Raw genomic sequence first — 70617 nt, 5'->3', positions numbered from 1 at the left:
GGAAGGAAGCAAGAGAGACCGAAGCTGCGAGAGAGGAGAAGTCACCCCGCCGAAAGCTGCTGCTGAAGACCCCATGTTAAAAGCGGTTATGCTTGAATCTTTGAAGGTTATTCTGATTTTCCCAGTATTGTTGCGATCTGCTACTTTCTTTGCAATTGTCACTAATCATACCTGATTTTCTGGATTTAGAGTTATTTTTTATTGAATTTCTGGATTTGAATTTTGAATTCCTGCTTGATCTGCAATTTCTGTTGATTCTTCTTGTTGTTGTTGTGGTTGAAATTCAAAATTAAAATCTGATTCTTCTTCTTCATCAATTTCATATTCTGCACTTGTTGATTTGTGAACTGATCTTGTGAAATTGAATTTGTGATCTGTTGTTAGATTTGTTGCTAAATTACTTGTTGAATCTGAATTTGCATCGATTTCGGCCTCTCTTTTTTCTTGAATTTCTGTTGATGTTGCTGCCATTTCTTGTTCTGTTGATAGCTGAGATTTGATTGCTTCTTGATCGATTTGTGGTGGTTGTTGTTGTTGCCTTAGTCTAGCTTTAATCTATTCCACTCAATTTTCCATTCTGCAACTTCATTCCAGCAAATTTCTAGCAAGATTGGACGCATATCCGATTGGTAGCAATGATAGAACACAATTTCGAATGTTTCCAAATTGGCAAATGGATTGGGTGCCTTCCATAACTGAAACCATCTCTTGAATGTCTCTTATTTATACTCTTAAAAGACTAAGTAATTCTAATGGGCATAACTAGTACTCTTCCTAATATTAAATCGTAACATGTAGTGGCTACTGTTTATGAATATCAGAAGTATGCAAAATCAACAGAGGATGCTGTTGCTGATGTTCTTAGAGCAGGTGTTTTATTTTCCATTTTCATTTCAAGTGGATGAATGGTTTCACTGAATTCAATACACAATTTTTGTTATTTGTTTATTTTTAGGTGTGGACATTAATTGTGGAACATACATGCTTAATAAGGCAAGCGATTGTAAATATGAATGAATGTGATAAAATTGTGAATATGAATAAATACGATTGATGATAAACTTGGATGTTGACATTTTATGTTTGGTTGGATGTTTTTGTTATTTGACTTGAGTTTGTATTTGAATGAGATCATAGCATTTTGGTTTATGTAGTACTTTTAATTTGGATGATATTTTAAATCTAATATTAAACTATAATTATATTTTAATGTGTTTATTTATATTTTATTTATTATTTTATTATAAAACGGTTTTTCGGTTCAACCACGATCAAACCGGTTGAACCTATAAACTAGTGAACCAGTAACTAGAGCGGTTCGATGACCGGTTCGGTTTTCAGAACCTTGCTTTCAGTGCAGGTAGCAGGTCCTAATAAAAAGGAAACAATCCTCAATTTGCCAAGTTTACAAACAAATACAATTCACACAAAGACTCACAAAACATATAAGAATTGACAAAAAAGGAACTAACCTTCTGTTGATTTGACGTAAAATTCCAACCATGATTGCTCACATCACCAAGATCCTCTTGTAAAAGTGTTAGGAACCACTTCCATGATTCTTTGGATTCAAATCTTGCAACTGCATATGCAACCACATAGAACTGATTGTTAGCATTCTGTGCAACGGTCGAAAGTAGTTAGCCCCATGATGGATTTTAAGAAATGTTCCATCCAGGTGAAGCAATGGTCTGCAGCCACTCTTAAATCTGAGTTTGCAAGCCTCAAAACAAACATACAACATGTCAAATATAAGGGGTGCTTGTGGTTGAGGAGTTACGTCTAGCAATGCAGAAGGCCAGGATTACTTCTGTGTATCTCCAATAAAAAGTCCCTTAATTTTTTCGTACTATTTCCTTTTATTGCCCATCATCCTCTCTCTTGCCTCCTTTACAACTATATACACCATTTTCGGATGCGCAGTAATGTCAAACTCTTCTCTCATAAAATCAATAGCTTCATAAGTGGTCATATGCGGGTGTGTTAGCATCTTTTTTCTCCACCTTTTTGCTGATCCAGTGTTGATTAGCTGCAATGCTTTCTATGTCACTAGCACAAGTGTGCTTATTTCTATAAGTTTTCACTTGAAAGCATTGTAATCGCTTATTGTAAGACAAGTGGTCAATCTAAGGACACTCTTCAGTCTTGCACCCAACCTTAACTCTTTCACTGTCGTTCTTGATCCAAGCCAACTCCCTACCTTTAGCAATAAAGGTTTCCTTTACAACCTTTTTGGACCTCTCAATTGTAGCAAATCTTGTTCCAACCTCAAATCTTCCTTCTCCGAAACTATACTGGTAAGTGAACTCAGGTCAATGATGTTTGTTTCCTTCATCCTCAGATGAAATAGGTGTATGCAGCTCTTCAGATTCATACTCCCAGACAATGTCATCATCATCTATGTCTACACCACTGATATAGTCTAGAAGTGCTAGCCTTGCAACCCTTGCAAGCCTAGCTCTATTGGGCTGTCTTGCAGGCCCACCTGTGTCGAGCTCATGAGCAGGTCCATTCTTTCTTACATTAGACTTTGTTCTCTGAGACACACGTCTTGCTTTTTTTTTTTTGGGTTGTTTCTTGGGCAGAGTCGTTCTCTTAGAGGGATCAGGCACTTGTTTCCTCTTCCTTTTGCCAGTTATAGTCATACTGACACTATCTTCACTACTCTCACTGTTACTTTCATAACCGGAAGGTGGAGCTGCATACAACTCATCCTCTACACTTTCATGACTATCATGCTCACTTGACAAATGATCCAATTCCTCCACTTCAATTCGAACGACGTCTTTCTCTACATCAGCATTTTCTCTACTAGCACCCTCTGCAAGCTCAGGATCATCAATAGGATGATTGAAAAATATATAGAACTCATCAGTGTCTTTGTTTCTCATCTTAGCTTGCTGCATCTGGTTGATTCTTTCATCTCCCTTCAGCACATGTAGTCTTGACTCTATATCCTTTCTCTTTGGATCATACTAATATGCCTCCTTGTATTCTTGATATCTCAGTCCTTTGAACAATGTTATCAAATCACCAAAATTTATAAAATTCAAGTCCATCGGTGGGAACCTCTCAACTTTACCATGTAGATAAACTAACTCACCAGTAGGAACCCTTGAAAAGTAGCTCCTATAATGAAAAACAGAAACCACAACAATATCATTCATCTGCAATATTGTTCGTCACAAAATATTCAGATAATTAACACCAAACCAAACTTATCTACCAGGATTAGCCCTAAACATTATTAAACCAGCACCTACATAATCCCTAAACCCTAGATAACCCATCTTCCATGTCCCTCACTAACTACATTACCCAAAAACCCCAACCCACACATGCATAGCAAATAACGTTAGAAAGCACAAATACAATGAGGATCGCAATAAAGGTATTTACCAGTATACACGACACCCTAAACTACACCAATAAAGTTTTACTGTTGCAACCTTACACGAAAACAAATAAACAGAGAAGATCAGTCATTGTATTTTTTGGAGGAAAAAGATTATAGATATGTCCGTTAGGACATAAAGTGATTGTATGAAATTTATATGGGCTTCTTTGAAATTACGTTTAAACACAAGAATTAAAATCAATGCTCTAAAATAGGGCTGTTTTAAGCGATAGAGACCTATTTGTCTCCAACCTTTTTCACAACAGACACACAAAGCTTTTTCAATGATATCGTCTCGACACATAGGCACATAACACGCTAAATAAGCGTCACATAAGCGGTCTCCGTTACGTCTGAGAAGACATTTTGCACAAAAAGACCCATCCGTCGTACATTTTGAATAGTGAAAGGTAATTTTAAGCAGTCGCCGGCGTTGTTGCAGCCGGTGTCGCTGCTCCATTCTCACCTCTCATGCGTTGCTACTTGCTACCGCCACAGTGCTACTCCATCTCTGTCGGTATCCCTTCTCCGTCCCTAATCGCTTCTCCGGTCTCCACCGAGTGACGTCGTCGACGGTAAGCGCTGGTCCCCTCTCACTTCGTCACTGCTTTCTTCCCAGGTTTTTTCACCTTTTTTATGATTTAATTTATTTTGATTTTTTAAATTATATGCTAAACTCAAATAAATATTATTCATGGACAAATATCTAAAATAAAATTAATAATAAAATTAGTAATCTGATTTTGTTCATTGTTGATTGTTGTTCTTTGTTAGTTGCTACAAAATGAGTCTGTGTCTCAAAGTTTCTCTTTTTTCCTTCTTTTCTGTTGCTGCGATCATTTTGTGTCGAAGTGTTTAGTATTCTACTTGTCACTCATCGGTCAGTGTTAATCTCATTGCACTTGATGACATAACACAGTTTTCATTGTGGTTTGTTGAATGATCTTATATATTCTTGTTAAACTGTTAAAGCATCAAAGTTGTTAACAGTGATCAACAATTAACATTCACAAGTTTTTTGTGATGACTCATGTCTTTTTTTAAGTTAAAAACTTGTTTGTAATTGTTTCATTTGGTGGTGGAATTGCTGGTTGGTGCTCCTATGTATTGTATTTGTGTCTTCTATCATGTTGAAGGTGATATTTCCTCACTTATATAAAATTTTGGTTGTTACATCACAATATTTGGATTTGCGGACAGGAATTTATGTATTATTCATGGATGGAGGAATCTCCATCAATTGTAACCAATTTAACCTTTTTAGATATTATGGACCATCTCTAATTTTAATATATCGAGGAGTACATAGTCTTTAAAAAAAAAACATGTTGGTTTTTTTAGGGGGTGCTTGACTTTCTTTATGCCTAAGTATTTGAATCTGATTTGCTCCACTCTTTAATATTTTGGGTATGGAATAAGTAAAAAAAAACAAAAAAAAGTGTGTGCGCGGGTGTTTTTTTTTGGGGTTGCTAATGAGACTCTTGCCCCTTATGGCATTTGTTAAGGAGTGAAAATTTTTTTAATTGAAAATGCAAACCTAAGTTTTCAATGCATTAACTACTTTGGAAGCATCAAAATTACCATTTAGCAAAGTTAAAAAAGGAAACATACTTATGCTTCAATCATACAAAGTTCAATTGTTTGGATTTAGTTTCACTGCACATTATAATTGTCTTGTGTTGTTACAGAAAACAAATGAGAAATGGTCTGATATGGGCTACAGCTGAGGATTTAACTAAGAACAGAGGGCAGAGTCCTATCACTACTCAGATACTGCAAAGCCTTAACTCGCAGAAGTTGCCACTCACATTTGCTGCTAGTTTAGCGAAGAAAGCAGAGGTTGGTGCAATGTTCTGGGTAGGTTTGTACGAGCGCTCATTGCACAATATTGCTGACCTCATGATGCCGCAGAGTACTCTCTTTCCTTTCTCAAGAAAGGCGAGCTTTCTCCTTGCACATCACCTGATTATTTATTTTTTCTTTTTTAGCAATTTATTTGTTATGCATTTGTTTTTGTGCAAGATAGTTGGGAACTAAAAAGGATATGTTGCTCAATGATCATGTGATAGTTAATTAAGGATTTCATAGTCCCTGTCATGGCTTAGAATTCTAGGCTGGCGCTCGAGTTGGAGGACTATTATTCTGTTGATTGCATTTTCAAAGTCAATCTAGCAAAGCCAAGTTAGTTTAAGCTTTTCTCTCTTTTCTGGGGTGCAAAGTGTATTTTCACAGTGACAACTACTATAAGCAATATATAAACCACCAAATATAGCTTACGGTCTAATTTCACATATTGTAATGATATCTAAATATAGGAAATGAAAGCAAGTAAAATATAATACAAAATTACAAATTACTCACTCCTTTAGTTGTAGCATACAAGTCCAAGCTAAAGCTTTCAAATAGAAAATGAAAAAAATATTTAATATAATGATAAAATTAATTATCTTTTAAATTTACACAAATGTATTCAATATTATATATTTGCTTTTTTTACTAAAACATTAAATTTATCATGCTATTGATAGAAATTAAAATGTAGAAAAAAATCACCAATTTTCCTCTAAAAAGACTATAAACAATATCATCTCATTCTAACAACATTTTTATTTAAAAAAATAAAAATAATTTAATCTAATATTTTCTTCTGAGTATCTTTTAATAAAGTTTCCTAACACAAGATAAAAATAAGTCTAAAAATAAACACCCTTACCTTATAGTCTCTGTTGCATATTCAAATCAGAGCATGTAATATCTATGGCGGGAAAGTAGAATTGGGTTACGGCTTCTTCTCCCCCCCCCCCCCCCCCTTTTTTTTTTTTTTTGTCAGTAGTTTAGACAACCCCCAATTTTAAGTATACAATACACCCACACACTCTTCATATATTTTATCACATTTTTTCTCAATTGCATTCTCTAGGGTTTGAACCCTAGACCTTGAGGTAAGGAGGTTTCTCCCTTTTTTTGATTTGGTGTTGGTTCGGTTGGTTAGACAAGGCCCAATATAAAATGGGTCAATCGGATAATAGGCCCAAAATAGCTTTTCACATTTCGAAATATGTTGACCGGTACCGTATATCTAATTTGATGAAATGAAGGGTGGATTAGAGGGACACGTCATCGATCCGCGGCATCCCCCAATAAGCGAAATGCAAAGCGCGGGTTTTAGCGCCAAAAAAACCAAAATGCAAATGTTACTAATAATTTGCCTTTCCCCCTCTGATTTCATTTCGTAGTTTTCGTAGTTTCATTCCGTCCCTAATAAATAGAATTTTCCCATTGTGTCGTGGACAAAGAAGAAAGGAGAAAGCAGTAACAAGTGAAAGAGAAGAAAGTGAAATGGCGAAGGGAAACAACACATCGCAAGGGAGGAAGAGAGTGGACGCCGTTGATTCTCGATCTGCATCGGTTCTTGTTCGCGCCAAGGATGGTAGCGCTTTCGCCAAATGCGATGAGTGCAAGAAGGATGTTCCTGTTGCACTCATCAGCATGCATAGTTGCAGCCTCGAAGCCAAAATCAAAATGAATCTCGGTATCTTCCTCTCTACTGTTGATTTTCGGAGATTTAGTTCATGAATCGTTCTAATTTTCGAGTTTCTCTGTTTTAGATCTAATTGTTGTTGTTTTTTTATGGTTAATTAGAGGCACAAGTTGTGGAACAGGCTTCTGAAGCTAAGAAACCAGAGAGGTGATTGAATATTATATGTATATATTTTCCCTCTTTTTGCTTCGTGAGGTCGTTAATTTATTTATGTTTGAGATTAGTTTTCTGATTTGAAAATTTGTTGCAGGAAGAAGCCAAAATCTAATGAACCAAAGGCTAAAAGAGCCAAAGTTGAGAAGACGAAGAAGGTGAAAGATCCAAATGCGCCAAAGCGTCCTCCCACAGCTTTCTTTCTCTTCATGTAAGGATTCTAATTCTTGATGTGTAGTGTTCATCTTGTCAATTCTATTTAATTTTCCTTAATTATTAGTATTGTATCTGTTGTAGGGATGATTTTAGAAAATCTTTTAAGGAGGCAAATCCTGATTCAAAGGATGTTAAGAGGGTAAGTGAAAGTGTGAATCTCACCAACTACTTTATCCTGATTTCTTTTTTAATTTTAATTAATTGAAGCTCTGATTGATTTTATGTTTGTTGGGGAAATAAATATAGGTTAGCAAAGAGGCTGGTGAGAAATGGAGGTCCATGACTGATGAAGTAAGTATATAAAGCTTATCTTTCTATTATGATGTGTTTGTCAATGTGATATTGATTCAAGTGTGTTGATGTGTGATTCAGGAGAAGAAGCCTTATTCCGATAAAGTTGTTGAGCTTAAAGCAGAATACGAGAAGGCTATGAAAAGTTATAATGCTGCTGAAGCAGAAGGGGAGGAGGGAGAAGGAGAAGGAGAGCATGAAGAGGGGGCTGATGAAAAATCTGATAAGGAAGACGCTGCTGGCGAAGACGAAGAGTTGACTGATGAAGAGTAAAGTCAACTGATTGCTATGCACAAGAGCTTAATTGTTTCTAGTGTAGTGTTGTAAATTTTTGGACGCATTTTATTCGGGGTTTCATCATTTAGGTGTTAATACTGTTCAGATGCCTTTCAAGTCGCACTGCAACATCTTTTTGTATTGTCGTCTTGGATTATTCTTCTATGGCACTTGGCTAATACTTATTTCATGGTTATCTCCAACAGATGTGTTTGATTAGTGATTATTTTATGATCTTCTGTCTATTACGGGGAGGAAACCAGAATTATGTTATCGGCTCTCTCTCTCTCTCTCTCTCTCTTGTTTTTTTTTTTTTTTCCTTAATTTTAATTTTTCGTTAACCGATCTAATTAGCCGATTAAAACATGTGTGTTCGACGGTTTAGAACAAGGCCCAATATAAAATGAAGGGTCGATGAGAGGGACACGTCATCCATCCGCGGCATCCCACAATGGGCGAAATGCAAAGCGCGGTTTTTGGCGCTAAAAAGCCAAAGTATAAAAATGGTAATAATTTGCTTTTCCCTCTGATTTCATTTCATATTCTCGTTCCATCACTAACAAAAAGAAAATTTCGCCATGAAACCACGAACCAGTGAAAGTGAAGAAGAAAGTGGAAAATTGGGAGAGGGAAGCAGCACATCGCAGGGGCAGAGAGTCGACGCAGTTGAATCTCGATCCTCGTCGGTTATTGTTCGCGGCAGCGATGGCAGCGGTTTCGTCAAATGCCCAGATTGCGGCAAGGACGTTCCTGCTCTACTTATCAGCATGCATGGTTGCAGCGACGAAGCCAAAACTAAAATGAATCTCGGTATCCTCCTCTCTATCTATATCTCGTTGATTTTTCCGAGTTTCTCGTTCAAGAATCGTTCTAATTTTCGAGTTTCTGTTTTAAGTTTAATTGTTTTTTTTTTCTTTTCCTTTTTTGTGTGTGTTTATTTAGAGACACAACTTGTGGAACGGCCTTATGAAGCTAAGAGACCAGTGAGGTGATTGATTATATATGTATATATTTTCAATTTTTGTTTTGTGCAAGTGTTTGAGATTGGTCTTCTGATTTGAAAAATTGTTGCAGGAAGAATCCAAGATTTATTGTACCAAAGGCTAAAAGGGCCAAAGTTGAGAAGACGAAGAAGGTGAAAGATACAGACGTGCCAAAGAAGCCTCCATCATCCTTCTTTCTCTTCATGTAAAGATTCTAATTCTTGGTCTTTGGTGTTCATCTTCTTGCTACTTTTACTTAATTCTCCTTACTTAGTAGTATTGTTATGTTGTAGGGATGATTTTAGGGAATCTTTTAAGGAGGCGAACCCTGATTCAAAGGATGATAACAGGGTAAGTGGAGGTGTGAAGCTCACCAAGTACCCTATTTTGATTTTGTTAATTTAAATTAGTTGAAGTTCTGATTGGTTTTATTTTTGTTGGGGAAAAATATAGGTTCGTAAAGAGGCTCGTGACAAATGGAGGTCCATGACTGATGAAGTAAGTATACAAAGTTTATCTTTTTCTTATAATGTGTTTGGTGACTTGATTTTGACTCAAGTGTCTTGATGTGTGGTTCAGGAGAAGAAGCCTTATTCTGATAAATTTGCTGAACTTAAAGTGGAATATGAGAAGGCTATGGAAATTTACAATGCTGCTAAAGCAGGAGAAGAGGGAGAAGGTGAAGGAGAGCATGAAGAGGGGGCTGATGAACAATCTGATAAAAAAGCAGCTGCTGCAGGTGAAGAGGGAGAAGGTGAAGGAGAGCATGAAGAGGGGGCTGATGAACAATCTGATAAAGAAGAAGCTGCTGCAGGTGAAGAGGGAGAAGGTGAAGGAGAGCATGAAGAGGGGGCTGATGAACAATCTGATAAAGAAGAAGCTGCTGCAGGTGAAGAGGAGGAGCTGACTGATGAGGATTAAACTGGTTGCTATGCACAAGAGCTTCCTAACTGTTACTAGTGTAGTGTTGTAAATTCTTGCATGCACTTTACTTGGGGTTTTATCATTTAGGTCTTAAACTGTTAATACTGTTCAAGTGCCTTTGAAGTTGCACTGCAACATCTTTCTGTATTGTCATCTTGGAATATTCTTCAATGGCACTTGGTTAATACCTATTTCATTGTTCTCCCCAACAGATCTGTTTGAATATGTCTCAAGTTACTAGTGTGATATTCTTTCTATGGCTCTAGCAATTGATGAAGGTTGCTTTGTGCGTTACTGTCAGTAGTACTATTGGATGGAAATGCGACACATAATGTTCACATAAATTGGCATACATCAACTTTATAGACACCAATCAACTTTCTATGCTAAAACATCCTTGATCTGGGAGCAACATTGTGTAGTTATGAAATGTTACTTTAGGTGGGGTAACTTCCAGCTGTTTAAGAATATTGATTATCCTATCATTTGTGACGTTCCTATTTTGTGTGTTCCTTCCTTGAATATAGTTCTGTTTTTGGGTCACGTGAGAGTGATGGCTCAGTTCCACACATGTGCCATTCTTTTGATGTTTATAACTAATCGGTTGCATACTTCATTTTTTTTGAAAAATTCTGAACTCAGAATGTAATGAATAATGAAAGATGCTGCCATGTCTTATTAAATAGTATTTAGTTTAAAATGAACTTAAGTATTTTCATGACTTTAAGAAGTGTTTGATGTGGTTGTAGTTCGGAATAAAAAATTGTAGGTTGAATTTGATTTTTTGCATGGTGGATAAGGTATCATCGAAATTGAACCATTTCTTGTTGCATGTCACAGTAAAGGACTAGTTTGGGGTTTGGTCAATGGTAGTTTCAAATTTTGGTTGGTTTTGACTTTTGACTTTGAAATTTCATTCTTTCCCCTGTTTCTGGATTTTGATTTCTGTCTCCAAAGGAGAAAAGAAAGGTGAGTTTCTCTTCCATTTTTCATTTTGCTTCTGAGTTTCCAATTTTGTTTCTGCAAAAGTTTCCTAAAGCATATGTATATATCACACAAAAATTCATAAACCGGTTTTGTAGAATTGAATTTATTTGTGGAACTCAGCAATCAGAATCTTGGTCTATTACACAACTATGCTTGACTTCGACCAAAAACTAAAAATTCTGGTGTCAATTTTCTAGGCTGCTTTCCATTTCAATTGAAAACACTGCCTTTTCAGTTTTTATTTAGCTACATAAAACATCTTTGGTTCTAGGAACAATGTTGTGTAGTTATGAAATATTACATCAGATGAAGTAACTTTCATCCGTTTAAGAATATTGATTCATTGCTTGTAACGTTTCTATTATGTGTGTTGGTGCCTTGAATATAGTTTTTCTGGTTATGTGAGAGCAATGTATAAGTTCCACACATGTGCCGATTTTGATGCTTTCTACTCTCTGTTTGGACAATTCGGAACTCGAATCTAATTAACAATGAAAGATTTTGGCATGTCTTATTATAAATATAAATAGTATTGAATTTAAAATGAACTTAAGGATTCCGGTCAACCGTAGAAATAGTAAAGAAAGAATGAAATGTGGTGGTGCCTATTCTATATTGCTCATGTAACAGTGATCACAATTCATGAGCACTTGTACTAGCTTGATGATTTGGTCAGCATCTCACTGACCTATCTTCTTCTTCTGTAGGTTTCCCTTACATGGCTGTAAAGGCTTGCCACACAAACAAGAATTGTGGGCATAAGCAACTGGTGGAAAGATATTGAATGGTCTTGTCTGTGGTATCTCTCCACATAGCCTGTTTGCCCTGAAGTTTGCATGCTTTAGATTACTGATCTGTGACAGGCTACTTGGAATTTGTCCTGTTAATCCATTTATGGATATGTCAAGCCATTGCAGTTTTACCAACTGACCTAAACCTGTAGGGATGCTTCCTGATATGTGATTCCTTGAAATATCCAATCTCTCTAGTTCCATCAAATTTGAGATTGAAACTGGCAATGAACCTGATATCTGGTTGCACCCCAAGTTTAGCACCTTCAAGCTTGATCCTTCAATGAATTCCGGAATGCGACCTGAAATGAAATTGTTTGATACATCTATAACCTCCAAAGAACTTGTTGTCCTGTTATTTAGGATTGTGGATAGTGAACCCACTAGCTGATTTCCATGCAAGTCTATGGAAGATAACCCTTCTGGCGCTTTCATCTGAGAAATGTCGAACTTCAATTGGTTGTTTGAGAGCTTAACCATTTGTAAGCTAGACATGTTTGTGAAGAAATTTGAAATGCCACCAACTAGGTAATTGTCTGATAGGTCTATGGAGTTCAAAGAGTCAGGTCTATTGAAATGTGGGAGAGGTCCCTTCAATTTACACCCTGCTAAATGGACATCTTTGAGCTGCTTGGTTCTGATCCAATCAGGAATACTTCCAAGGCTGAGATTATTGTAAGATAGGTCTATGGACAAAAGGGAAGGGATTCCCTTAGGAGGGATAGCTGGTAAGGGATCAGATAGGCCATTTCTTGATACATTAAGGTACCAAATGTTCTGCAATCTTGATATGGATAGCGGAACATGTCCTGTGAGCTGGTTACTGCTGAGCTGAAGAGTTGTTAAGGATTTCAGGCTTCCAAATTGGTCTGGAATGATCCCTGTGAGCTTGTTAAAGCTCAAGGACAAATCTAAAAGATTGACAAGGCTGAACAAGGACAATGGAATTCTTCCTGCTAGTTGGTTATTGGACAGGTCTATATAAGTCAAGTTTTTGAACTCACCTATACAATCCGGGATAGACCCGGATAGCAAATTGTAGCTAAGATCAATGTATTGCATGTTCCTAAGGGGTTTGAAACTCAAGGGTATAGGACCTGACAAGAGATTTCTTGCCAAATTGATCTGGACAAGGTTTCTCAGACTCCCTAGTGTTGGAGGGATTTGCCCCTTGAGATGGTTTCCACTAAGTGAAAGTGTCTGCAGCAATGATAAACGGCCTAAACTGGGAGGAATGTAACCTCCAAGAGAATTGTCTTCGAGAACTAGCTGCGTAAGGCGGGTTAAATTCGATAAGCTAGGAGGAATTGGTCCAGTAATATGCTTCATTCCACTGATAATCAATACCTCTAGAAAGTGCAAATTGCCTAATGAAGGAGACAGAGTTCCCTTCATGAATGTGTCACTATCTCTTTCAGGCCTCTGTATTTGCAGCACATTGACTCGCCCCGTCGAAGGATTGCATTGAACTCCTTCCCAACCGCCGTCACAGCAGTCTTTTCCAGTCCATGAAGACAGTGTCTCTGTTGTGTCCTGCAGTATCCCTGCTTTGAATCTGAGCAGAGAAGCTCTATCTTCTTCTGAACAGATTGGAGCCTGTGATGGTGAAGCTTCCTCTGCAGCAATTTTTGAGAACTGGCTGAGGATTGAAAGTATGAGAACAAGGTTCAGACCCCATATCCAAAATCGCATTTTGTAACTTGGGAACTTGATTGATCTGATCTCAGTTGGTGCCTGAAAAAATAAAAAAGTTTCAGTTATGAAAAGAATACTAATAAATATATATTTAGTAAGAGAAAGTAAAGTAAAAAAAGTACCAGTTTCTATTACTATTATTATTACACTTAGAGAAGAAGGTATAATGATGAGAGTGATGGGGAAAGATGAGTAAGTGTGACTCAGTTATAATGTTGTTCCAGATCTGCATGCATCATTGAGCAGTCTCTTATTTATAGTATTGTTATTGTTATTATAGTTACATATTAATCAAAGTATATGAAATAGAAATAAGAGGCAATTCTAGGATGGAGCCTTGTATGAGATAAAGAAATTCACATGGAAATTTGTGACCGTTTGATGAATCACGGGGATCTCTGCAGTATTTGAACGTTGGAGCGCACCATATTCAAAATTCTTACCTCACATCACATTCTATGCCAAATTGCCAATTACCAAATTCACCTTATTGAATTCAGCTTCTTTATATAAAATAAAATAAAATTGAATTCAACTTCTTCTTCTGGTTATGTTTTTCTTCCACATGTTTCATGCTTACATAATATATACACACTTTTATTATACGGACCATCATTTTTCTCTGTCTGCCATGCAGAATATAAAACACCTTTTAACACGAACCATGAATAAAAAACACATTTTATTATTATCGTTATTATTTATGGGGAAAAAAAAATAGAGTTTAGCATCTCATTTACCAATTTCTCTAAAAAAAAAGAGAGAGAGGGAAGAGAAGTGGAGCATTAAAATAAGCACACCAAACTTGGAGCCCATTAAAATGGTATTAACAGAACCAAAAACAACACCTGTGTTTTGTATGATTGAATCCTTGAAGGTTTGTTGGTCAAAATTTGTTTGCTTTGTGTACTATGTGATGAGTAGAAGGTGTTGTAAGATATTAATTAATGTAATGTAATGATTCTGTTTTGGAGAAGAAGGATTTGGGAATCCAATCATTTATATTTTGATAGTTAAGAGTGATGAATCATTATATTGTGCAATGATTCTTGAAGCAAAATATTAAGAAAGAAGAAAATAAATAATAAATAAAATGGAAGCAAGATTACACAAGAACGTTAGAAGGAAATAGCACAACCTACCTTGTTTCACTTGTAATGGATCTTTATAGTAGTGTTTTGTTTCTTCACACATTCACTTCATTTCCTTTCTTCTCTTTGTTTCTTCAACTTAGTACTCTTACATCCCTCTACTTATTTCCACCCCTTCAACTTCAACAACCCTTTTGATATTTTAAAGCAAAAGAAAGAATGATGAGGGTGATTGAAAACAGGAATGGCAAAAAGGGTTTAAAGTATGGTTATTGTCCTCCTTGTCCTTGTCATCATTTTCCTTTTTTTTTTCCCCTCTTATTTGTAGTGAGAAGTTGAGAATCATTTACTTGGTTCAGAAGGAGGGAAAACCTGCTTAAAAATTCATTTGAAATTCTAACTAAATATTAGACTTTAAAAAAATAAGGTAACTACTATACTTCCATATAAATATGGGAGTAGAATATGTCACTATAAAAAAGATTTAGTATTGACTATAATACAATGACAAATTAACAAAACGTCCATGAATAAGAAAGTGATACGAATTATATTTTCTGTTCAACATTTATTTTTAAACATTATGATATATAATTTCTTAAATTAAAATGCTATTATCATTAAATTATTCATAATTATAAATTAGTTATTATATTATTTATCTTATTAAAATTAAATAATAATAATATTTTTGTCTAAATATGACCAGCAGGCAATAAGAATTAAGATATAATTTTGCTCATTAGAAGTTGATATATATTGCACCTTTTATGAGGCAGAATATTTTCAAAAAATATAATTTGATTTGTTCTAAATTTAGACATAATCTTATTAAAATGGTTTAATTATTCTGTTGGTCCTATAATTTTACCAAATTTTTAATTAGGTCCCTATACTTTTTTTTTTCTTTCAATTGGATTCCTACACTGCTTTAATTTTATAATTAAGTCCTTCCTAGTGTAAAAACCTCAAACACTTCTTAGGTTCACCACCCATACTGCAAAAGCCTCAACAAAGTAAACCCCTTTGCTTATTCTTTTCAATTTCAACTAACACGGTTAGTTCCGTGCTTGTTATAGAAATAGGAAAAGAGCAGCACCGAGTATATTTTGTGAGCAAAGTGTTGCAAAATGCTGAAACAAGATACCCGACGATTGAAAAACTAGCATTCCTTAATAATCACATCTCGGCGCTTCCGACACTATTTTCAAACGCACCAAATAATAGTTCGGACCGGTCAACCCCTGCGCCAAGTCCTATTAAAACCAGACCTAGCAGGACGCCTCACAAAATGGTCAATAGAACTTTCAGAGTTCGACATTACATACCAGTCACGAGGATCTTCTAAAACTCAAGCATTGGCCGATTTCATTTCGGAATTCACCAACATCGAAGAAAAAGTCAAGGTATGGGAACTGTATGTAGAGGGAGCATCAAATGAAAGCAGATGTGGAGCAGGAATACTACTAAAGGACAACACCGGAGTGCACGCCGAATATGAAGCACTATTAGCAGGATTGAGACTAGCAAAGGAAATAGAAGTCAAAGGGTTGAAGGTATACTGTGATTCCCTACTCGTAGTACAGCAGGTAACTGGTAACTTTCAAGTCCGATATCCACTCTTAGAGAAATATTCGAATTCAGTAAAAAACATAATACAGAACTTCTAAGAGTTTGAAATATCACACATACCTAAGGAACAAAATTTTCGAGCAGATATTTTATCAAAATTAGCTACATATAGGGATGCTCATGCATAAGACAAATTAACTCATCTAATCATCTTACACTAACAGAATCTATTTTAGATGTGAAATCTATTCTAAGTATGTCACAGGAAGAAGATTGGCGAAACCCATTCATTCATTATCTAAGAACTGGAGAAGTACCTACAAATGAAAAGCCGAAGTCTTTCAGACACAAAGCGAGTTATTACACTATCATTGGAGATGACCTGTATAAATGAGGATTCTCCCGGCCACTCCTTAAATGCCTCGGCCAGCCCGAAGCTGAGGCAGCTATGGACGAAGTTCATGATGGCATTTGTGGCCACCAAGCCGGAGGTCGAAGTTTGACTACGAAAATCTTACCCGCAAGATATTACTGGCCGACGTTGAGTAGGGACTGTAAAAAGAAAGTACGCAAGTGCGAGGCATGCCAGAAATGCTCACCCCTCATTCATAGCCCGGCCGAATTGTTGCACACTTCGGATGTCAGCTGGCCCTTTCACAAATGGGGGATGGATATCCTCGGCCCTTTTCTAATATCACCAGGACAGGTAAAGTGTCTATTAGTAGCCATTGATTACTTTACGAAATGGATAGAAGCATAGCCATTGGCAAAAATAACTTCTGATAAGGCACGAACGTTTATTTGGAAGTTTATCATTTGTAGAAACGGTTTACCTAAAGAAATTATTTCTGATAATGTTAGGCAATTTATCGAAAGAAAAATCGCTTTATTCCTAGCTGACCTCCACATTAAACACCATTTCTCCTTTGTCGAGCACCCACAAAGTAACAGGCTCGCAGAGGCGGCTAACAAAGTTATATTGCAGACTCTAAAGAAAAAGTTAACAGATGCCAAGGGACATTGGGCCGAGTTTATACCGGAAATATTGTGGAGTTATAACACGACATCGCAATCCACAATAAAGGAGACCCCATTCCGACTAGTATACGGCGTCGACTGTATGATGCCAGTAGAAATCGGCCAGGGCTCAACTCGAACCGAATACTTCGACGAAAGCAGCAATACGGAGGCCAGACGCGCCGAGCTTGATACAATAGACGAAGAATGCTGCCTAACTGAACTGAGACAGAAATCCATGCAGCTGGCTATGCAGAGACAATATAATAAAAAAGTTAGACCGAGAACGCTGGGACAGGGAGACTTGGTCCTAAGACAACTTCGTCTCCAATCTTATACTTATTTTCATTAAGAGATCATTCACTGATTTGAGCGTCGGGGTCTTTTTTGCAGGTACCACGCTCGGGTTCAAGTTCGCAAGGGTGCTTCTCTTCTAGACTGAGACGCTGAGTTCCCAAGATATTTCGCGCACCAAATACCTCAAAGAAGAGTATCCCTGCCAGAACAGAAGGTATTTATAATTAAAAACTTAATTAAATCTTTGACCGCATGTATTTTAGTAAAAATATTATGTTAATTTTAACATTTTTAACATAAAAATGACGTAATTACAAAATTAAAAGCAATGTAAGAACCCAATTAAAAGAAAAAAAGTATAAAGACCTAATTAAAAATTTGGTAAAATTATAGAAACCAACAAAATAATTAAACCTATTAAAATTCTATCTTGGTTGTCATAAAAACAATATCTTTAAAAAAAGTATATGTGAACAAACTATTGCTTTAGATCTAATTTTAAAAGTTAAACCGTGACAAAAATAAATACCATAAAACATCTCAATATTTTAATTCATATATAAGAAACAGAGTAAAGTAAATATTCTTCCTTCTTCTTGAGCTTTCACTATTACTTCTTTTGTTACTTCAATAAAAAGAAGCAAAGAAATAAATTAGAATCGGTTGATTATTTTTATTTATTTAAAAAATTCCTATTGATTTGTAGACCAACATGCCATAACAAATAAAAAGTGATGTATATAGGAAGCTAAATATGTATGATAGAGAGTGAAACCTACGCATTACCTTTAGTAGGAAGTTGGAGTACTACAATTAACACCTGAGATTAATGCCAAGTAAAGTAGCTATCTATATTCTATAATCTATCTTACAATAACTTCGATATTAAATTTAGCCCATATTTGTCACTCCGATTTTGGCGCATGATTTACAGGAGACCAGCTAAAAAGCATGGCTTCTAAAATACTCAAATATCAAATATCGAAATGAAACCCACATACTAACACTATATTATAATAATTAATTAATTAATTAATTAATGTAACATTAGCTAGAAGAACAATAATGCCGTTGTGATTGTGTACCATGTTGCCGTTGTTGAAGGGCCAGGCATGTAAAATATCATATCATATTGGAAAATTTTCAAATGTATATGGACACACGATAATTTTAACATTAATTTTAATTAATATATATTATATATATTTTTTATAATTAAAATCAACTATTAAAATTATTAAAACACCGATATATTTAATACATTTAAAATTCTTCCTATCATATTATACATATTGACAACTGTAAGTAGCAGTAATTCTTGAACCATATAATATATCACATCAAAGTGAATTATCTATTATTATTATTATTATTATTATTATTATTATTATTATTATATTTTGTAATTAAGTCTCTGTTGTGATAAAAAAAAATTAGAATTAACAGAATATTATGTTAAACAAAATAGAATATTCAATTGAGTGTGGTTTTTGGGAAGATAACTGGGTTCAAGGTGGTACTCTGAAAGGAAGTCATCCGAGACTCTACTCTATTTCCAGTCAGCAAGGACTTGTCATCGGGGAGTGTGGTTTTTGGGATGGGCTTGATTGGATTTGGAATTTTCAATGGAGGAGGGCACTGTTCCAATGGGAGCTGGAGCTTGTCAATCAACTGCATGAGAGGTTAAGGCCAGTGAGGTTATCATCAGGTAGGGAGGACAATGTGGTGTGGAAGTTTGAAAATAAAGGTATTTTCTCTACTAGTTCTGTGATCCAGGCTATACAAGCGGAGACATTATCAGCTGAGATAACGAGTTATAGCTTCACAAGTTCCATTTGGAAAGGTTTCGTCCCTCCGAGAATTGAGCTCTTTGGGTGGTTTGTGCTAGTGGGTAGAGTTAACACCAAGGAGCGGCTGACTAAACTAGGAGTCAACATTCTGGGGGATAGTATGTGTGTACTGTGTACCAAGGAATTAGAATCTGTTGAGCATTTATTCCTTAGGTGTGAGGTAACATGGCAGGTGTGGTGCAAGTGGCTGAGGTTACTAGGAAGGGAGTGGGTGATTCCCGGAACTGTTAAAGAAATGTTTGAAAGTTGGCATGGAATGCATAATAGACAACAGGGGAAGAAGATGTGGATGTCAGTGTTCTTTGCAGTGATTTGGAACATCTGGTTGGAACGGAATGCACGAATCTTCAAGAATGCAAGAGCAAGCCTGGAGGTCATACACACAAGGACGTTGATGAGCTACACGGAATGGAGTGGTGGTGATCCTGGGGGAGGATGAGAGTACTGGGGATCGTAGGGGTTGGTTTATTTGTTAGTAGCTGGTTATGTGTCTTCTTCTTTCTTTTATTTGCTCCACTTTAATGTGTTGAGCTTCCTTTGTTTCAAAAAAAAAAAATTCAATTGAGTGTTAGTCATATTTTATTTTATTTAATATAATATTCTGTTAATTCTAATATTTTTGTTACAACAAAAATTTAATTATAAAATCTGATATGATATAGGGATCAATTGAAAAAAAAAAGAATATAAAAATCTATTAAAATTTTTCTAAAACAACAATAATAATAATAATAATTATTATTATTATTATTATTATCGTGAAAGCAGCATATATAGATAATTGGATATTGACTTTTTCTAATGGTTAAGTATGTCCAGCTTGGAACCTTTACAGCAATATATAGAATTGTCGCTGTTATTCAATTAAATTACGACGAAGAATAAAATTGTGGCTATGGCTGGCTGGCTGGATCTGAAACATTATTATATGCTTCCACTTTGGCCTTCTAATATGGAATGTGTCATCAACTACTATTGCTTGCTTTTTCATCTTTTTCCCTAACACATAAAACTCTCTGCTTAAGTTATGCATCTAATTCTAATATTGCTTCTTAATAACAATTGTTTCTCCAAAATTACTCAAATGGAACAACTTACATTAATGACAACTAATTTTTCGAATCCTTTTGTTGGTTGCAAACTTTTTCTTTTACTTTCTAATTTTTTTATAAATTAACTAATGTTTGTTAATTTTTTGTGTTATACATCTTTTCATACTAACAAATAATTTTTTTTATATAAAAAAACAAAAGATACACCGTCAAAAAAAGAAGCTTAAGACAAAGTGATCCGTTTTCTCCTTTTTTATTTGTACTGGTTGTAGATATTTTACATAAAATGGTTGGTGAGTCAGTTAAGAACTGGCATATTTTACCTTTGGAGGTTGGGCGAGACAGTGTGGAGCTGTCACATCTTCAATTTGCTGATGAGAGGTATAGTATGACTTTGGTGAGATGGGAATTGGTACAAGCTCATAAGAAACTAGGTGAGTTGGGAGTTGGAGATGCTATGGTTCGTAACATTGCATTATTGTTTAAGTGGTGGTGGCGTTTTGTAAAGGAAGAGTGCCGTTGTGGAAGAAGGTGGTTTGTTCCTGTAATAATCTGAATTCGAATGAGTTACTGTCCATTCAAGTGCTACCTACTAGAGGAGACCCATGGAAGGATATATGCCAGGTATAAATTAAGGAACAACATATAAGGGATAAGATGATTACGGGTCTGTCCATGAAGATTGGTGATGGACGACAGACTTGGTTTTGGGAGGATGTATGGTTACGTTGTGGATCCTTGAAAGATCGGTTCTCCAAGCTCTTCTCTGTTTCAAACAAATAATGTGGTTCGGTTATTGGGGATTATGGGTTTTGGGATGGACTAGAGTGGATTTGGAACTTCTAATGGAGGCGAGAGCTTTTTTCAGTGGGAGTTGGATCTTTTGAGTTAGTTACATGAGACTTTGATATCTGTGAGACTAGTAAATAATAGAGAGGATAGAGTTGTGTGGAAATAAGATAAACTATGTATTTTTTTTTACTAACTCTTTTGTGCAGGTGCTACAGGAGGGAAGGCTATCAGAGGATGTAACCAGCTTCACTAAGACCATTTGGAAAGGTTTAGTTCCACAAAGAGTAGAGCTATTTACTTAGTTTATCTTGACAGACAGGGTGGATACTAAGGAAAGGCTAAGTCGGTTCGGGATTATTAGTCATTATAATAAGAGTTGTGTTTTATGTAACAAAGATGTTGAGTAGGTCCATCACTTGTTTCTTGGCTGTAATTTTGCTTGGCAGGTGTGGAGTGCATGAATATATGTGTTTGGCCGACTATGGTCTTTTCCAGGGTCGATGAATGACCATTTTCTAAGTTGGATAGAAGAGCCGCGTAGAAAAGAGGATCGAAAGCAGTGGTTGAGGTGCTTCTGTGCGATCATTTAGAACATTTGGATGAAAATAAATAGGATGATATTTTAGAATAAAAACAAAGGTATAGAAGAAATCATCAACATGACAATGCTTAGCTGCAACGAGTGGAGAGGTGTGAATCCCTTATGTTGTTGATAGTTATGCCGGAATTCCGGAAATGACATGCGGAGTTTTCTTTTGTTTTTATGTTACTTTTCTGTCTATTTGTTTTGGTTGTCCGATTCTATTTGTTCCACTTTAGTGTGTTGAACTCTTTTGTTTTTAAAAAAAATACATTGTCAAATATTTAATTATAAATATCCATAAAATAAGTTTTTTTTTTGTATAAAAAAATAATTTATTATATGCATAAAATAGTGTTTAAATTTTCAAATATTGCTACCTTATATCTAGTCACAAAAAAAAATATTGCTACCTTATTCAATTAGAAAAATATTCTTTAATTTTAGACAAATAAATGGCAAGAGAGGAGAGTGATTAAGAATGAAACGGCCAAATTGAGTGATTATTTGAAAGTAATTAAATGTAATTGCAAGTCAAATTTGACTAATTATCCAATGTGTGGATCCAATCCATTTGTTTGATTGGGGTACCGAGTGTGGAAAGTGGAAGTTGGTGGGAGTGTGGGACACTTATTTGAAATTGAAAACTAATATCTCTTGTTTCTGCTAATCACTGCTTAATCACAACTCTAATTCCACTTAAAAATTTATACGACTTTGAGTATAGCTGAGACCACCTTATTGATCATGATTAGAAGATTACAAACTTGAATAACAATTTGTCGTTAGTAGTAATAGTAATTCAAAAATTGACGGTGGAATATAATGGTATGCGATGATTGCGCCATGTGAGATTTGGATCCGATTTAGCAGACTTTTAAGCACAAGACTTTTTATGACATGGTCCCCAGGTTTCTTAGAAAGATAACGTTCTACTCCTAACTCCAAAATGCTGCCTCCTACTATCTAATTAATATTAGGTTAATATTTTTTATAGAAGCTATATAAAATTTAGGGTAAAGTATATTTTTTGTTTTTGAAATTTAAAAAAAAAATTAAAAATATTTTTAAATTTTATTTTGTTTCAATTTTGTTCTAAAAATTTTCGATTTGCATCAAATATATCCTTGACGGCTAATTTTTCAAAAAATTTAAGACCGATTCAACAACAATTTCATAAGAATAACTCTCAACACAAACAAATCAAACATAATTTTCATGCATTATTATTATATTAGTCTTAAATTTTTTAAAAATTTTAGTCGTAAAAATTATATTTGATACAAATCGAAAACTTTTGAAACAAAATTAAAATAAAATAAAATTTAGAGGTATTTTTAAAATTTTTACTAAATTTTAAGAATAAGAAATATATTTTACCCTAAAATTTAAGTTTTGAACTTTCGGGTAGGTAAAAAAAAAGTTTAAATGCATATTTGCTAAATCTTATTTTGTTTTTAAGTCTTGTTAATTGTTCTGACATTCAATTTCAAAATCTTTCTTGCCGTTGGTATTACAGCCATATAACTTTCTTTCAGTTAGATATTTTTTTTGGTCAAACCCGTTTGTAGTTTTTAGGTTTAGAAATTAGAAGTTTTTGAAATTTTGATTCGTTTCGTTTGTCTCCACACAATGTCCAAGAAAAAAATAAACAGGAAAATAAAACGGGTGGTGGTGTTTTATATGATTACTTTTTTTTTTGGTATTTATATTTTTTTTTGGTATTGTTTTATATGATTACTTACCTCAAGGCAGAGATGGAGTAATCTTAGATAGTAGTTGTTTTTTTTTTTTTTCCTTTGGGGTATAGAATTAGATAATAGTTAATAGATAGTAGTATCTTAAAGCGGTTTATTTTTTTGGATATTGGATAAAAATTGGTGTAATCTTTTAATATTGGAAGCTATAGTGTTTTGTAAAATTATAGAAATTGTACAATTTTTAGAGAACAAATTGTCAGATCAATTTTTTTAATGTATAAAGACAATATACAAAAATTGCGTATTATCAGTGCAATATATATTATGCATATTGTGCTTGCATAGAACAGCACCAGCGCCCCAAAATACTGTAAAATCTCATTTTTTTTAACATTAACGTAAAATTCCATTTATTCTTCAATATTAAAATAAAAAATTCTCTTAAAGCGCTCTCTAGAATAAAAATACAAAGAAGTTGAGACTTTGTATAAACTATAATAGTTGAGACATGTTTTTCGTTTTTACTAGTGTGATAACCCGTGCAATGCACAGGGTTCACGAAATTTAAACCTTTTTAAAAGAAAAATACTAAGAATATAACTAAAATGTATTTTATAAAAATAGATATGTTGTATTAAATTTGGATAATTACAAAATTATCACTACACTAAAATAAAAAAAATAGAATACAACAATTATTTAATATGTCAATAAATGGTATAACATATTTTCAAAGATAATAAAAGATAATAAAATATAATAACAATTGTTAGACACTAAAAAAACAGAAAAAAGAAGTCCAACAGAGATGTAGTTTACTATTACGTATAATCTTAAAAACACATAACATCAAGATACCTATTGATAGCAAAACAAAATATATACAACATATATAAATTTGTTCATTAAACAAAAAATAAAATATGTCCAAGACAACTTAACATATAATTCAAAATATCCATCAAATAGAGTTATACATAGGAGGCCTAACGTCGCTGAATCGACAACTCTATCTGTCGGTTAGCTATCGAGCCGAGTTTCAAGGTAATGCTATCCCCCTTCTTTAAATTGTATACTCTACAACATTCATTCCACCCAACCCCAAACTTCCATTGTCCACCTCTTCCTCCACTTTTCAATAAGTGGAAAAAGAACACATTCTTCTCTACATTGGAATCTGGACCAGTGATCGTCTAAATCGAACCATCTTCATATACTTTAAGATACGCAGCAAATTTCGAAGCCAAATACTGCAACGAATAATTCATAGTTAAGATAAACATAATATTTTCATACACAATAAATAACAGATTTAGGAAGAACATTCAATAAGCTTGCAAGAAAAAAAAAAAAAAGAAACCACTCTTTTGAGATCAAGTTACCAATCTAGATTGACCCATATCCGAAGCTGTGATGATCTTTTCATAATAAACTTCTGGAGCATATCTAATTCAGGATATATGAATATGTTAGTTACCACGCTAAAAAATAGCAAGCTATCCCATGATATTAAAATCCAAAACACAAGGAAAAAAAAGTTACATATAGCATTACCTAGGATTAGACAATTCATTTGTCGCATTACTTTGTTCGTTGACCTCCAATGATAAACTGCTTCCACTAGACAAATCTATCGGATTATGCGAATTATCCCCTACCAGTGTCCCATCTTGATCATTGTTTTCATCACCATCCGATGAAAACTGATCATCAGATGGTTCAGACCCAGATAGAACAATCACATTAGCTGATGAGTCCTCATCAATCCTGGTAGACTTTATGTGGAACACTCTTGATACATTATCAAATGTCACTGGGTCTATTAACTCAAGAACATAGCAGTCAGGATCAAAGTGAACTTGAATGAGTTGGTTGTCCTTATTCCACAATGAAATAAAAAAATTCCAAAACCGACATACCTAAATTGAACAAATGCCCCTCTATCGATAAGATAGAAAGTTTTAATCTGTTCAAATGAGCAGTCAGTTATGAGCAACTGATCATTCTTTCTTATCACCTCCAGCACTAAACAATTATCTAGCTCGTCAATGACATAGAACATTGGCCCAAATCCTTCACCATGAGTAGAAACAAAAGTTGGGGGAAAAGCTCTCTCACCCTATATTCAAATTTTTTTCCAGAGTCAATTCATGTCTAACAAAAGATGCTAAAAATGCTTCAGATAATTTTACCTAATTATTTAGCAAAGAGAGGTATATATACCTTTAAATCTACCATTATTACCAACTAATCAACACAAGAGAACAATAATCACGTAAATAAACTGACATTATAATGAGCATCACAAAAATAGGTAACTAAGTAACTAACACATTGTTAAGATTTGGTTGAATTAGTCCCACATTGCTTAGGATAGCAAATGGAGTGGGTGGCCTAGGCTATAAATATGAGGCTAAGTTCTCCATATTTTTTGCACCAGTCAGAAACACTTAAAGCTTGTATCTGACTTTTCTTTTCCTCTATACTCTTTGATTAGAGAGTGTTGTGAGGTGTAGTTAAATATTTGCTTTGAGAGTGTGGGTGTAATGGGGTGCCGGTGTTAGAGAGAAAGAAGTCTATGTGTTGTAACAATTTTCACATAGTGATATTCTTTGGTTGTCATTTGACAACGGCCGTGGTTTTTTTCTCCAGTAATTGGGGTTTTTCACGTTAAATTCTTGTGTTGTGATTGTGTCTATTTTATTTCTCTGTGAAAGGTATTTTTTCAAGGGGGAATGGTGTATTATTCCCAACATGTGGTATCAGAGCCTGGTTCGGTGGGATTTATTCTTAGTAAGCTCTGTGATTGCAGCCTAGTCTGACCTTCCACATCAGAAAAGAATTTTGTCCTGTGGCTTGAGGTTGACCTTTGGTTGCTGTTGTTGTTGCTGGAAGGCAGTGTGACACTGTGAGAGTGCAATTTGGAAAGGTTCTGGCTAAGGAAAGACTTGGTATTTAAGTGTGTCCATTGTGACCCACCTCTCTTTTCTGGGGACCCTTCCTAGTGCACGGTCTACAGTTGAGTTATACTATTCCAGTATACGGTTGCAACAATGTCAGGATATTCAAGTGCTGTGAAGCTTGAAATAGAGAAATTTGATGGAAGAATCAATTTTGGCTTGTGGCAAATACAAGTCAAGGATGTGTTGATACAATCAAGTTTGCACAAGGCGTTGAAGGAGAAGATCTCTGGTATGAAGGATGAAGAATGGGAGGAACTAGATTTTAGAGCTGCAAGTGCTATTCGCTTGTATTTGGCTAAGAATGTTCTTGCAAATGTGCAAGGAATGAAAACAGCCAAGGAACTTTGGGATAAACTCGAAGGGTTGTATCAGGCAAAGGGCATCTCAAATCGGTTGTTATTGAAGGAGCAGTTCCATAATCTACGCATGGATCACAATGTGAAAATCTCCGACCATCTTAGTGCTATCAATTGTATTGTCTCTGAATTAGAGGCAATTGGAGTGAAAATTGATGATGAAGATAAGGTACTGAGGCTTATATTGTCTCTTCCTTCTTCCTATGAGTATATCAAACCTGTTTTAATGTATGGGAAGGAAACTCTGAATTTTAAGAAGTTGCCAGTAAGCTCATTGCTTAAGAAAGAAGAATGAAAAATGAGGGTAGCACTTCATCAGATTTGGTGCTTGTAGCTAGAAGTGACAATTATGGAAAAGGAAATCGTGGAAGGAGTGTAACATGCTGGAAATGTGGAAAGTCTGGGCATGTAAAGAGAAATTATCCAGGTAATGCAGTTTCAGAAAAAGACTCTCAATCTGATACTTGCAATATTGCTCTCTCTATGAGAGAAGATGATGTTCTCTAGAAGATAAGAAGTATCCTCATGGTATTGCTGCACTGCCATGGATAAGGATAAGTTGTGGCAATCGGGTCCACAATTGCACACGGGCATTGGTTGGCGTTGAGATGCAAGGTGTGTGGCGGAGTTATGTCGATGGCTGAAGAACTTCCAGGAAAAGCCAATTTGGAAGTTGCACCATGAATTTTCAGCAAGGTTTTGATCTGTACCAAGGCAAAATGCTTGGAGTGGTCTAATTCTAAGTGATTATACTTTCATGGTTGAGTATGATAGTTTTCTGAACTATGATTGTCGGTATAGACAATGGCAGCAAAGAATTGTCGGTGTTGACTATGGAAGCTGAAGATGTGTGACTATTTCAATCAAGGTGGAGATTGTTAGGATTTGGTTGAATTAGTCCCACATTGCTTAGGATAGCAAATGGAGTGGGTGGCCTAGGCTATAAATATGAGGCTAAGTTCTCTATATTTTTTGCACCAGTCGGAAACACTTAAAGCTTGTATCTGACTTTTCTTTTCCTCTACACTCTTTGATTAGAGAGTGTTGTGAGGTGTAGTTAAATATTTGCTTTGAGAGTGTGGGTGTAATGGGGTGCCGGTGTTAGAGAGAAAGAAGTCTATGTGTTGTAACAATTTTCACATAGTGATATTCTTTGGTTGTCATTTGACAACGGCCGTGGTTTTTTTCTCCAGTAATTGGGGTTTTCCACGTTAAATTCTTGTGTTGTGATTGTGTCTATTTTATTTCTCTGTGAAAGGTATTTTCTCAAGGGGGAATGGTGTATTATTCCCAACATGTGGTATCAGAGCCTGGTTTGGTGGGATTTATTCTTAGTATGCTCTGTGGTTGCAGCCTAGTCTGACCTTCCACATCAGAAAAGAATTTTGTCCTGTGGCTTGAGGTTGACCTTTGGTTGCTGTTGTTGTTGCTGGAAGGCAGTGTGACACTGTGAGAGTGCAGTTTGGGAAGGTTCTGGCTAAGGAAAGACTTGGTATTTAAGTGTGTCCATTGTGACCCACCTCTCTTTCCTGGGGACCCTTCCTAGTGCACGGTCTATAGTTGAGTTATACTATTCCAGTATACGGTTGCAATAATGTCAGGATATTCAAGTGCTGTGAAGCTTGAAATAGAGAAATTTGATGGAAGAATCAATTTTGGCTTGTGGCAAATATAAGTCAAGGATGTGTTGATACAATCAAGTTTGCACAAGGCGTTGAAGGAGAAGATCTCTGGTATGAAGGATGAAGAATGGGAGGAACTAGATTTGAGAGCTGCAAGTGCTATTCGCCTGTGTTTGGCTAAGAATGTTCTTGCAAATGTGCAAGGAATGAAAACAGCCAAGGAACTTTCGGATAAACTCGAAGGGTTGTATCAGGCAAAGGGCATCTCAAATCGGTTGTTATTGAAGGAGCAGTTTCATAATCTACGCATGGATCACAATGTGAAAATCTCCGACCATCTTAGTGCTATCAATGGTATTGTCTCTGAATTAGAGGTAATTGGAGTGAAAATTGATGATGAAGATAAGGCACTGAGGCTCATATTGTCTCTTCCTTCTTCCTATGAGTATATCAAACCTGTTTTAATGTATGGGAAGGAAACTCTGAATTTTGAAGAAGTTGCCAGTAAGCTCATTGCTTAAGAAAGAAGAATGAAAAATGAGGGTAGCACTTCATCAGATTTGGTGCTTGTAGCTAAAAGTGACAATTATGGAAAAGAAAATCTTGAAAGGAGTGTAACATGCTAGAAATGTGGAAAGTCTGGGCATGTAAAGAGAAATTGTCCAGGTAATGCAGTTTCAGAAAAAGACTCTCAATCTGATACTTGCAATATTGCTCTCTCTATGAGAGAAGATGATGTTCTCTAGAAGATAAGAAGTATCCTCATGGTATTGCTGCACTGCCATGGATAAGGATAAGTTGTGGCAATCGGGTCCACAATTGTACACGGGCATTGGTTGGCGTTGAGATGCAAGGTGTGTGGCGGAGTTATGTCGATGGCTGAAGAACTTCCAGGAAAAGCCAATTTGGAAGTTGCACCATGAATTTTCAGCAAGGTTTTGATATGTACCAAGGCGAAATGCTTGGAGTGGTCTAATTCTAAGTGAGTATACTTTCATGGTTGAGTATGATAGTTTTCTGAACTATGATTGTCGGTATAGACAACGGCAGCAAAGAATTGTCGGTGTTGACTATGGAAGCTGAAGATGTGTGACTATTTCAATCAAGGTAGAGATTGTTAGGATTTGGTTGAATTAGTCCCACATTGCTTAGGATAGCAAATGGAGTGGGTGGCCTAGGCTATAAATATGAGGCTAAGTTCTCCATATTTTTTGCACCAGTCGGAAACACTTAAAGCTTGTATCTGACTTTTCTTTTCCTCTATACTCTTTGATTAGAGAGTGTTGTGAGGTGTAGTTAAATATTTGCTTTGAGAGTGTGGGTGTAATGGGGTGCCGGTGTTAGAGAGAAAGAAGTCTATGTGTTGTAACAATTTTCACATAGTGATATTCTTTGGTTGTCATTTGACAACGGCCGTGGTTTTTTTTCTCCAGTAATTGGGATTTTCCACGTTAAATTCTTGTGTTGTGATTGTGTCTATTTTATTTCTCTGTGAAAGGTATTTTCTCAAGGGGGAATGGTGTATTATTCCCAACATGTGGTATCAGAGCCTGGTTCGGTGGGATTTATTCTTAGTATGCTCTGTGGTTGCAGCCTAGTCTGACCTTCCACATCAGAAAAGAATTTTGTCCTGTGGCTTGAGGTTGACCTTTGGTTGCTGTTGTTGTTGCTGGAAGGCAGTGTGACACTGTGAGAGTGCAGTTTGGAAAGGTTCTGGCTAAGGAAAGACTTAGTATTTAAGTGTGTCCATTGTGACCCACCTCTCTTTCCTGGGGATCCTTCCTAGTGCACGGTCTATAGTTGAGTTATACTATTCCAGTATACGGTTGCAACAATGTCAGGATATTCAAGTGCTGTGAAGCTTGAAATAGAGAAATTTGATGGAAGAATCAATTTTGGCTTGTGGCAAATATAAGTCAAGGATGTGTTGATACAATCAAGTTTGCACAAGGCGTTGAAGGAGAAGATCTCTGGTATGAAGGATGAAGAATGGGAGGAACTAGATTTGAGAGCTGCAAGTGCTATTCGCCTGTGTTTAGCTAAGAATGTTCTTGCAAATGTGCAAGGAATGAAAACAGCCAAGGAACTTTGGGAAAAACTCGAAGGGTTGTATCAGGCAAAGGGCATCTCAAATCGGTTGTTATTGAAGGAGCAGTTCCATAATCTACGCATGGATCACAATGTGAAAATCTCCGACCATCTTAGTGCTATCAATGGTATTGTCTCTGAATTAGAGGCAATTGGAGTGAAAATTGATGATGAAGATAAGGCACTGAGGCTCATATTGTCTCTTCCTTCTTCCTATGAGTATATCAAACCTGTTTTAATGTATGGGAAGGAAACTCTGAATTTTGAAGAAGTTGCCAGTAAGCTCATTGCTTAAGAAAGAAGAATGAAAAATGAGGGTAGCACTTCATCAGATTTGGTGCTTGTAGCTAAAAGTGACAATTATGGAAAAGAAAATCTTGAAAGGAGTGTAACATGCTGGAAATGTGGAAAGTCTGGGCATGTAAAGAGAAATTGTCCAGGTAATGCAGTTTCAGAAAAAGACTCTCAATCTGATACTTGCAATATTGCTCTCTCTATGAGAGAAGATGATGTTCTCTAGAAGATAAGAAGTATCCTCATGGTATTGCTGCACTGCCATGGATAAGGATAAGTTGTGGCAATCGGGTCCACAATTGTACACGGGCATTGGTTGGCGTTGAGATGCAAGGTGTGTGGCGGAGTTATGTCGATGGCTGAAGAACTTCCAGGAAAAGCCAATTTGGAAGTTGCACCATGAATTTTCAGCAAGGTTTTGATATGTACCAAGGCGAAATGCTTGGAGTGGTCTAATTCTAAGTGAGTATACTTTCATGGTTGAGTATGATAGTTTTTTGAACTATGATTGTCGGTATAGACAACGGCAGCAAAGAATTGTCGGTGTTGACTATGGAAGCTGAAGACGTGTGACTATTTCAATCAAGGTGGAGATTGTTAGGATTTGGTTGAATTAGTCCCACATTGCTTAGGATAGCAAATGGAGTGGGTGGCCTAGGCTATAAATATGAGGCTAAGTTCTCCATATTTTTTGCACCAGTCGGAAACACTTAAAGCTTGTATCTGACTTTTCTTTTCCTCTATACTCTTTGATTAGAGAGTGTTGTGAGGTGTAGTTAAATATTTGCTTTGAGAGTGTGGGTGTAATGGGGTGCCGGTGTTAGAGAGAAAGAAGTCTATGTGTTGTAACAATTTTCACATAGTGATATTCTTTGGTTGTCATTTGACAACGGCCGTGGTTTTTTTTCTCCAGTAATTGGGGTTTTCCACGTTAAATTCTTGTGTTGTGATTGTGTCTATTTTATTTCTCTGTGTAAGGTATTTTCTCAAGGGGGAATGGTGTATTATTTCCAACACACATATGAGGTCTTTTTGAATGTCCAAGAAAAAAATACTGAAGTTTTGAAAGAAACAATGAAAAAGAAATTGCTGTTATCTTGATGGATTCTGAAACCAAATTATATACATAAACTTCGAATAATCTTTTTACGTAAATTATCAAGAGGAGGAAAGTAGAAAAGACCACTAACTGAATATAAATTAAAAACAAACCATTCGAAGTTAAAGATTTAACCCACCTCTTTAATCGGTTAACATGCATGATATAATATTCCATAATATATTTCGTTACTTGCTAAAAAGGCGAAATCTAAAAATCAGTTCTTTTCCATTGGGCTAATATTGCTGGGTTGCTAAAAACCTCCTATTAGCACATAATGGTACGATTAGAATATAAGACTGAGACTTTTAACCAAGAAACCAACTAACTAAGTATACAAAAAAAAAAGTTAAGTAACAAATTAAAAGCATATTAATGAAAAATACCCAAGAAACCACTTTGGAAAATCACTATACAACATATTTTACAGATTAGGACAACTTCTGAAATCTGGCCTACATATAAATGCGAAGCCAATAAAATTAAATTACAACATGAAAAATATCTGAGAAATAATTAAAAAAAAACTATAGATGGCATAACACGATATTTAATTGACATTAAAATTTTCAAAAGTTAATCTGAAATATATTGAATGGAAAAATAAATGAGACTTCAATGGAATTGAAAATGCAGCAAAGAAAACATCTTCTCTAATGCTCAACACCATACCTGTTTGGATCTTCTCTATTAGCATCCATCGCGATTCAGCCTTATCAGATAGAGAGACTTGGTATAAAGATTCAAGAACAGAGAAAAGATCTTGTCTCTTACTGCAAAAGAGAGTATTATAATAAAGTAAACCCTAATATGAGATTTCAACAAATTCAAGAAAAATAAGTGATAAAATTGAATCCAGAAACATAAAGAACAAACATAAAGAAGGAACAACAACCATTGATAAACAAAAGAAGAAATAGATGAACAAAAATATGGTTATTTATTCTAGTAAATTAAATTTCTACTAATGCTAATTATAATGTTGAGAAGTTTCGGAAAGCTAACCACTACTACTAATAATAATTTAAACAAACAATCATGAATTATGAATTTGTTAATTAGAATATGCATTACAAATGATATAAAAAAAAGAAAATATACAAAAATTAGATCAATATTAAAATATAAAAGAGTAGAATGAATATTCAAAAATTATAAATATGATAAAACTGATTTCAAAAAAATCTTTTTTATATTTTAAAATAATCGATAAAATAATGTAAACAATGATTATATTTTTTAAGTTGAGGAAGAGTTTACAAAACCTAAAAGAATAAAGCCATACCTGAGAATATGAAATTGGGATTAATAGTTGGAGTACTTTGCAAAATAACTAATCCTTGTAGAGAACAAAAAAAAATTTAAATGTAAAATTAAAATCATGCTAACAAAAAGCATAAACAAAAACAACTTGATAAGAATCAGATGTTGCGTTCAAGGAAGTATGAGACATGTCATGTACTGAAAATCAACTGTTTCTTTCTTTCCCTTTAAATTTGCAGCTAAACTTTCACTGAATAATACATGCATGTCCAAAAAAAAAATTTAAAGGCAAAGAAAGCTAGCAAAACTAAAAAGAAAACGAAAAGAAAAAATACAAAACAGAAAACTTAGTTACCAGTGCAACCATTAGGGCAAAAGCTGAAATTGATCCTTGATTTTCAGTTTTTAAAGGATTTACCTTAACAACACCTCCCTTGTTACTTAGCTGAAGTTTAGTGTCTCGATCTGTCAAAACCTGAAAATAAAGAAGTATCCGCCAAGTCACCGAGGGAGACTGGTCTGTCGGACGGATTGGAAGCACTAGGAGCCACCGCAGATGAGGACAGCTTGGTACCTTGTAGGAGGATATGGGGTTTTGAATATGGAAAAGTTCAGTGGTAGACTTTGCGGGTTGAGCGAGGTGAGACGATATAGAGAAAGACGAAGGAGGTTCAGTAAGTATGTTGTTGTCGCGTTTCTTTCTCTTTTTTTTTGCTGGGGAAAGGTGGAGAGAGTGGGTCGTGACCTTTGGGTTTTTACTCTTTGCTGGTGATTACTGTTGATCTTCTTAAACGTAGGGAAAAATTAAAGAAACACAAAAATAAAAGATAGTTAAATTTAAAAAAAAAAGTTTATACTGGACCATTATGAAGAATTAATTACTAATGATCATAAAGACTTTTAATATTCGAATTGTTAAGAAGCACATATTTTTTTTTAGTATTTATGACAATTAAAAAGAAGGGTTAAATCTAGAAAAAATATATCATGAATTATTTTCTTTATTTATTTCTGAGTTTTTTATATTAATAAATTTTATGTATCCTAAACTTTAAGTAATGTTCACATTTTTTTCAATTGTTTTTTCTATTGTTAATGCACATAAAAATGACGAAAAATCACAAAAAGCTAAAAAAAAACAATAAATAACTAAATTATTGATAAAAATTTTACGTGACACAAAAATCATTAAGATACAAATTATGAAAATTAGATAAGAAAATAATTACGGATATATTTATTTTTTTTTTATAAAATATTTGCTCCTTCTTAAATATGATACATGTTAAAACAAAAAGTTGATTATTCTTAACAAATTTGGTACTAAAAGTCTTTTTAATATGACTTAATTAATGATCTTGAGTTCAAGTAATAAAAAACTGACTTTTTCTATTCTCAACTTCTACTCTCTTTTTAATTAGATATTTTTTTTATATAATCTTGTAGTAGAATAATAATAAGACATTTTTATAAAATTTTAATCAACTAAAAAAAATTAGAACCAACTAATATTCACCATAATTATAGTTTGAAAAATTAATATTTACTTTTTAATGATTCAAATGAAATTTATAGACCAAAATGAAAAATATTTTACTTAAAAATTATGACTCAAATCACCAACAATTAGATCTTTCTTCACTTTTGAACAGATATTCTTGTGTTCATGTAAAACTTTCCTAAAAAAGTCAAACGTGCCTCAACCTTGAACCAATACCAAACGGCTCTGTAAGAATATATGATACATGTTAAAAAAAATTGATTATTGTTACTAATTTTGGTATTAAAATTCTTTTTAATAAGACTTAATTAATAATATTGATTTCAAGTAATAAAAAACTGACCTTTTCTATTCTCAACTTCTCCTCTCTTTTTAATTAGATATTGTTTTGATATATTCTTGAGTGGAATAAGATTAACAGATTTTTATAAAATTTTAATCAACTCAAAGATAATTAGAACCAACTAATATTCACCATAATTATAGTTTAAAAAAATTAATACTTACTTCTTAATGATTCAAATGAAATCTATAGACCACAATGAAAAGTATTTTAGTTAAAAATTGTTACCCAAATCACCAACAATCATATCTTTTTTTACTTTTGAACAGACCTTATCAAAGCAAAGGTAACATCCTAGGAATCTTTTTCGAGAGATATCTATGTCAGTACCATGTTATCAACTTGTAACCAGAGTATCAAAGCAAAGGTAAAATCCTAGGAATCTTTCTCCACCACATAAGTAAAACCAGAATGAAACTTCAATACCTATGAAAAGTGAATTTTATATAATGCAATCTGCAAATAATGGGAAATGAAAACAATAAGGACCACACTGCAAAATATATCATGCTGCAAACCGAATGAAGGCCCACAAATTGCAAAATCACACTAATAGAAAATGGATCCAGCAAGAGCATAATTTTCGAGAAGCCAATTTGCAAATAAATCAAAATGTTTTCTCTAGAAAATTCATTTAAACCCATCAATTATGAAGATTGACCCATATGAAAATAAAATAAAAAATATAAACTTTTATCAATCATGCAAAAGAGTTCAGCTGAAACTTCAAGAGATTTGAAAAACAAAATAAAACCTACACCCAAAAAAAGACAAATTTGAGACCAACCCACACCAATTCAAAATCAACTAATCACTTTTTTTCTCACTGATAATTTTCTTTCAACCTGAACCTAGATTAGAAAATCATTAAGGAGGTTTATTAAAGTCTTACTTTATCACTTTACTAACTTCCTAAAAACATATGAAGATAACTGAATTTTTATCCTACCATACCAAACATAAGATAACTTTTATTACTAAAGAAAACATGAGAGAGAGAGAGAGAGAGAGAGAGAGAGAGAGAGAGAGAATATTATCATTAGCTCTGCCAGCAAGACTGCTGCCTCCATCAGAAGAGAAGACCCCATTAGACAAAGAATCAGCTCAAAATCATGATTCTTGGTGCATGAGTAAACCAATTGACCTGTGATGTTTAATATCACAGAGGCGAAACACCTTCCTACATAATTAGAAGAAGAAGTTAGAAAACATACTAACATAGGTTTAATTAATGTTAATGATGAATTCCTACAAACTAATAAGCATACAATCAGATCTTTCTTTACTTTTGAACAGACCTTATTGTGTCCATGTGAAACTTTACTTACAAATTCAAAAGTGGCTCAACCTTGAACCGATACCAGATGAGGGATGAGCAAAACTCAATCTTCCAATTGAGAATCCCCTCTGTCTCGACTTCCACTCCCTACTGTTCGAACAATAGACAAATTTGCCTGGATATTCAACATATGTTAAAGACTGCCCATTCGGGAATCGCCTGTTGGCCATCATCCAACCTGTAAACATCATTAGCAAATCTTTGTTGCGCAAATAAACATGAGTAGTGATATCAGCATTATCGAATACAACATGTTGCTGGTTCGGCAAGTGAAAAGTCAACCTCTGTACTGACGGCCATCTTTGATGAATATCATAAGCAAAAATTCTCCACATGGATTCAGACGGTGATAAATAACAACAATCGTAATACTGCTTGATCTCATCAACCACCTGAGAAGATTCACCAACATGATATGTTTCTCCAACAGTTGCAGTCACCCGATCCGGACCTTTATTGATATACTTAAAAAGATACTTGATGACGTTTGACTTGTTACAAAACTCAAGATTTATGTGAGCTTGATATTTCATTAACAGCAGTGGATTATAAGGCACAACAAATCTGTTGTCAATATCAACGTCGTTGATCTTCACTGTCACACCCATATTACGACGTCTATATATCGGATAGCCATCTTCATCAAAGCTCGTTTGGTCAACGAATCTTTTCGGATAAAATTTTGAGCACTTACAATCTTTCATGCAAGGAGAACTCGGTCTAAGTCGACCGCAGGGACCATGGATCATGTACTTGGTGACGACATTATAAAGAGCTGGAAATTTGAGGGGATTGGGTAGCTCGGCACAGATGAATTCATCAACAATTTCAACACTTTGTAAGTTGCTTTTCCCGTTAAGCCATAGTAACATGTGTGCATATGGTAGACCTCTTTTTTGAAACTCAATAGTATACATACCTAAAAAATACAAAAGCATCATTAAGAAACCAGACAACAACATGTCCGAGGACAACAAACAAAAATTGAAATGCCAAGCAAGAAATAACATACCTGCGCTAAGTGGACCAAAAAACACACCTTCCTTGAGATCGCTTAGTAGGCATTTCAACTTAGCATGAAAAACACGGCAAGAGATATCAGGACGATCAGCGATGGGAATTCGCTCTCGCTCTGTGAATTGCTGAAATTCAGGCCAATTTGGATTACACGTAATAGTAAGGAATAAATCTGGATAGCCAAAATGTTTACAGATTGTCATCGCATCCTGACAACGATTAAACATATAACGTCTACCACCAGTGAAGGAAGAAGGCAAGATGACTCGTCTCCCAATTAAAGAAGCTTCGTCATCACCACTACGCATAGCCTCTTCTATTCCTTGAAGCACTTCTCCTCTAATTGTACTTTGCTTCATTCTAATCTCATACAACCTCTGAGACTCAATTGTGGTGAAACAGTCAACAACAAATTGTTGAAATAATCGCCTACACTTGTGAATAATTCCATCTTCTTGCTCCCTAATCTGCAGACGAAAACATATGAATTCCCTGAGAGAAACCCTTGTTCTCCTTCCAGGGACATATCCCTCCTGTTGACCTCGATAAGGAATATACAACTGGTAACCATCCTCACCATATGGAAACAACAACGGATACTGTAAACGCTAATACAGAGCATGAGTTTCATAGTTACATTGCAACTGACCAGCAGTAGATCGAACAATAATGTCACGACCATGATCCGACGAATCAAAATCTCCAACAATCAGAGCAGCAACTTCGTCACAAGAGGGAGTATTGTAAGTTCTTCAATCAACCTTCCTATGCGAATACAACTTCAAAGAGAATATCTCGGATGGATGATACTGATAGAATTCTCTGACTCTTCGAAATGACTGTGCTATGACATTATGAATATCGATCATTTGCAACAACTCAGTTATTAATTCTTTATCTATCTCAGATGTTTGCCTAAAACAAATATACATTAACCACAAAAATATATTTAAAAACCACACAGAATACAATTATGATATGTTTTGATACATCATTATTAGTCAAAAATGATTAATAATGCATTATAACGGGAATAAAACACAATATAACTATGCAATGACAGATATAAACTTGTTTTTCAATGCAAATAACATTAAAACATCAGAGAAATAAAATAAAAAAACTTAACAACAAAACTTCAAACACACATACCAAAAGATTCCCTGCCTATGCATTATCTCATGCTGAGTGTCGTATATATATAATTGCGCAAATTTAGGCTTCTGACCAGGATCCGGGAGCAAACTTCCAATCCGATGATAATTTTGACCAGTTATTATAAATTGCGGTGGACCACTCCCATCATTCACTGAATCTATAACCTTACCACCAAGAGACGTGAAGGCAAACATACTGTTATAAGATCGAATATTTTTTTTGGAAATACAAACTCTTGCTATCATGTCCATTAATCAAATTATATAGCAGATTTGGGGGCTTTCGGAGATAAGGTAACTGAATTTTCCCTTTTGAGCAACAAACAGTAAAAATAGGATGATTAATTGTAGAGTCTCTTTCAACACGTTCTGATAACCAGAAACACGCCCCACAGATTGAACATTCATAGTTAGGATCACCAACATCAAGACAACCTGGTAAAGATAAAGCAAAAAAAAAACATGCATAACAATAAAAAAAATTGATCTCAATTAGATGGCATGAAATAGATTCAACATAAAATGAATAAACCATTAGCTTACTGATATAATATATAATAAATACTTGACTCGTTTAAATTTTTTCAAAAGAATATATCACAAAACACTACTTCTATTTTATACTGCCTGAATAATATCTCATCACAGAAGCACAATGGAATCTTTTAGAACTTAGTAAATAAGATTTCTATTTTACTATTCTTGAATAATAGATGATTTAAGAAAGAGAGCGTACCTTGTATCTCACTTTGCAAGAACATAGGATGATCAATAACAGAACCAACTTGACTGAATGAATTTATCGAAGGATCATATATTTCTGATTGGTCTATATCATCTATTTTAATTTAAAATAACACAAATTTATGTAAATATATATTTGACAACCAAACATAAAAAAAATTAATGATGAAATAAGAAATCAATTAATTATTTAATAATCAGCATGCAAATTGAACATTAAAAATGTAATAAACTACGAAAATCAATCTGAATTAGCATTAATTTATTAAATAACTAAATATAAATAAAGCTTAATGCACATTCAACAACAGTTTGATTTTTTTTTAACGTTAGAATAGACTTTGTTTCATTATTTTAATCACTCATACTAATTGTCTAGGTTGCAATTAAATAAGCTAAATCACTATTAGAATTATTTTCTATTTTTTTTTTAGACTTTAATCACTCTATTGGTCCATAGAATCCTGTAAAATTTTTAACCAAGTGCGTATATTTTTTTTTTCACTATCAAGGGAGGCATAATTGAAAAAACTAAAAAAAAAAAATTCACGGACAGAACTAAAAGAAAAAATATTTATATGGGACTAATAGGAGATTTCAAAAAATTAGAGGAACCGACAGAATAATTAAACTTTTCTTTAATATACAACTATTGATTATGACATCAAATTAAGAAAGTTTCAAGAAACACCCCTGGTCTATTATTTAGCTAGAAAAGTTAATTAATTAACTAATTACGTGAATCCAATCACATAACGAAAAAACTTTTTATATTGTCCAAGACAAGAATAAACACTAATTAAACAATTTATTAACCTCTAGTACTTGTGTATGTTTGAAACAACAATATAAATTAAACCTATATACTGATCTAAATGATTCCATAAAGAATTTTATAACAGTGTAAAAAAACAATAATAAATCAACAAACCAATCTATTATTAGATATAAATCCAAAGAACTTAAAATATAATTTAACAAAAACAAAATTGGACAGGGATAAAATACTTAAAGATATTATTATACCTGACAAAATAAGATTTGAACTCTGATTAACATTCTGGGACACCTCAACTAAATTTTCTAAAAAATAAAAATAAACAGAAACATTGAAAACATATAAAATAAACAGATAAATTTTTAGAAACACAAAGATTAACTAAAAAAATATAGGTGGAGCAAAAAAAATTACCCATATAATCATTCAAAGAGAGAGCAGGCATCGAGGAATCGAGGACCTCTAAAACATTAAAAAACAAAAAAAAATTACAAAAGATTCCCATAGATATCAAATCACTGAAAAATGGAACATAAAACACTAAAAATATCACGAAGGTCAATTCAGTACTGACCTCTTGCATTTCGATGGTGACATTGTGTTCGCTTTCTTTTCAAAGAATTTTGCCTATATTCTCTAGCACGAACAGAATTATGAGACATCTTTGTTACTCGTACTAAAGGAAACAAGAGGTTGAAACATAAATTGCAAAAACTACCCCTAATTCATTGCCCAAAAGACATCCACATTGTTAAGTTCCTATAAGCAAGAGGTAAAAAAAAAAGGGCGGGTCACTGGGAAGAGAACTTGTGAAACACACCAACAAAGAACTTATATAACAATGCACACCTTTGATAACGCAGAACATAAAAAAAAATAAAGTATTATAATCAACACCAATAACTAATTGACATGAAAAGATAAAGTTGTACAACAATAAAGAAATAAAAATAAGAACTGCCGCATTTCATTAAAATACTGATAGTGATATACACAATTACATATGGGTATCTCACCTATGATAAGGAGGATCCCAAGATCTGATTACATATCCTAGTATGTAACCTAAAGAGGGTATAACATTGAAAATGTGTCCAATTCCTAGCAAAGTCACTATTACAAAAGAAGGAGTTGACAATAGACATAGTTGGCAGATGACACGAGCCAACACAAAAGGAAAACCCCTATATCTGACAATCTTATTTGTTGGACACAATCCAAAAAGGTCAAATCAAAATACCATCCAGCTAACATGATTACATTTCAATGTATTTGGAATCACAAGCCTTTCTAAACACTTGTAGATATACTATATAAACTACCTACACCTAGACACAGCAGCTCAATTCCACACCTTAAATCAAACTTCATTAACCTTGGCAATCTTGAACCCACGCCTGCATCAGCAGCCGCCTCTTCAAATTGGGGATTCAGATTCCTCTTGCCCTTGGAGGTGACAACATCATTTTCATGAATAAGCTTCTCTCCATATTGGGAAGGTGCATCAATAACGTGGGACAACACCTCCTATCACAAAGAAATTAACAAAAGCTATGAATGTCAGTCAAGAAATGCAAAATCCATTTAGAAACAACAAACATAGGAAGGAGGAAAAAATATTATATAACAGCACCTGGGTTTCTTTTTCTGGTGAGCTACGCAATATATCCAGTTCAGCAGAAAGATCATCACTAACAGTATCATTGCTGGGTGTTTTCTCATGTTTTCCATGTTCACCATTAATTAAGGAAGCAAACTCAGTCCCTCGGAAAATAGCAGGCTATTTTTCAGCCAGAAAATCTATAAGAACTGGGGATTTAGATAAAATCCCAGAAGACTCACTAGCAACTTTCTCACTTTTGATAAAAGTCTTTGATGACTCCTTCTTAATACCAATATCCCCTTTTTCACAGGGAACAGATTTGTGTAAATCAGGCTCCTATTCATATGCCATAAGAGTTTAAAGATACATAAGACCGTAAGGAAAATTCACCACAGCACAATAAAAAAAGGAACAAAACATGAATTTACACAATGTAAAAATAATTATATGTATATCTAACCTTTTTTGGAGTAGACTCATCATCAGCATCATAATCGAGAAGCTCAAACATGGCAATAATGGTGGGATCATCACATATTCTCCTAACTCAGAAAGTGCCATAAAATGTATCATATGGCACACCTTTGGTATCAAACTTCAGCAGTAACTTCTTTTCAATGAGCCCTTGGAATATGAGAGGATAAGTATCCCCACATACAAGCTATTTTGAAAATAATACATAAGAAATACAGAGTTTAAATAACACATATCACATCCCATAAAGTGAACAATACATGAAAGAAAACTAAGAACATACACTTGCATCTCTTTGAACCTCGGTAAACAAGTCAGCACATGATTTCTTAAGCAAATAAGATGCCTCACGATCAAAGAGAAGGAAAATACGCTCCCCACTATGATCTTCAACTGTTATTTTAATTTTAAATCTGCGGAAAAAAAAGGAACACAATGATTCGGAATAAATAATACCAAGAAACATTATTTTCATAAACAATCCACAAGACAAAATGAAAAGACATTTTGAAAAAAATTTCTGACCTTGGAGTCATATTAGTTACGTGCTTCAAACAAAAATCACAGTAATATGCACCATTTTGAGGATAGATACCCTTTCCACACACACAAGCAGAATACCACCAACCTCAATCCTCAACAATACCTTGGATTGTACCAAAAATGATAAAAGAACCCTCCTATACAATCAACATTTCAAAATTTGTTAAGAATATGAATGAAAAAACAGATCTGAAAATTGTTTTTTGATTTTCCTTTTCAGTTCATTTCTGTATAAAATAAACATAAACACAACTAACTCAAAAGAAGACAACCTCATTGTTATCTTGAAGATCTTCAATAGTGCATTTTCTAGTTAAACGCATGAAATCATCTTCCAAGGAGACAACTTTACCCTCATTTGCAATAAACAGTGGTTGGGTACCATTGACACCTTGCTCAACCATACTAAAAAAATGCAAATACTTGTAATTGTTATTCTATATTGGTTGTAAATAAAGAATACAATAAAAATCAACAAAATAAAACATCCTAACCTCTGCCTGAATTCAACAACTTCAGGAAGATCAGGATTAAATAACATTTGAGTGGCATACATCACATTTTGAAGGCCTACTTAACTACACAGCAACACAGAAATAGTCTAGCAAATTTTATTGGAGACAACACCTAGAGTAGCAATGAGATGTATAGAAAAGAAACAATTTACCCCTAAAGAACTTGACTTTAGCAAGTTGAATCACTACAACAGGCTGCTCCACATAACCAGAGGCAAGGAAATGATTTACTTGATTAACATAGTCCCTAAACAATGCACATCGCACTGTAAGACTGAAACTCAAAACATGACAAAGGATCAAACAGAAAACAAGGAAAAAAGATGATTAAAACATAAAGAGAAACCAGTAGAAATGACTCAATCAACATACTCTTTTGAACTTAATTCAAGCACAATCATTTTCACAATTTTTCCCTCTTTTGCATATTCTTTCTCTTCTTCCACTGAAGTTAAAAGGCCAATGACATCTATTCCAAATAAACACAACCTATTAAATATTGAAACCATTTGTTAAAAAAACTTAAATAACAGCAAACCAAGAAGATAGACACACCAACTAAAAAATCATAATCTTGGGTCATGTTCAACAGCTCAGAAAAAGGAAACATGTTGAAACAAGTCTTAGGGATAACATCTTTATCAACAGCTACAACAGTGGTTCGGTGAAGGAAAACTAATTTGAATTTATGAGAAGTTGCTCTATAACTACCATGATTTGACACAACAGTAAAGTATGTCATTCTATAAACTTGACCTTCAATTATATGATCCCTAAACCTATTAAGAAGTGGTTTCTTAACTGTAGCTTGAATTTTTCCACACTGGAAATCCAACAAAAGAACAAAATCAGATTAGTGAAACACATCATTTAAAATAAAAAACTTAAAAAACAACAAGTAACACCATATTTAAAAGAGAAGCTAATAGGGGCTAACATGCTCATCAAGGAGAATCATATCCATTGAGTTAGGAACATCATGATTCCCAAAAGAGGGTACAACCCAAAGCCTTAGAACCCTAACTTTCAGCCTCCAAGCCTCTCTAGGAAGATGCATCTTAGAAATCATATCAAATGGAGGAGGCATTGCAGAAGAAAAAAAAAGAAACAAAGGAGGTAAATAGAGTTGATGAAATAGATCAAATGTAAACAGAAAAATTCTGATGTAGACAGAGCTTAGGAGGAAATAGAACACAGCAGAATGTTTGTGCATTGAATGTGGATCACCAACCATCCTTTTATAGAAAAAATCAAGGGCTTTAGGCTCACCTTTTTGAATTCAAATTGAATATGAAAATGGAGGGAAAACAAAACATGAGTCCATATGCATCTCCATTCAATCACATAGAGACAACTAATAAGAGGGGCAAAACCTGAACCAACACAAAAACAGCAAAAACAAGTGAAACTTTCAAGAAATCAAGAAATAGGGACCAAAAAATGAGATATCACACCATACCTGCTACAGTGCACCTACATGTCATCACACCATAGGGAAGGCAGTCATCAACTACCCCAAACAGTCATTGTACTCATGGCAATGAGAGTTGGTAAATGTCTTAGGTAGGGATACATTGAAAACAGCAAATGAATGGGAAAAAAAGTATACAGAAACATCAATAAAAATCTGTCAATCACATCAAAATTCAGGAAATGGGTGAGATTGAAACCTCATACCTTGATAATGATTGCCAAATTTCCAATGAAGAATATATAGCACAAACTTATTATGTGTGCAGAAGACATTTTCATGGTAAGATCAGCTGCTGGATAGATTTTTCTTTGGATAAAGACATGTGCTAGTTAGATAAACAATACCATGAAGCCATTTTATTCGCACAAGGCCATTCTTTTCTCAATGAACCTCTTAAGTTCAGGCCAAAGAGCTGTATGTCCATCCAACAGCTGATATATAAAATAATTTTTACACAAAGAACAAAAAAAGTAATGCAATTCAGTTGAACTTAAAAAATAAATAAATGACCAGCATGCTATACATCAATTTCTGTCAATCACATAACCACGGATAGAATACATTAGCTACAAAACCAATTCCTTGATAATGATTCTCACAACCCACCTGCAACCAGCAATTCATTTTACATAAACTTAATGGATTTGATGGACATAGATTAAAAAAAAAAAGAAAAATTCATCAGTGGGATTATTGAATCAGAATTGAAATGGGAATGCAAGACTTGAACAGGAGAGAATGGAATTGGGAGGGAAAAACTTGAATGGGAGTGGCAAAAGCATATTCCTTTATCAAAGAAGCACAAAAATTCATGACAATCAGCTCTACTTCTATGCAACGAGCGAAATATAGAGCACTCTTTGCATAACCAATAAAGAATTCAAATGCAAGTGAGTTGACTAACAAAAGCTTTCATCAAAATGCAAATCAAAATGTAAATAAATCACCAAGAAGCTATCAATCAATTCCTATCAATCACATCACCACTCATCAAATAGACTACCTAGAAGAGAATTCCCTAGTAACACAAACAGTGGAGTGATGCCATGTGATTGTGAGAAAGCCACTTCCTTCCTATCAATCACATCACCACTGACTAAATAGATATAAAATGGAATGAAATTGACCTAAAATCAAAACATCAAAACATATAAATAAACAACGAGCAAGTTATACATCAATTTCTGTCAATCACATCACTACCAATAGAACAGATTAGGAACAAAACACATTCCCTCATCATGATTCACACAACCCACATGCAACCACCAACTCACTTGATCTAAACTTGATGGATTTGTTGAATATACAGAAAATAAAAAAATAAAAACAGATTCATGAAATTTTAATATTGCATTCAATGGGTCTACTCTCAATATAATTATGAGAGTGCTTCATAAAATTTGAAATCAAACATAAAATGAAAGAACATGATTCTGAATACAGAAAACAATATAAAAACTAAATGGATTTGTTGAATATATACAAAGTAAAAGATTAAAAATAGATTCATCAGTTGATATATAGGATTTAATGGGTCTACTTTGGATATAATTAAATGAAGCACACAAATGCATCACAATTAGCTCTACTTGTATGAAAGAGGCTCACCTTTTTTAATTCAAATTGAATATGAAAATGCAGGAAAAACAAAATATGAGTCCATATCCATCTCCATTCAATACCATAGAGACAACTAATGAGAGGGGCAAAACCAGAACAAATACAAAAACAGCAAAAACAAGTGAAACTTTCAATAAATCAAGAAATAGGGACCAAATCACACCATACCTGCTACAGTGCACCTACATGTCATCTCACCATAGCGAAGGCAGTCATCAAGTACCCCAAACAATCATTGTACTCATAGCAATGAGAGTTGGTAAATGTCTTAGGTAGGCAGACATTGGAAACAGCAAATGAATGGGAAAAAAAGTATACAGAAACATCAATAAAAATCATGAAATTTTAATATTGCATTCAATGGGTCTACTCTCAATATAATTATGAGAGTGCTTCATAAAATTTGAAATCAAACATAAAATGAAAGAACATGATTCTGAATACAGAAAATAGTATAAAAACTAAATGAATTTGTTGAATATATACAAAGTAAAAGATTAAAAATAGATTCATCAGTTGATATATAGGATTTAATGGGTCTACTTTGGATATAATTAAATGAAGCACACAAATGCATCACAATTAGCTCTACTTGTATGAAAGAGGCTCACCTTTTTGAATTCAAATTGAATATGAAAATGCAGGGAAAACAAAATATGAGTCCATATCCATCTCCATTCAATGCCATAGAGACAACTAATGAGAGGGGCAAAACCTGAACAAACACAAAAACATCAAAAACAAGTGAAAGTTTCGAGAAATCAAGAAATAGGGACCAAACCACACCATACCTGCTACAGTGCACCTACATGTCATTTCACCATAGGAAAGACAGTCATCAACTACCCCAAACAATCATTGTACTCATGGCAATGAGAGTTGGTAAATGTCTTAGGTAGGCATACATTAGAAACAGCAAATAAATTGGAAAAAAAGTATATAGAAACATCAATAAAAATCTGTCAATCACATAACCAGGGATAGAATACATTAGCTACAAAACCAAATCCTTGATAATGATTCTCATAACCCACATGCAACAAGCAATTCATTTTAGGTAAACTTAATGGATTTGATGGACATAGCTTAAAAAAAAAGGAAAGATCCATCAATGGGATTATTGAATCAGAATTGAAATGGGAATGCAAGACTTGAACAGTAGAGAATGGAATTGGGAGTGCAAAACTTGAATGGGAGTGGCAAAAGCATATTCCTTTATCAAAGAAGCACAAAAATTTATGACAATCAGCTCTACTTCTATGCAACAGCCGAAATATACAGCACTCTTTGCATAACCAATAAAAAATTCAAATGCAAGTGAGTTGACTAACAAAAAGTTTCATCAAAGTGCAAATAAATCACAAAGAAGCTATCAATCAATTCCTATCAATCACATCACCACTCATCAAATAGACTACCTAGAAGAGAATTCCATAGTAACATCAAATTGGGAATCCAAAAGTTGAATAGGAGAAGCTGGGTCTATAAATTTTGATTCTGAATGCAGAATAAAATTAGAAATTGCTATATTCAGCCTAAAAAATCCAAAGAGATTAGTGAATCAAAATAGAAATTGGAATGCAAAAGTTGAATAAGAGAGAATGAAATTGGGAATCCAAAAGTTGAATAGGAGAAGCTGGGTCTATACTCTGTATTTCCTGAAAGAACCCTGTCAATCACATCATCATGGAGAAAGTAGATTAGGTAGAAACCCCATACCTAGACAATCATTCACAAAAACAAACCCATCATTCATAAATATAAGAAAAGGTAAGTAAGAAGACAATCTTTATAATGATTATAAAATCCCAAAAATTGATGAAATAGACAAACCACATGAAAACAAACAATTCAAGAGATAACAAAAGGAGAAATGATAATCACATCAAATTCTAAATAACGAAATCAAGAAGATGAAACGGTTTCATAGACCATACTCAAAATTAACAGCAACTTGGAAAGAATCTAACGAAGAACATGAACCCACAAACAAACCAAATCACATAGACAACTTTCAAATTACAAATGTCACAAACCATATACAATAAGATCTGGGATAACTGTGGAACAGATATAAAAAACGATCACAATCTGCAAAAATTAGAAATTTCACAAGCCCTAGATAATAAAATCTCCCCTAACCATCAAACAGATACCAAACATGATCGCAATTTGCACAATTAGAAATTTCACAAACCCTAGACAATAGAATCTCGCTTAACCATGGAACATATACAAAAAATGATCGCAGTTTGCACAATTAGAAATTTTACAAACCCTAGACAATTAAATCTGGGTTAACCCTGGAACAATAACCAAGATTGATCACAAGGATGCACACAATGAAGGAAAGAAAAACGATGAAGAGCAAAATAGGTTTGGATACACCTGATTGATTGATCGGAGATCCTGGATTTGAGTCTCCACTGGAAAAAAGCTAACCTGGATGAACGGCGACGAAGCAAACTCCCAACAAAGACTCGTACACAGAGTTTGGTAGGGCAGAGGACGAGAAAGTAAGGAGAAGAAAGCAAAGCTCGTAGGGTTCCAACTAATCATTACCTGTTCAAACAAAAACATGAAGAACACAGGTTGCGTGAACGATTCAATCAAACGGAAGTTACGTTGCTTGAGCGAGGAGATGAAAGGGATAGGTGACGGCGGAGTGACAGAGGAGCACATGGAGACATTAAGATGAGAAGCCACGCTGGAGGAGAAGCCACCGTAGAGGAGAGGCTCCACCTGGGACTGGAACCGGCGTGAAACGCGGAGAGGTCTCCAGCTCGGAGATGAAACCACGGCTATCTATTGTTTGATAGATTTGTAGAGCAAAACTCCTTTTCTTTCAGCCCATGTTTCTTCAGTTTTTGGTCATTATCATTACTAGATAGGCCCATGCCCATAAAAACCCCACATACACCTGAAATTAAATAGAAGTATCGAGTTTGAATCTCGTTTTGTGCATGTAGTAATCTATTAGCCATAATAAATCCTTAAATAGAGCTTAGTATCGCAATAGATTAGTCTTTAGTTTATCAGGTTGGGGATACCGTAAGAAATAATAAAAAAACAAAAACAAAAACAAGTATCCATTAGAATCGACAAAAAAAAGAAAGAAAGATAAAAGAATAAAAAGGTCCTTGATCTTTTGATTCGCAGACATTTAAGTTTTCGAGAATTTGAAAATACATTTAAGTTCCTGACTTTTTCAAAACATGGACATATTGATCCCTTATATTCACTTGGGTCCGTCAGATTTAACGAAAAAATCAAACGTGACTTTTGTTGTAGTGAACTGATTGATACAGATGCACACATGAGAGAATTTTTAAAATAGGATAAATTAGATCCAAAGGTCGATGTGTCCAAATTTTAAAGAAGTTAGAGATTTAAGTATATTTTAAATTTTTAAAAATTTAAATATCTACAAAAAAAATCAGATACTTTTTTCAAAAAGAAAAGAAAACACAAGTACCCATTCTATCCAGTAACCCTCCCAATGAACACCGTTCATCTTTTCAACCTACAATGCATGCATTCTTTTATTTTATTTTATTTTTTTTGGTCTTACACAACACATTCTAACTCAGACATCCACCCCTATTATTACTCTATTAACATGGTTTTATATTTTTTCATGAGAATTTAAATCCGATGTAGTTCCAAGTGAGGCAAACAAAGCAGCCATCTTACCTTGGGCTCGGCTGCCCTGCATTCTTCTACTTGTTCTCTCTCTTTTGGTTGGAGACTTGGATTAGTTTGGTTTTTTTTTTTTTTGGACAAAGGGCCAAGGACTTGGGTTAGTTTGGTTAAGCTGGACAAAAGTTATATCTCGGAGTTGGCTCATCGACAATAAATAAAGGAGGTCTTGATTACCAAAAGAAATGTCCTTGATAAGTTTTGCCAAAAAAGAACTATCAAATAATTGGTTTCTCAGGATGAGAATACCGCGATAACAAAATTTTTTTAAAAAAGTTATAATAATTAATTTACATGTTTCTAATAGAAAATAGAAAAATAAATTATGTTTAACATTAAAAATGTTCAAACATGTAGAAATTTAATATTTTAACTTTCTAAGACCCTATTTTTTTTCTAAAAGATTTATTTATCTTTTCTCCAAATATTTTTTTTAATGTAAGACTTAGTTTGATAAAATTTTTTAAATAAATGTTTGTGCTTTTTAAAAATATAAGTTCTTATTTTGTGTTTAGTAAATAAAAAAGACTATATGTTTGTATTATCAGTTTTTAAAAGATCACATAACTTTTGAAAGCAATTAAAATAGAGTTTTTTAAAATTAGCTTGCATTTTTTAAATTTTAAAAGTCTAATATAATCTCATATATTAATTAATTTTTAAATTTAACGCTTAAATTTATGTCTTATAATATTTTTAAATTTTAAAAGTTATTTTACTAAACATAATTGTTATTACTTATATTTATTAAAAATTATTTTTAATTTAATTTACCAAATATAAATACTACATTTTTCAAAAAATTATCTTTTAAAAATTAACTTTTATAAATTACTTTTAAAAAATAAAAATTTTATCAAACTAAGGTTAAGTGTGTTGGATGCTTGAATTTAATTTCATCTCTCTTCATGAAAACCTTGAAATTGTGTTTCTAACTTTCTATATATTAAAGTAGAATAAATTATTAAAATGATGTTTGATAGTTTATATAGTTAAGAAAAAAAAAATTAAACATGCAAGCCACAAATATATCTCATAAAAAAATATAATAGAAATAATTAGATTTAGATATATTATCAAAAGATTTTATTAATTAAATTTTGATATATTTTAACAAGTGTTATTATAAAAAACACCCTTTCATTATTAAAATTGTTGATTTTATATCAAGTAACTTTTTTTATTTGCCAATAAATTATAATTCAAAGGACATAGTTGCGAATTCGAGTCTTTCTATTTTCTAAAAGAAAATTATTTTTTTTTACTTTTTAAATAACCAAAAAGCTTTAAAAGAAAATTAAAAATCAAATTTTGCTCAATTTGAAAAACACACACAACCCTAATTTACGTAAGTGCGAGATTGTGTTTTTGAGAAGAATAAAACCCAACCTTCATCACTCGATAAACCCTTTTATTCCGTTGCCTCTCAGTTTCAGAAAGCGGCCACACACACAACACACAACACAACAACGCAATGGTGAAGAAGAGCAAGAGTATGATTTCCGTGCTTCTATATCGATTCTGAAACTTCCATTTTTGTTTCTCTTCTTTTTAGTTTATGGCTTTTTTGTTGTGGCAGAGAGCAAGAGCAAGAGGATCCCTTTGAAGAAGAAGTACAAGGTCATAAGGAAGGTGAAGGAGCACCACAAGAAGAAGGCAAAGGAAGCTAAAAAGCTTGGCTTGAACAAGAAGAAGAAGGTTGAGAAGGATCCTGGGATTCCCAATGATTGGCCTTTCAAGGAGCAAGAGCTTAAGGCCCTTGAAGCCCGAAGAGCTCGTGCCATTGAAGAATTGGAGCAAAAGAAAGCTGAACGCAAAGAGAGGGTATCGCCCAATTTTCCCTCTTTCGATTGATTGTCTCATCCTCATGAAATTTCCGCTTTTTTTTTCTTAATTTATTAAATTTGTCATTTTTTGGGTACAATTTAAGTCGTGAAGTAGAAATTCTTCTAGATATTACTCAAGTTGAACATTGGAGATGATAACACGGTTTACAGGCTTTATGTATATTCTCAATGGTGAACTCTTATCAATGATGTTGGTAAAAATGTTTGACATAGGCACACGTTTTTTTCTTTAACTTACTTGAACATTGGTTTATACGAATAGTTGAAAACTGATGTGTTTTGTCCAAAGTTTTTAAATTGGTCTTAAATTTGGACTATTCATGATGTTTTGTTATGAACTTGTTATAATCCTTTCTTACTATGGTTAACAATTGTTCAGGCTCGAAAGAGGAAGTTGGGTTTACTAGAAGATGATGGCGTGTCTCAAATGACTGAAACAGAAGGGCAAGCTCAGGCAACGGGTACCGCATCTGGGAAGAACCGAGGTATTTCATTTTGCTCAGCAATTGTTTAACAATTTGGTATTATAGCCTAATATTTGCTCGTTTCCTGTCTTTAACTGCTTTATTAAATTTCATTATTCTGACATGCCCATAATCCTGTACATACACAGATAACGCAGATAAACCCTTCTACAAGGAGTTGGTAAAAGTTGTTGAAGCTTCTGATGTTATTTTAGAAGTCCTTGATGCCCGGGATCCTTTAGGTACTCGCTGCACTAATATGGAAAAGATGGTGATGAGTGCTGGCCCGGATAAGCGCCTAGTGTTACTATTGAATAAAATTGGTAATTTTCTTCTTCCCACCTTCCTCTCCTCATATTAGGAAATGTCGACAAATGAAACAATCCCAATAAGCTTGATGGTAAGACTGGAATCTGTACTTTAAGCAGGACCCAACCATCAACAGTTATACTGATGCTTCTTTGCTAATTTGTGGTGTTTTGGTGTGGTTTAACCATGGTGTCAACCACCATATTATCTCAGATCTTGTTCCCCGAGAAGCAGTTGAGAAGTGGCTTAAGTACCTTAGAGAAGAACTGCCTACTGTGGCCTTCAAGTGCAGCACCCAAGAGCAGAGATCAAAATTAGGGTGGAAGTCATCAAAGGCAGCAAAACCAAGTAATATTTTGCAAACAAGTGATTGTCTTGGAGCTGATACACTCATCAAAGTCTTGAAGAATTACACAAGAAGTCATGAGGTTCTATAACTTAACCAGTGTCTGTTTTCATATAGCTTGTGCCTGTATCCCCTCTTCCCTCCCTATAGGATATGGTGTTTTACCTGCTAATTCTTCTGCTACTTTTTTAAACTTGTGGTAGATTTAAATGGTTTTTGTATCTTCCTGAGTCAGTTTTATTGTTTGCTTTACTTGTAGTACTTATTTATTTGTTGCTTCTTTGCCTTGGCAGATCAAGAAGACTATTACAGTGGGTGTAATTGGGCTGCCTAATGTTGGCAAGAGTAGTCTTATTAATAGCTTGAAGAGAGCTCATGTTGTTAATGTTGGTGCTACTCCTGGATTAACAAGATCGATGCAAGAGGTTCAATTGGACAAAAACATTAAGTTGCTGGACTGTCCTGGTGTTGTCATGCTTAAATCACTAGAAAACGATGCTTCTGTAGCTCTACGGAATTGCAAGAGAATTGAGAAGTTAGATGATCCAATTAGCCCAGGTATGCAAACAGCTTTTTCCTTTTTTCAAGATTTCCCCAGTTTGCTCAATTGATTGATAGAGACATAAGAGTTATAAACATCTGCTACCGATACTATTAGTTAGACCTGACGAATTTGGTGTGCTTGAGCCAAAGTTGAGAGGATGCTTGGTGTGTATTAAGACTTGTCTTAGTGAACCTATTTCTGTTCTTGAACCTACTTTGGTACTAAAAGGTTCAGAATACTGTTTTTTTTTTAATTTATCTTCTACTTTAATCTCTCTGGCATAGTTTCATCGAATAATCTGTTTTATAGACTCAGACCCCATCAAAGAAAATCCCAATATTGACGTTGGAAAGGCATAACCGTGAAATTTTTCAAGTGCTCCATGTGTGATCGCATGGAAAAGTATACACTATTTTCAGAACTGAAAATAGGTGCTTTGTACTAAAAAGATAACATATAAGTATGATAAAATTTCTGTTATCATTCATCAACATCCTTCAGGTTGTGTGCCCAGGTTACCTTCCAAATTTCAAGCAGGGATACTAATTCAGAGTTCTCTTTTTACAGTGAAGGAAATTCTCAATCGCTGTCCCGCCAGACTGATGGTAACTCTTTACAAGATTCCAAGCTTTGATTCTGTAGATGATTTCTTACAGAAGGTTGCTGCAGTTAGGGGCAAGCTTAAGAAGGGTGGAGTAGCAGATGTTGAAGCTGCTGCCAGAATCATTCTCCGAGACTGGAATGAAGGTATGCATATATGGTGCTTCCACACGCACACCAGACGCGCCGAACAAAGGATAATGAAAATATGCGTCATAATGAACTTAAACATTTGGAAACAACTGGTATAAAGTATAAACCAAATTATAAGAAATATCTACTTGTATTTTTCAGGGAAAATTCCATACTATACCATGCCCCCGGTTAGGGACGAAGGAGAAGTTTCAGAAGCCACAATAGTTTCCGAGTTTGCGAAAGAGTTTAATATTGATGAAGTCTACAGCAGTGAAACTTCATTCATTGGAAGCCTTAAATCTGCTGATGACTTCAATCCTGTAGAAGTTCCTTCAAGTGGACCTCTTAAATTCAATGAGAGTACGCCAGAGGTATGTCACTTTCAGAATTTGTTTCCCAATCAATCTGCTCCATTATTTTCAATTCATTTACACAAGAAGGATAAAACTATTCTTCCAATATTGCTTTTACTATTTTCAAAATGGTAAAGTAATTGAAAATGGTTACTTCGTGATGCTTTTGAAGGGAGCTCGATGGTTGGTTTACATTCCTCTTGGTTTTATGGTTAAGATATTTTTTTTTCAATATGATTGATCAAATCACTTAGTTATCCTTCACATTTACGCATATTAGGATGGTATGGCACCTGAACCGTCAAATCAAGTTGAACAGGAACCTGAAAACCCTTCTGGGAATGATGTCGATGAAACAATGGAATGTCAAGAAGATGGTAACAAGAACAAGGGAAAATCTGCTGCTGATAGACAGAATGAGAAATTATATGGAGCAGAGGGCATGCTTAATACAAAACTTCAGAGAGCAGAGAAGAAGAGGAGGAAAAAGGCTAACAAAGGCACCTCTGATGCCATGGATGATGATTATGACTTCAAAGTTGATTATTTCAAGAAGGGCACGGCAATGAGCGATGGAGATGATGATGACCAGATTAAGATTGAGGTGCCCATGGCTGGAATTTTGGACAATGAAGGATAAAGTGTATGATGGCTTACAAGCACATTATTTTGTCTTGGAGTTATTGTCATTTTTATACACCGATGACCATGGTCCTGTTAAATTTTGGTCCGCATTTTTGTGATTAATTCATAGGTTAGATTTCTTTCAAGAGCACAAAAAAAGGTTGAGTTAGATTATGAGGGAAAATTGAGCAGCATAACCTGTTTATGTTAAATATGGTTACAAACGCCCAAAGGGTCCTGGGAGGATGTTTAGTGCTCTACAGGTTTCCGATAAATTTCATCTGAATTATTGAAAATTTCTGTTTCTATTAGTGTTTATTTTGTAAAAGGGAAAGATTAGATTAGGTGATTAATAATTTTTTTAACATATAGCTAACAAATTTATTTTAGTTCTTTTCTCGTGTCGTTTTCTTGACTTTTTTTTTTAACAAACATGTGAACATGGCTATATATCAACTTTCAACTACTGGTTACTTGGTTGAAATTTTCGATTCATTCCAAACCCCCCCCCCCCCCCCTTTTTTTTTTTTTCTCTTTTCTCTCCTCTTAATGATTCTTTCCACTAACTTCATATAATTTCAAAATCTCCACAAAACCAGAACAAAATAATATTTTCTAGGGTTCAAAACCCTATTATATCTGGTTAGTGGTTCCTGCGTTGTTGCATGCATGGTTCCGATCCAGAGAAGAGAGATAATTGACAGAATTACGACGATACAACACTTCATGAGTTAGTTGAAAACAATATTATTTGGGATTTTATCATTTATCAATGAAAATCTAATAGTTGTGGGCAATGCAAAATTGCAAATGCCTAACGGGACCCAAATGTCTGACATGTTATTTATGAAGCCTAGGAAGCAAGTATTTTGCTCCTTCTCTTTAACCGCATCCATGCCTCATGAAATTCAAAACTTGAGCTCGTTCGTCATATTTAGAGCCTTCAGGATGAAGATATAAGTGAAGGCATCTTCTTGGAGCTTCTCAAATCTACATCACACACACATGAAAAGCATAAATCAAAATAATCTTTATATATTTACACTCCTAGACAAGAATTTGGTGAGGGAATAAATCCCAGCTTCTTGTAATAATTTTACTAAAAACTAAATCCCAGCTTCCCAAACTACAACCAGAACAATGCGGGCATTGAAGCTAAATCAAATAAAATCCCAAACCACAAAGAATAAATAAATGTAAAACAAAATAAGTGGAAAAAATAAATAAAAAAACTAAAAAACAGCAGTAAGGTTAGAGCTTACCTCCCAGACTTTGAAAAATGGCCAGCACCAAGTTCGCATTTAAAAAGCAGTATGTTATCATCAGTCTTCATATCCCTCATCTTTGCCACGAACTTCGAAGGTTCAGAATACATAACCCGTGGGTCTACAGCATGTACAAGCACAAAATAAAGTCACATGGAATAACAGAGTATAGTTTTCCAGCCAAATCATAAGCAATCGCAAACCCACAAGTATTATTTAGCTTTACATATACGAACATGAACAGATCCCTTTCAAGAATTGGATATGCTTACCATTTAATCCAGCAGTGACAAGAATGTGTGGATAATTCTGTGCCTTCACCTGCGTAAAATGGGTAGGATGAAAATCATGAACAAAGAATTATAAATAATTTCTAGAAGTCTCTTCATGCAGGATACAAAAATAAAATATTGATAGCTAATGAAGGCTACTGTCGATCTGAGTCTAACACAGCCATAAGGTTCTCACATCATCAACGGGGGAATATGACTTCATGTAGAAGTAAAATTCTTCCTTCCTAGGGTCACCCCATTCCTGCAGTAAAACATAAGAGAATGATCAGCTTTACCAAAATGAGAAACAAGAGAGTAAATTATATCATACGATATTCTGGTAATATACTTTCAGCAGAAAAGATAGTGCGTGGACATGCTTAAATAATGAAAATCAAGAATTTGGATAGCACTTACAAAGTAAAGACCCATATAATTAATAATGTCTTAATACACTGATGGAGTGGGGGTTATATGATATCTCTCATTAATATTAATTTGAGATCCCAATATAACAACTAAATAAGCTTCATATATTAAGTGAGATCTTTTATGAGAAATATGTTTAAGCAGTTTTTAAGGACCCAGAAAAATAATATAATACGGTTCATTATCAAGGTTATGCATAAGTCATATTCGGAACACTATTTCTGAGACAAACAAAATGAAGAAAAGATTTACACCCGAGTTGCCTGTCCCATCCCTTGCCACTCCGTTTTTCTGCTACTAAAGCTATGCTTAATAGGCATTTAAAAGAGGCTAACACACACGCAAACTAAAGGGCACACAAGATGATTGAAACAGGAGTTTTAAATACAAAATATTATTGGGATATTAAAAGTGGGAAGAACAAGCTTTTAGAACCGAACAGACCTGTATTCAATCATTTCCAAATGCTGACATGGAATGGCAGGAAAATACAAGAGAGAAAATTACCTCCCATTCTGAAGTGGTGAGAGGAATAGTTGGATCAAGCATAGTTGTCAAAACATCCACAAAAGGTACTCCAGCAACAGCTGCCTTGAATAAATCTGGTCTCATATTAAGAACTGCACCAATTAGCAAACCCCCAGCACTTCTTCCCTCAATGCACAGTCTTTCCTTAGAACAGAATTTGTTCTCAATCAAATATTCAGCACAAGCAATAAAATCAGTGAAAGTGTTCTTTTTCTTCAGAAATTTCCCATTCTCATACCACGGCCTCCCCATTTCTCCACCTCCACGTATATGAGCTATAACATATATAAATCCCCGATCTAACAAAGAAAGCCTTGAAGAACTGAAGCTGGGATCCAAGCAATACTGTTAACGATGAGAGAGAGAATAAATAGAATAAGAAAAAGGGAAGGCTTGAAAACCATATTCGTATTATGTAACTTAGACTCCAAACGACCAAAACTGTAAAATTTGTAACCAAAGGAACAGATCAACTAACAATTTTTTTCCCCCTTGATAAAAGAATAATTAGAAATTACACAAAAATAGGAAGATAAGAGATCCTCTTTACATGAACGAATAAAAAGTAAAAGTGTAAAACAGTCAATGAACTTCCCAATCTCGCAACATATCAAAGTGAACATCAAAAGAACATATTTAGGTTTCACGTAGTAACCCCACCATTGACTATGATATGTGCTTCAGATCTTCGTGACATGAAGATTGGAAGTATTATTTTATAGTTATTAGTTTATATTTTTAAGTGTTAGAATGTTCAGTTTAATTTCATGCTTTTTTATTTTATTTATGTAGTTAGTAGATAGGACTTTATGTTAGTGGGTTTAGGATTTCTTATCTTTAACCTAATATGAGGTGTATAAATGTCTCCTAAACTACTATAGCCGTCAGACAAAAATGAGAGGAGTGAAAATACACTTTGGTTTTGTGATAAAACCATGGTGTCAACAAGTGAAGTTGAGTGAGTCTCTCTTGTTCCATCAGAAATTGGATCAAAGTAGAGTGGTTCCTTTCGCATTCAATTTCAATATATCATTTTTGTTTTCTATTTATCTTGAGTCTTTATCAGACTGTCTGGCATCATCTGCTTCGAAGAAAGCACACAAACAGTAGTGCTTTTAATGCATTAGGCAATATAACATCAAAACATAGAATTCAAAATTGACATTGTTATATGCAATAAAGTGGCAAGTTCTATTCTTCTTTTACCTCATAAGAGCCATAACCATAAAGTAGTAATGGATCAGATCCATCAAGTTTCACAAGGTCTTTTCGATAAACAATTGATATGGGAATCAAAGTTCCATCTGAAGCAGGTGCCCACCTTCTTTCAGTGACATAATGGGTAGAATCAAAACCACCCAAAACCTGAGTAAAATAAATAAACAACGAATAAATAATGGGAGGAAATCAACGCAGGCACAAAGAATAAATAAGCAATGCATAAGAAATAAAGAAAGCATGGTTTACCTTTATAATATGGGAATTATAATATTACCTTAACTAATCTCATCAGTACCTGATACCTTTCAATTTTGAACAGGGTTTTAATGCATGTTAAATTATACCTAGTGTATATCACATTCATTTACCATATAATCCACTCTATTTCTGAAGTTGGAACTTGGAACTAGTTCACACTCTCATAAGAGTAAATACTACATCAAACCCTCTAAAATTATTGGGAAGTCATCCCTCAGTGCAGCTATGTCAGAGAGTTCCGTTCTGTACTTCTGTTCTTCACAATTCAAAGTTCATTCAGAAATTCAAACTTTACCATTCTCTATGATGCTTTCAGCAGCTAGAGGATCTTACAAGGCACTCAAAGAATCACTGATGGAATTATGGATGCTAGTCAAAAGAACAAAACCAAAGTTTTAAACCAAAAAAATAGGATAGATGCATGGGTCATGCATAACATAGCAAAATGCCAAATCTTTTTACAAGATACCAAAAAGAAGCACTTCAGCAATCAAGACATGAAGTATTTCGTTTCTGTAACAGATGATGCCTTAAGACTGAAGTCAGAGACATAACGCAATTGCAAAATCATACAGGCTGAGTACATGATAACTTACGGGATCAATCTTCTTTAAAACTGAAATGCCTGCTTTCATATCATAATCATATACGGACCTAGGAGTCTTCAAGGAGCTATATGAAAACCGCAAGATACTTGATGAGAACTCTGAATATGAAGATTCCACGGAGTATACTGGATCAACAAAGCTAACTGCTTGACCATCTTGAAGGCTTGTTAGTGGTTCACCAGTAGGTGGAAGGCGATAAACTATTATTTTTGGTAGACCATCTTCTCTCTCATATGAAACAAGATTATCACTAAAAAGTTGTATCTCCTGAATTTTTACACTAAAGAAATTCATCATAAGTTTTGGTGAAAGGGAAAGACACAATTTAAGATGATGCAGAAAAGGTGTTACCTTTCCCTGTGGGGAAGAAGAACCGTAGTTGAGGAGGTGTTATCAACAGGACAAGCTACCACCTCAGAATTGAAAAATTGACCACTTCTCCTTTTAATAAAGAAATGATCACCACGATGGCTGACAGTTGTGTCAATACCATCAACACGTGGTGTGAGAACTTTAAGACCCTCTTCAGGTTTGGAAACATCCAGATAAAAATTGAATTTTGTGTTTTTGCTTTCCGATGCAACAAACAAGTATTTCTTGCTTTCAGAAGCATAAAGGTCAAGTGAAAACATATCATCCTTTTCTACGTAAAGACAAGTATCCTTTGATTGATCTTCCCCCAACACATGAAGCCATGCCTGCATCACTAAGACATTAGAATCACAAGCAAATACAATGTACCATTTGCCAAACAATCAATAGCCCAAAACTTATAGACATCTGGTAAGTGGAATGCCATATCGCCTCACCTTATCAGGTCTGAGAATCTCATCCATCGTGATGTAAACCAGAGCATTATCACCAGCCCATTGAAGGTATGGTGTTAGACCAACAAGAGGCTCTCCAATAGGAGCTTGTGTCTCAGCATCAATGACGTAGACAGTATATATTTCGTTTCCTTTGGTGTCTTCAGCATACGCTACCAACTTGCTATTTGGGCTAACCTGAAAAGGAAATAAAGTTTGACACAAAAAAGCAAGAGAGTTCAGAAGTAATGAAACAGACAGAAATAAGCAACAAAAATGCCATAATAAGATATGATCTAACCTTAAAAGCACCAATACTGTAGTAACCGTGTTGTTGTGCCTTGATGTTCTCATCCAAAATAACATGCTCCTGAGGAGCTTCAGGTCCAGTGGGCATGGTATCATACACTGATGGCACCTTTTGGTTTTCAGGTATAAGGCGCCTACAATGTTGAACATACTCCTTCCCTTCCAAAGTTTTATCGTAATAGTAGTAAGGTCCTTTGCGTAAAGGTGCAGAGACATCATCCTCCTTAATCCTCCCTCTTATCTCAGCAAAAAGCTGTTCTTCGAGTTTCTTGGTTCCTAGACGATGAAAAATGTGTACAGTTTTCTCAGATAATTGTTAAGAAATTTCCTTCAAAGGTGTCTTCTTGCATGCACCTAGTGACATAGACATAGCAACAGGATTCCCAAGTCTGCACCCTTGCAGTCATAGTGACTTAACCCCGTTTTGCTGCTATGCTTAACGATGATATGTTTCCTTATATTGAATAAGAAGTGGACAGAGGACTACCTAACACACTGAAACTAGCTTCCCTGCCTCAATCCCCCTCTTGACTGGACGCTACATACAAATGCACAGATGATGCTACAATTTTGGAAAATGTGTACTTAACTGCTACAAATTTCAACCCAACTACATTGCTACTAATTGATACAGAACTACAGGGTTGGAACTTCCGTTGTACATCACATGTCATACTTGATAATTGTTCTGAACTGAAAATTTGAGTCTGTTTATCTAAGTCTTTGTGGCCTAAGACCCACACCCTAAAAATTCGTGAAATACAGCTATAGTTAATAAACAAATGAAGCTATTACCCACCATTATCATCTAAGTTAAGGGGAAATGAAACTCCATTTTAATCGTCGAGTTTAAATTTAAAATTAATAATAATCACCAAAAAAAAAAAAAAAAACGCATGCTGCTATCAAATAGAGTAGCTCGTGCAATGAAGTAACCAAAATTACAGCAAAAAATCGCGCCAATCTTTTTATCCTTATAGTGAAGTGTAACTATGCAGCGAACTGCGTTTCTTTAAGAAAGATAAACAAATTTCGTCACAATGAAGTAGAATGCGAATAAAGAGGATAAGAAAGTGTGAATTCACACCGGACATGATGGAATCGGTGTATCCATTCTCTTCTTTGAGGTATGAGAGCACTTCGGGATTGGTGCGGGAATCGTCGCGGAGCCAGTAGTAGTTGTCGATCCTGACGTCGCCGAACATCTCCATCTTGTGCTCCACCTTCTTGGCCACCGGAGGAGGCGGAGACTGAGACTGCGACAGCTGCTGAGAGTTCATGGAGTAACCGGAAGAGAGTCGACGGCGCTGGTGGTGGTGGTGAGAGAGTGACGCCGCCGCGGAGGAAGTAAGAGGCGTCTGAAAGGGAAGAGAGGAGGAGAGGACGACGGTTACAGAGAGCGGGATGCACAGAAAGCGAGCAATGCCTAAGCGCAGCAGATTTTCAACAACCATTTCTCGCTATTTTTTAATACTTGGATCTTCCACTAACTTTTTTTCTTTTTTTTTTTTATGTTATATTATATTTTATTATAGAGAAGGATAGGGTGGAATGGAAGCAAAGCATATAAATAAATAAATAAATGGTCTCAGGTTTATCACCATTGCTAAGTTCCCTGCTAAGGATTATGAATTAATCATAAACCTGCCGGTAGGCAATGCACCAAATTATAAATAATTTAATTTATCCTTTAGTTTCTTTTAATAGAAAATATTGGAGAAAACCATTGGTGAAGATGCGTGCTGCAGGTCTGCATTTCCCATTTATATTTTGTTTTTTTCCTAAGACGATGAATGAATGCATTGTCATAACTCATAAGGCATCATCCTTTTTTTTTTATATGCAAGATTATTAACCCTCTTAACTCAATTCATGATTATTATTTTTAATGCACCATTACTTATTATTAGAAAATTTTTATTTATCAAATTCAACTTCTTTCCATCTAAGTAATTTTTTTTATGTGATTAGAGTGGTTAAAAAATTTTTACTAATAATAAATTCAGCAAACAAGACATGATGTAAAAAAACATAAAAATAAAAGAGGCAGAATAGAAAACACATGAAAGAATTGAAAGCTGGGAGCTTAAAGAAAGCAAAACCACTTTAATTATTATTATTGTCTTCATCTTCTCTAAGACTATGTAGAGCATAACCTATCAACACAAAACTTAAATGGTTGTTTGGCTTTAAATAACAAAAAAAAAAAAAGAAATAATAGTAATAAAAAATAGTAATAATCGGGATGATCAAGTGAAAGCAATCAAGTAATGTAAAGGTTTATTTAAAAGAAACAAACGAAATTAATCTAAAATGAAATGAAAGAGAAAACAATGTAAAATAAATAGGTTGCTAATTTGTTTGCATGGGAGTGGATTTTGTATGGGTGAAGTGTGGCAACATCTAAGTTGGTGTGAGAACACTAAATTTAGTGTGATACAATTAATGTGAAATTAGATCAAGTACCGAATGAAATGCAAACATTCTGTTGGTGTAGGACACCAAACTTAATTCATGAAACACATACACAACCTTAAACAAAGCAAAAAAGAATGATGAAAAGAAAATATCAACCGTTGAGTTGTCTTCCAACAAGCACTTCTTTAATGTCACTAAATTGACGGTTGTTTCTTATTAAGGCGGGAATTGATCATAATACTTCAACTCCTTCCCTTTCAATGTAAATCTCCTCCCTGTGTCTTTATGCATTAGCTCAATATGCTCAAGAGAGATGATTTTGTTCACTGTATATGACAATAATGGATGGTGAGATAGCACCACTTTCTCTCCTAGTAAGAAGTCTTGTAAGAATTTTCTTATTCCTCTATCATCTAGACATTTTCTTCTTGGGAGCCTCCTCTTTATTTAATTATGTATACCCAACACTAAAATTAAGTTTGATATCAGGGGTTCTTTGTTGATTACAAAGGGAGGCTTTGACTGCAAAATTCTTATTCCTACACCTTCTTTTTCTCTTTTTTTTTTTTTTTTTTCGAGTATGGAAGTGGAGTTTCTGGAGGTGTTTTCTTAGGTTCTTTCTTTAAGTTTGGATCTCTGACTTAAACCTTATTACACTCCTCTTAATCACTTGAATGATACATGGTCTTGAAAACATGAAAAATTAAATGTTCATCATTCACTCTTAACATTAATTCACCTTGTTCAATGTCAATAAAATTTTTTTCAATGGCTAAAAGAGTCTCTCAAAAATAATGGAGATATTCTTATCGTCTTTATGTCAAGAATAATAAAATCTATTAAAAAAAATTTATTTTAATCTAAATATTTTCAACTATTCTATGTGCATGTTTTAAGAATTTATCTGTCATTTATAGAATTATTTTTGTGGATTTTAATTCTTAAATTTATAATTTTTTTTATCATAAATAAAGACATTAAATTGATACTTATCCTCAAATTACATAATACTCTCTTAAAATTGGTGTATGAATTCCTTGATGTGCTACATTCTAGCGAATATATACACGTGCAGAAGAAGGTAAAGATAATATAATGTATTTAATCATACAAATTAATAGGTTATTCATCCTCTTGTACTGTTATATTTTTAATACAAAAACGTCATACTCGTTTTCATGTTACATAGATGTCATGTACATCAGTTAGCTCTGGTTGGAAAATAAGAAAAAACGAAAAAGTTAATTATATAACGTCGATTGACACAAAATATATTAATTCAATGCCTCTAGATACAATGTTTCTATCTATATCTTTTCTTTCAAAACGTACTTAGGCCGGTTAACTCGACAAAGTCGATGGTCAACGTGGTTCTTTGCTTACATTGCTATTCATACCTTGACCCAACACTAAGGCTCAGATCCAAATAAACCTAAGAGTAAAGGACATTTTCGTCCCTGACCTTTTTTTACGGACATTTTCGTCCTCAAGCAATGGAAAATCCTGACCAGTTGAAAAACGTGGACATTTATGTCCCTCCGTTGATTTCAGTCATTTGCACTGGACGGAAAAGGCTAAGGTGGCACAAGTGGCGCTGAGGTGGCACGTAACGGAGGCCAGGTGGCATGGGGCAAAAAGTTAGAGGACATATAAGTCCCTGGAGACGAAAACGACGCAGTTTCGTCTCCTCCCCCAATCTTTGAAATTCGTCTTCCCTAATCCCTCGTTTGCACAGTGACAGCGCAGTGGGTGTTGTGGGGAGTTGTGGCAGAAAGGAAATTCTTCCTTCCATGGAATTTGAAGGGGTATCATCCAGCTGGAGAAGAGGTGGAGGTCAGGTGGGCTCGAGCTCGCGTCCTAAGGAGAAGGACAGCAAACATGGCGTCTCACCAAAGTGCTTCTGTAGAGAAAACGCAGTCCTTTTCATGTCGAAGACACGAAGCAATCCGGACAGATTGTTTCTGGGCTGTCCCTTTTACAAGGTATGGAAACGAAATGTGATGCACGTTTGGTTGAAAATGTGTTAGTGTTACTAATTTTTAGGGTTTGAATTATGTGGGTTGATTTGCTGCAGGCAAAACAACCGTATTGCAAATTTTTTGTGTGACTTGATGAGCACGTTGCTGGACTTGGATTGACAGCAACAAAGTATATGGGAGAGAAGAAATTTGTAGATATAGAAGATTATCACAGGCAGCAGGACATGAAAATGAGGATCAGTTGCTTGGAGAAGAGGATATTAGCTCTAGAGATGAAAAGAAAGCCAATAAGATGGTGTATCTGTGTCATTGTCATTGTGTTGATTTTTGTTGTTCTAAGTTGTAAGAGTTGATAAAGGAATGAAAAAGTGTGTTGTATTGTTGCAGCAATTATAGGTGAATTCAGTGTCATTTATATGAATGATTGTATTGCCATGTACGTGTTGTGTAAGATGCGGAGGAAATTAAAGTTTGTTCCTTAATACATAACATACCATTGCATTAGTGATAAAAAAAAAGTGGTTTAGTTAACATCCGTGTTCATCTGACCCACAAAGGGTGTTCAAAAAGTATGGGACAAAAAGCTAAATTGTTTGTACTACTTGTCAACAACCATTACATAGACAAAAAGTTATCACAAAAGCACTTAATGACAGTAGTCTTCATTCTTTCGAGTCCTTTGTTTTTGGAGAAGTTGGCAAATTTTGGGGTGGAGCTTCTTGATTCGGAGCTGCAGATGGGATGGTAGATGGGGTTGCTGTTGTGTATTAGTGTTGATTGTGGATGCAGCGATTGGAGTCGGCGGCCTGAAGATCTTCTGCTTTGGTCTGAACCTGGACTGTTGTGGGCGAGATGTGTCATTGGCTTTCCCTGGAGGTTTAAATGGACGGCCTATAGTTGGGGCTGGTGGCCTGGTTTGAGTAGCTGTTGGCCCTGGAGGTGAAATGATAAGTGTGGATCTTTTCACCCTTGTTGGAGCTGGTGGCATAGTTGGATTGCTTGGGGCAGGTGATTCCACAACAGTGGGGTTTGGGGAGCTGCCTGGTTGGCTGCTGGATGCATCCTGAAAATATACATGTAAAATGTGAACATAATAGTATTATGAAGACAGATTAGTCCCTAAGCATAGTAGTACTAATACAGAATAGTCCCTAGCCATATCAGTAATCAGACATGGTAGTCCTTAATTATTTCCATACTAAGATAGATTAATTCCTAACCATAATAGTACTAATACGAAATAGCCCCTATAATACAACATTCCACTATAGGGTTCTTACCTCTGAACCTGGAGCAGATTGTGACAGTGGAAGCACAATCAGTGACTGGGAGGAAGTAGCTGCTTTCTTCCTAGGGCGCCTTGTCTTCGGCTTCCAGTTTGGGTGGGAAGGGGCTCCCTTACATGTTTTGTAGTTGTGGCCCTTCTCACCACACTTGCTGCAGGATACAACGAATGACCTTTTCAGTTTTCCTTCTTGCATGAGTGGCTCAGCCGGATCCTTTTGCCTATTATGAACCTTTGGCCGTCCAATTGGCCTTTTGATAATAGGTGGGTCTGGTTTCGAGAACTCCGTTCCAACCCAAAATTCTGGACTTGGAACAGGCTTAATACAGTGTGCATATGTCCTCCTGACGGACTCCATGCATAGCCAATGGTGAACATAGTCATGAGGTGTGTCATGTCTCTTCCTAATGGCAGCAAATGCATGTAAGTAGGGCATGGCTAAGGTAATGCAGCGAAGGTGAGTAATATAACTAAAATAACAGTAAAGGAAAATCAAATCAAAATATCAAAGAAACTGAACCAAGTATTGTACAGGAGTTACCAGTCAGTTGCCATCGATTGCAAGAGCAACTGTGCCTAATGAGGTCCACATCCACCTTAGTTCCTTTCTGAGAAACCTCAAACCTCTTTCGTTCATTGTCACCAACCCATTCAGCCGTCCACTTGGTGCTTAGGTTTAACAGCTTCTCCATCCTCTTTTCCTGAACTGGTGCTAGCCTCCCTGAGTGATTCTCCAAGACCCGTTTATGATTCACCATCCGCCTCATGAGATAGCATCTGATCTCTTCACACATGGTGAGGATAGGCTTGCAGCGGTAGTTAACTATTTTTGCAGTAAAAACCTCACACATATTATTTGTGAGGTTATCCACTTTTGGCCCATGGGAGAAGTAAGCCTTCACCCATGTCTCAGGTTCAAATTTGCTGAGGTACTCCCAGGTACCCTTGTTAACTGTCTTCAACTTCTCCATGCATTCCTTGAATTCAGCAACAGTCGTGCACCTGGCATACTCCCACACAACTTGTCGAATGTACAGATCCTTGTAGCGATTGATGAAGTTTTTTCACATATGCATAACGCAATTGCGGAGCTTAGCGTGTGGCATGACCTCCTTCAACGTAGGCAGCAAACTCTGGCCACAACATAATCAATCACACAGCAATGAAATTAACCAAGTAGGTAGCAATGAATATCATCAACAAATTAGAAATGATCTAAACCAAATGCAGAGCAATGAAAATAACCATAAACTGGTTTTACCTTCTGTTGGTCTGATATGAAGTTCCAACCATGGTTAGCATCGTCTCCTATGTCCCCTTGCAGATTGGTCAGGAACCACTTCCAGGCTTCCTTAGTCTCAGCCCTGACCACTCCATAGGCAACAACATAAAATTTGTTGTTTGCATCCTGAGCAACTGCTGCTAGAAGCCAACCACCATAATATGTTTTCAGAAAGCACCCATCCAAATGTAACAGGGGATGACATCCATCTTTGAAACCTTGTTTGCAGGCATCTAGGCAAATGTATAGTTTATCAAAAATAGGGGGACCATCTGGAATTGGCATGAGCTCAAGCCTGGCTGATGAGTCTGGATTGCTCCTCAGTATTTTCTCACAATAATCCCTGGATCTCTTGTATTGTTCCTTTTCATTTCCTTGGATCTTCTCCCTAGCCTCCTTCACTGCTCTATAAACCATTTTAGGATGGGGACAGAGGGAAAATTCCTCTTTAAGAAAATCAGTAGCCTCCTTTGTATTCATGTGTGGTTGGGTGGACATCCGCTTTTCAATCTTCTTACTTAGCCAGTGTTGATCAGCAGCGTTGCTGCCCAAATCCCTCGCACAAGTGTGTTCTTGATGGTAGGTCTTCACTTGATAACACTGCAGACTTTTGTTGTATGACAAGCGAACCAAGTAAGGACACTCCTTATCCCCACACCCCACTCTCACTCTCTCTTTGTCATTTTTTATCCATTTCACTTCCCGACCCTCAGCAATGAAAGAATCTTTAACTACTTCCTTGAACCTGTCTACAGTGGCAAACCTAGTTCCTAGCTCAAACCTGCCCTCACCATGAGTATACTCATCATTAAACTCTGGAAACTCTTCACCTCTGCCTTCATCATCAGATGATATGGGAGTATGTAAGTCTTCAGACTCATATTCAAACATTATCTCCTCCACCTCCGTTGGGAGCTCACTGACATAAAATCTACCCCGACTGCATAATCTGGCTGGACATCAGGTCCTTGATCCCCTGCTTCACCACGTGCATCAGTCCCATTCTCACTTCCTTCCCCTCTTTCATTAACCCTTGTGCGAAATTGTCTTTTCTTCTTCCCTTGCTTCTTTGGTGTAACTACCTTCTTCCTTGGAGTAATTACCTTCTTCTTCGAAGTGACTACCTTCTTGATCGGCGTAACAACCTTCTTCTTACCTTTGACACCTCTTTTCCTCTTCCCAGTAGTGACCCCACCATTGTTGTCACTCTCACTGCTATCACTCTCAATTCCAGCCGGTGGAGGTTTGTACAAGACGTCCCCCGTGCTCTCGTACCCGTCATCAGATAAAGAGGAAGAATTCAATTCCTCTGCAGTTTCATCCACCTCCCCTGCAGTATCTCTGTCCTGGGCAGCATCCTCAACAACCTCCGGCTCGTCGATAGGATGGTCAAAGTATATATGGAACTCACCTCGCCCTGGGTGCTTCATTAGGTTCTCTCGCATTGCGTTGATCCTTGCATCCCCAGTCAATATGTTCATCCCAGATTCAAATTCAGTGCTTGATGGATCATACCAGTATACTGCCTTGTATGAATGGTAGCCCAAACCCTTAAATAGTGTCACTAGGTCTCCGAAATTAACAAAGTCTAGGTCCATCTCAGGGAACCTCTCCTCCTTTCCATTCTGATAAACCATTTTTTCACCAACTCCTCTTACAAAGTTTCCTCCATGATGAAAGACCGGAACCACAAATACGTCAACCATCTGAAATTAACCAGTGCAGAACTAGGATTAAAAAAGGAAACAACACAACATATGAAAGAAACTACATTTTCCGAACACAATCCCTCCCCCTAATCCTACATAGGACGCAATACACCCCTTTTTCACTTTCTTTCTTACACTGTAAACATGAAAACACATTGCATTCCTAGCTAAGCATCACAATCTTACCTTGTGCCGAAGACAGCAGCCACGACCTCAGACGAAGCTTCTCCTCAGCCTCTGCCACCATCTATCACCCCTGGCCTTTTGCTCTTCTACGTGTTGTATTTTTTGGAGGGAGAAACAGAGACGAAGGAGTTTGATCGTCTTTGGGTTAGGGTTTTCTGTAATTCTCTCACTCAACTATGGGTCTTCTGGGTATTGTATATAGGGATTCAACTGTGTTTCAGGGGGAGGAGACGAAACGGCGTCGTTTTCGTCTCCAGGGACTTATATGTCCTCTAACTTTTTGCCCCATGCCACCTGGCCTCCGTTACGTGCCACCTCAGCGCCACCTGTGCCACCTCAGCCTTTTCCATCCAGTGCAAACGGCTGAAATCAACGGAGGGATATAAATATCCACATTTTTCAACGGTCAGGGGCTTTAATATATTTTTCATTGCTTGAGGACGAAAATTTCCATAAAAAAAGGTCAGGGACGAAAATGTCCTTTACTCTAAACCTAAAAGGCCCAATCCAAAGATTGGCCTTCGTTATCCACCGACCTCCTTATAAGAGGTCGGCTCAAATACAGACTTCACTCTAAAGAAGTCGGGAACGAATGATAGCCGGCAGATAACGCTTATTCAAATAAGTAACTGTCCCTAAAATCTCTCAATCCACTTTCAGGAGCCACATCTCAACTTTTCTAAAATAAAGAAACGGTTATCCACCTTAAAAAGTGGAACTACTTCAACGGTGATTATTGGTTCACCACTATAAATACACTAATACCCCTCAAGTATCTCTAAATTCTAATACTCTCCAAATTTGCTTAACCCTTTGCTGACTTAGACATCGGAGTATCTTTGCAGGTACCACCCCCCATTCTTTCATACACACAAGTCGGATGGCGGCTCCCGGAGGCATACAAGTCGGAGACCACTTCCTTCTGACGTTTGGGCTAACCTTACAAGTCTAGCCCATTAATCTCCAGTTACCCATCGTAACATTAGTGCCGTTGTCGGGGACCTGGAGATCGACCAATGATGGCGGACGATTTCAACGAGGACGGAAACACAGCGTCCGATTCTGAGCAAGAGAATTAGGACGCTGGTAATAACGACAGAGCAATAGTCACTCACCAAGGGGTGACTAACCAGCACAAAG

At 35.2% G+C, this 70617-nt stretch overlaps 7 protein-coding genes across 8 annotated transcripts; 4 read left to right on the top strand and 3 right to left on the bottom strand.

The window, feature by feature from the left end:
- Positions 1-5717: 5717 nt before the first annotated feature.
- On the top strand, positions 5718-8147 carry LOC112775232 (high mobility group B protein 7). The gene is made up of 6 exons (XM_025818727.3): positions 5718-6929; positions 7040-7085; positions 7189-7302; positions 7389-7446; positions 7554-7598; positions 7680-8147. The coding sequence occupies exons 1-6, from the start codon at positions 6737-6739 to the stop codon at positions 7869-7871; spliced, it is 648 nt and encodes a 215-aa protein (XP_025674512.1). The 5' UTR covers positions 5718-6736; the 3' UTR covers positions 7872-8147.
- A 243-nt stretch (positions 8148-8390) lies between these two features.
- Positions 8391-10075, top strand: LOC112775231 (high mobility group B protein 7). The gene is made up of 6 exons (XM_025818725.2): positions 8391-8684; positions 8817-8862; positions 8949-9062; positions 9151-9208; positions 9311-9355; positions 9437-10075. Exons 1-6 carry the CDS (start codon positions 8453-8455, stop codon positions 9776-9778), a joined length of 837 nt encoding a protein of 278 aa, XP_025674510.1. The 5' UTR covers positions 8391-8452; the 3' UTR covers positions 9779-10075.
- A 1175-nt stretch (positions 10076-11250) lies between these two features.
- On the bottom strand, positions 11251-14542 carry LOC112777272 (uncharacterized). 2 transcript variants are annotated; one of them, XM_025821605.3, is made up of 2 exons: positions 14397-14542; positions 11251-13293 (listed from the first exon to the last, which is right to left on the bottom strand). In XM_025821605.3, the coding sequence occupies exon 2, from the start codon at positions 13249-13251 to the stop codon at positions 11449-11451; it is 1803 nt and encodes a 600-aa protein (XP_025677390.1). In that variant the 5' UTR covers positions 13252-13293; positions 14397-14542; the 3' UTR covers positions 11251-11448. The 2 variants fall into 2 exon arrangements, with proteins under 2 accessions (XP_025677390.1, XP_025677391.1); XM_025821606.3 differs by lacking the exon at positions 14397-14542 and adding an exon at positions 13377-13510.
- Positions 14543-18683: 4141 nt separating this feature from the next.
- Positions 18684-19520, top strand: LOC140182426 (uncharacterized). Its single transcript, XM_072228626.1, has one exon. It carries the CDS (start codon positions 18684-18686, stop codon positions 19518-19520), a length of 837 nt encoding a protein of 278 aa, XP_072084727.1.
- Positions 19521-36066: 16546 nt separating this feature from the next.
- On the bottom strand, positions 36067-48683 carry LOC114925984 (uncharacterized). Its single transcript, XM_029295820.2, has 29 exons — positions 48564-48683; positions 47650-47720; positions 47420-47536; positions 46793-46806; positions 46613-46716; positions 45411-45505; positions 44364-44377; positions 44174-44277; positions 43513-43727; positions 43277-43393; positions 43057-43178; positions 42884-42959; positions 42662-42794; positions 42493-42526; positions 42130-42239; positions 41969-42033; positions 41833-41914; positions 41612-41708; positions 41403-41533; positions 41092-41296; positions 40344-40445; positions 40184-40231; positions 40018-40074; positions 38984-39085; positions 38573-38682; positions 38243-38412; positions 37852-38005; positions 37086-37698; positions 36067-36992 (listed from the first exon to the last, which is right to left on the bottom strand). Exons 1-29 carry the CDS (start codon positions 48681-48683, stop codon positions 36067-36069), a joined length of 4308 nt encoding a protein of 1435 aa, XP_029151653.2.
- Positions 48684-50999: 2316 nt separating this feature from the next.
- LOC112775543 (guanine nucleotide-binding protein-like NSN1) lies at positions 51000-55218 on the top strand. Its single transcript, XM_025819240.3, has 9 exons — positions 51000-51193; positions 51280-51524; positions 51927-52032; positions 52161-52334; positions 52534-52748; positions 52960-53224; positions 53778-53957; positions 54105-54316; positions 54579-55218. Exons 1-9 carry the CDS (start codon positions 51175-51177, stop codon positions 54936-54938), a joined length of 1776 nt encoding a protein of 591 aa, XP_025675025.1. The 5' UTR covers positions 51000-51174; the 3' UTR covers positions 54939-55218.
- Positions 55219-55619: 401 nt separating this feature from the next.
- LOC112779998 (uncharacterized) lies at positions 55620-62628 on the bottom strand. Its single transcript, XM_025824346.3, has 11 exons — positions 61706-62628; positions 60611-60894; positions 60313-60507; positions 59855-60201; positions 59492-59783; positions 58623-58781; positions 57396-57761; positions 56656-56721; positions 56460-56508; positions 56185-56308; positions 55620-55912 (listed from the first exon to the last, which is right to left on the bottom strand). The coding sequence occupies exons 1-11, from the start codon at positions 62070-62072 to the stop codon at positions 55831-55833; spliced, it is 2331 nt and encodes a 776-aa protein (XP_025680131.1). The 5' UTR covers positions 62073-62628; the 3' UTR covers positions 55620-55830.
- Between the last annotated feature and the right edge of the window lie 7989 nt (positions 62629-70617).

Source organism: Arachis hypogaea, chromosome 19, assembly GCF_003086295.3.
Source record: "Arachis hypogaea cultivar Tifrunner chromosome 19, arahy.Tifrunner.gnm2.J5K5, whole genome shotgun sequence".
Classification (NCBI taxonomy): domain Eukaryota; kingdom Viridiplantae; phylum Streptophyta; class Magnoliopsida; order Fabales; family Fabaceae; genus Arachis; species Arachis hypogaea.
This window is presented reverse-complemented; position numbering and strand designations above follow the sequence as displayed.

Excerpts from the sequence above, each read along its gene's own strand:
- LOC114925984 (XM_029295820.2), bottom strand. The coding sequence starts at position 48,683 with ATGTGCTCCTCTGTCACTCCGCCGTCACCTATCCCTTTCATCTCCTCG. Across the intron at positions 42,034-42,129 it reads AGGTTCAAAGAGATGCAAGT|CTTGTATGTGGGGATACTTA; the intron begins GTATGTTCTTAG and ends TTTTCAAAATAG. Across the intron at positions 40,446-41,091 it reads GCTGCTGTGTCTAGGTGTAG|TACGAGTAACAAAGATGTCT; the intron begins GTAGTTTATATA and ends TGTTTCCTTTAG.
- LOC140182426 (XM_072228626.1), top strand. The coding sequence starts at position 18,684 with ATGTTAAACAAAATAGAATATTCAATTGAGTGTGGTTTTTGGGAAGAT.
- LOC112775231 (XM_025818725.2), top strand. The coding sequence starts at position 8,453 with ATGAAACCACGAACCAGTGAAAGTGAAGAAGAAAGTGGAAAATTGGGA. Across the intron at positions 8,685-8,816 it reads CAAAACTAAAATGAATCTCG|AGACACAACTTGTGGAACGG; the intron begins GTATCCTCCTCT and ends GTGTTTATTTAG. Across the intron at positions 9,063-9,150 it reads TCATCCTTCTTTCTCTTCAT|GGATGATTTTAGGGAATCTT; the intron begins GTAAAGATTCTA and ends GTTATGTTGTAG.
- LOC112775543 (XM_025819240.3), top strand. Across the intron at positions 52,335-52,533 it reads GTTACTATTGAATAAAATTG|ATCTTGTTCCCCGAGAAGCA; the intron begins GTAATTTTCTTC and ends ATATTATCTCAG. Across the intron at positions 54,317-54,578 it reads TCAATGAGAGTACGCCAGAG|GATGGTATGGCACCTGAACC; the intron begins GTATGTCACTTT and ends TACGCATATTAG.
- LOC112775232 (XM_025818727.3), top strand. The coding sequence starts at position 6,737 with ATGGCGAAGGGAAACAACACATCGCAAGGGAGGAAGAGAGTGGACGCC. Across the intron at positions 7,086-7,188 it reads GAAGCTAAGAAACCAGAGAG|GAAGAAGCCAAAATCTAATG; the intron begins GTGATTGAATAT and ends AATTTGTTGCAG. Across the intron at positions 7,599-7,679 it reads GGAGGTCCATGACTGATGAA|GAGAAGAAGCCTTATTCCGA; the intron begins GTAAGTATATAA and ends TGTGTGATTCAG.
- LOC112779998 (XM_025824346.3), bottom strand. The coding sequence starts at position 62,072 with ATGGTTGTTGAAAATCTGCTGCGCTTAGGCATTGCTCGCTTTCTGTGC. Across the intron at positions 60,202-60,312 it reads AGATTCTCAGACCTGATAAG|GCATGGCTTCATGTGTTGGG; the intron begins GTGAGGCGATAT and ends TTAGTGATGCAG. Across the intron at positions 56,722-57,395 it reads TCACCACTTCAGAATGGGAG|GAATGGGGTGACCCTAGGAA; the intron begins GTAATTTTCTCT and ends GTTTTACTGCAG.
- LOC112777272 (XM_025821605.3), bottom strand. The coding sequence starts at position 13,251 with ATGCGATTTTGGATATGGGGTCTGAACCTTGTTCTCATACTTTCAATC.